The 72,089-nt window shown below is 44.2% G+C and overlaps 3 protein-coding genes, 2 long non-coding RNA genes and 1 pseudogene across 6 annotated transcripts in view; 2 read left to right on the top strand and 4 right to left on the bottom strand.

Annotated features, from left to right (window-relative positions):
- Positions 1 to 851, top strand: part of LOC135384453 (uncharacterized) — a 3,374-nt gene extending 2,523 nt beyond the window's left edge. The window contains exon 3 of the mRNA XM_064613654.1: positions 814 to 851. Within this exon, the coding sequence (XP_064469724.1) occupies positions 814 to 851 (38 nt within the window). The remainder of the gene's footprint in view (positions 1 to 813) is intronic.
- Positions 852 to 2,813: 1,962 nt separating this feature from the next.
- On the bottom strand, positions 2,814 to 3,871 carry LOC135383266 (uncharacterized; annotated as a pseudogene).
- Positions 3,872 to 28,328: 24,457 nt separating this feature from the next.
- On the bottom strand, positions 28,329 to 31,944 carry LOC135383267 (uncharacterized). Of its 2 annotated transcripts, XR_010419781.1 has the most exons (5): positions 31,726 to 31,944; positions 31,456 to 31,505; positions 30,391 to 30,790; positions 29,342 to 29,771; positions 28,329 to 28,722 (listed from the first exon to the last, which is right to left on the bottom strand). It is a non-coding gene; the product is annotated as an uncharacterized LOC135383267 (long non-coding RNA). The 2 variants fall into 2 exon arrangements; XR_010419780.1 differs by lacking the exon at positions 31,726 to 31,944 and having other exon boundaries at positions 31,456 to 31,619.
- Positions 31,945 to 32,594: 650 nt separating this feature from the next.
- On the bottom strand, positions 32,595 to 37,288 carry LOC135383268 (uncharacterized). Its single transcript, XR_010419782.1, has 6 exons — positions 37,070 to 37,288; positions 36,930 to 36,979; positions 35,845 to 36,274; positions 34,687 to 35,226; positions 33,602 to 34,031; positions 32,595 to 32,982 (listed from the first exon to the last, which is right to left on the bottom strand). It is a non-coding gene; the product is annotated as an uncharacterized LOC135383268 (long non-coding RNA).
- Positions 37,289 to 51,509: 14,221 nt separating this feature from the next.
- Positions 51,510 to 57,976, top strand: LOC135384454 (uncharacterized; the record flags this gene model as incomplete). Its single annotated transcript, XM_064613655.1, has 6 exons — positions 51,510 to 51,857; positions 52,526 to 52,699; positions 53,022 to 53,208; positions 55,506 to 55,748; positions 56,558 to 56,729; positions 57,853 to 57,976. Coding segments are annotated over 6 exons (1,248 nt in total), but the record flags the coding sequence as incomplete, so codon positions are not given.
- Positions 57,977 to 61,227: 3,251 nt separating this feature from the next.
- LOC135384455 (P2X purinoceptor 7-like) lies at positions 61,228 to 62,434 on the bottom strand. Its single transcript, XM_064613656.1, has 4 exons — positions 62,253 to 62,434; positions 61,963 to 62,169; positions 61,698 to 61,859; positions 61,228 to 61,332 (listed from the first exon to the last, which is right to left on the bottom strand). The coding sequence occupies exons 1-3, from the start codon at positions 62,432 to 62,434 to the stop codon at positions 61,703 to 61,705; spliced, it is 546 nt and encodes a 181-aa protein (XP_064469726.1). The 3' UTR covers positions 61,228 to 61,332; positions 61,698 to 61,702.
- Positions 62,435 to 72,089: the final 9,655 nt, after the last annotated feature.

Genomic DNA, 72,089 nt, shown 5'->3' on the forward strand with positions numbered 1-72,089 from the left:
TGACCTATAACTCTCACTTACTACTGCACCTTGTTGATACCGTAAAAGAGTGGGGACCCTTGTGGGCATATTCAATGTTTTCATTTGAATCTATGAATGGTTCACTTGGAAAACTGGTGAAAGGGACTAGGTACACCGAAAGGCAAATTATTGAGAAATTTTGCCTCATCCAAGCCCTTCCAAGACTTTGGAATGCTTCCCAAAAAAGTAACAAGGATCTTAAAGAAGTATTCAGAGGCCTGTACAAAGGATATTATTTGAAACGAAAATTTGTACAAAATGGTGGTGTTATTTTCTATGGTAAGGGTGTAAATAGATCAAATGGCATTCATTACAAAAAGATGAGTTTTGGTGTATTTACCATATGTACCGCCGAGCTTGACAGGTCACGAAGGGTAAATTCTTTTGTTGAAAATGATGGTGTTTATGGTCGTGTACAAAGCATCATTGCCACTTGCCCACATGGACATGTAGCGTGCACATGTATTCGCGATGTTGTTCTCTATGTGGAAGTATATCAAGTATGTCGTAGTGTGCTGTCCACTTTCCACAGCAGTGGACTTAATTTTGTCGAGGTTAAGAGCACCACTGAAAACAGATGTATCACCATGAGAGGTATGAACAAATGCCTTGCGCTGCTGTGTGGCTCACTCACATGTCTGTGCGTATTAAATGACAAGCATGTGTTAGAAATAACATCAGAGAGTACTCAGTCTTTCATGCCACATACAGGGGTTGGACCAAATTATGGAAACAGACATGAAATCACACAGACTTTGTCGCTGTACTATATGAAACAATTTTTTTGCATAGGGATTCCCTCTGAGGCCCCCAGTCAGTGCTTTTTTTAGACTGTTGTGGCATTTTTTCCCAAAGGATATATACGCTCACTTTACTTCTTAGAGGAAAACAGAAGGAAGCTGTTCCTTGGATTTCTTTTCAAAGCTGATAATGGTGGCTGCGTAATGTTTACATCACGTGACGTGCTGGCTGTAAGGGGAATTTTGTTTACCCCTTGTTTTGTATACCCCTTGTAGTAGTTTATGTCAGCTCTAGCATTCTTTTTCATGATGAGAGATTTCGCAAATCCAACTTCCCGATGACTGTTAAATTTGTAATGATATTGTCGTCATTTCTGTCGAAATGCATTGTGTTGGTGTGTATTAAGTGCAGCTATCAACTCTCATGCAGTGGCTTTGCATGAAAACAACTCCTTAGAACCAAATTGACATCATCACCGTACCTACAGTTATTGTTGCTGTCCCTCTTTGTCGACACACTGCTACCCCGAATCCCAATGTATTACCCCATACAGTTGTTTTCTACAGAGCATCACGAACATTGCAGTCCCGCTCAGAGATTATTCGCACAAAACAAACTCCAGATCGTCGTCCATTTTGGGGGTCTGCCAGATCTCGCATCGCCACATGTTTTAGGACTTCCGTATGCTTTGAGCGAGGACGAAATACACATAATAAGAAGAAACAGCAGTGTTTTAAGTACTGACTGAAGTAGTTATTGCTGATTGCCCTCTGAAATCTTCACGTGTTTCCACCATTTTCTCTAACCCCTGTACTTTCCTTCTGAGGATAACTATAAAGGACAGCGTGACAAGTAAACCAGCACCATTTAATGCACGTTGTCTCCTTTTTTCTGAGAGTTTGATTGAATACAGTAAACCCCATATCGAGTCATTTTCGAATTCATGATCATTAACCGACAAGTTTCTGTATATCTGTATGTGTATGCTGTATGTTACATGTATATTGTATATATATATATATATATATATATGTATATATCAAATGTTTATTTGTGTGCAGTTCCCATTATTATTCTTAATATAGTATGTATGTGTTGTTAACTATGTATAGATTATGGATTCTTGCGACATTGTCTGAAAGGTGGTGCAAATAAACAATGCCATGTTATCTGCTGTGCTGCTCTATTCTTTACAGTACTAAAAGTACTTCATCTTCATGTTGGCACATGATACGCTACAAAAAGCTTCCATGTTTACCACAGGCTCTGTGCGTAAATATCGACTGCTCCTAACCTCAGATGACTTGACTGACTTCTTCAGTTTGTGCAAATAACAAATATTTTAATAAAATATCAAACAAATATACAAAACATTTTAACAAACAAAATGACAAATATTTTCTTGCTGTTTTCACCAATGATTTCTCTAAATATTACTCAATGGTCTTCTCCCACTCTATGGTTCCACACCTCATGCTGTATCACAGCCCTGGCACAACGACAAATTATATCCTACAATTTTAGGTCAATGTGAGTTCATGAGTAAACTCACCAGACTTCTTGTTGAGCAATCGTCCTTACGTATTTTTACATTTCGATTTCTACAAGAAAACTAAAGACCTTTGACAACAGAAAACTTGATGTGGATTCTCAGAAGAATTGTTGTTGCTGATCTGTTGTGAAAGCACATCAGGCATAGAATTTCTTGTGCATTTCTGATGAGTCATCAAGAACACATTAAGATCAAACCAGAAATTCAATTACTATTTTTGTAAGGGCGCTGACGTGAGCTCTTTTGAAATGGCTAGCAACGTACCACCTCCCCGCCTACCGTCACGATCACAGCGATAAACATTGAAGGACGGAGATGATTCAAATATCTCACTATTTGAGACACTCGCGTTTAGCCACGTTTCAGATAAGGCTACGATGTCTGCCCGACAAGTGTCTACAGCAGAATCAAGGCGATCACGTTTGTTTATTATGCTCCGAATATTTGTAAAGAGTACAGAAACAGGTTTAGGTGCGCGGTTTCTTCCACCTCCCCTAGTAGATTGCTATGGAACACTGTCTCCGGGGTTTGCTAATGAACGTGAAGGTGCCGGAGAGTTTACAGGGGGGGGGGGGCGCCGGCATTATCAACAGAGAGAGGAATTTGCGCTGTAGCATATCCGTGTTTACTTGAGCTGCTGGCAGAATCATTAGCAATGTCAGTTACGCCACGTGAGTAAGGTTGAGAAAGAGCCTCATACACCGTGTCAGTATTACTATTATACATAAAACATTTTCTATTGACAAAAAGTTTATTGTAGCGCAACTGAAAGGCTGGCGACTGTGGCAACGCTTTGCCAAAGTCAATTAGCTTTTTTACGGGCTGAGCGAGTTGCTTTAGAGAAATCTTCGCTAACAGACACTCCACATCCCTTTAGTTGTGCTCGATAAGAAAGCACACGATTTTTAGCTTTGAAACTAGAGAATTTAACAATTATTGGGCGGCATTTATTGGCATTAAACGGGCCACCCAAACGATGTGCTCTTTCAATATCTAAAGAACTAAGATCTGGAACAGCATGTGATATTATGTCCTGTATTTTTTGTTCCGTTGCATGCCAATCCTCATTTGCATCGCTTACTCCATGGAAAATCAGGTTGTCTCTGCGAGAACGGTCTTCGAGCTCGTTAAGGCGGGACGTTAAGACATCATTTTGCCGGACAATATCACAAGTTGCTCGATTTGCATGATTTAGATCAGACACTGCGCCATCAAGTGCATTGACTCTCGTTTCAACATGGGCAAGGCGCTTATCAACATGGAGTAGCTTGCTCGCCAAATCCTCTTGGTTTGTTTTTATTTCTTCGACAGACTTAGCTAAAGCAGTTTGAGCAAAGGATGTTGACTCACACATTGCTTGAATTTCTGCAAGTGCAGTCATAATTTCATTGTGTTGACTGTTACTCAACCCAGCATCACGATCATCACACGAGGAAGCAACGAGAATTCTTTTAGGTGGGCCGGGATTGCTCTCTATATCACCCGAGCATAAGAGAAGCGTGCGGATTACAGTCATACACTCAACAGACAAGTCAAACATTACTTGTGGGCATGGGAGCAGCACTAGGTAACTATTGCTAGTTTTCTTAGCAAATAAAGAAAAACGGTTACCAACCTGTATAACAAAAAGGTGCCGAGCGTTAGTCATTACTGCACACAAGCCACTTCCATGCCCACTGAGCTGAGGGTTGCACGGATCGTTCTTTAAACCGTTCGCAGACGCTGAAGTTACTCTCGATGCCGTTGACTCGGGAAGCACAGGATGCTCCAAGGTGAACAAGTCGGTGTGAGCAATGTTGATATTGGCTTGTGTCGACAACAGTGTAACCGGGTCAGCGGTGACATGTGCGGCGGTGAAAGCGATGGATATCAGGTAGCAGGTCGCCGTCTGTATAACAAAAAGGTGCCGAGCGTTAGTCATTACTGCACACAAGCCACTTCCATGCCCACTCTAATTTGCATCGCGGCATTTGATAATAGATTCTTTTCAACATATATTGTCAAAAGGTGTTATAGATATAATTTGATTTATTCATTTGTCGTTTGCTCATGCGTAACTGGGCTGTTTCAGAAATATACATGCATTGTGGAATTTTATTCATGAGATATCATAAGTTTTCATAAAAGATTAGTGATCCTTTTTTGTAATCATAGACTGATGTATCATGCCTCTAAATTTCAATGACCGATCTTTCTACGGCAATTCTATCCTTCGGGTGTTGAACTTGTACAGAGTATAGTTGGGTAAAACCTTATTTGATGGTCAGTTCTGATTCCATATGAGAATTCTTACACACAGTGTGGAATATTCGTTTCCTTAGAGGTCACTGTTCTCAGTCAAGCCATGCTAAATGGAAAACGTTTTTCATTGTGATGCGGAGAATTCATTATAATGATGACAAGGATTACATTTATTATTTCAGTTATATGCTTGTTTGTTCCGATAAATTACAATTGTCCTATTGCAATCTCTGAAGTCTTCGTTTGTTGTCTTGATTGATGAATTCGGAATGTATTACATAATGATGTCTTATTATCGGTCGCTTGAATCCAGCGTTGGTTAATGCAATCGATACGCTGTCGCCGCATTTGTATCGCTTCAGCAACTTGCACTTTGTTGCGATGAACTTGCACAATCTCTTATTGAGGCTTCCTTTCTTTGTATGAAGATTCTTGAATGGCGTACAAGACAGTATTAGACGAAAATCGTCTGGTGGTCCACCGCAGTTGATATGTTCGTCGAGTTTCAATAAGTGATGATACATCAGATCTTGCCCGACAATATTGAACTTCTGCTCATTCGACATCGTTGCAAGAACTGGTAGAAGAAAATCATTGCGTTGCCTTGGTAGTTGAACATTTCATGTGATAAGATTTTATGTACTTTCCATCTCAGATATGTGTAATTTCAACAGATCCGTAATGAATCGTGCGATATAGACCACTTGTATATGATAATTTGATCTCACTGTTTTCTTGATGAATGCAATGCCCATTGCAATGATTACAATTACATCTGGTTTCGTGTATTCCAATTCTTCGTTAGCAAACCTCAAAAACTCCGCCATCAATCCCATTGGCCCTTCCGACGTTGATGTGCAGATATTTTTATAAGGATTGTAGATGCGGCATATAAATTCTTGCACCTTCAATTCTGTAGTTTGTACCATATCTCCGAATACGACCACGTCTTGGACGTATTGAAATTCAGCGATAATGGAATCGCTTCGCGGCTCTTCTTTTTCGAATAAGTTTTTTATCACTTCTTCCCGTGACTTATGGTAGCGAGTACAAAATATGTCCATCTCTTCAATGTAGAGCAATTGCCTCTCCTGTTTTCAAGTGCTCGTCTACACTTAATTAAAAGCATACCTATGCTCATTTTATTGATTAAATTTTTTTGTTTAGAATGTTATTAATATCCACCTGCCATGAGAATTATGGATATTGATTTACAAACGAGTGATTTACAAACGAGTGTGAAAAGATGTGACGAGTAAGAAAAAAAATGTGCGCTTTCAATGATTCTATGTGCACCCTCCCTTCCATAACTTGATGTTGGTGTTGGGGTTCTCGGCTTTCATCCATCACTCACTTTATCGCTTGAACCCACTAGTTGATCTTGTTTATTCGTCGAAATGACGAGTTTCTGTTCAGATTCTGCGGTGTATTCACTTTGTTTGCTTAGAAATGATTTGTCTCAATTAATTATTGTATTGACTTTGTTTCAGGTTCGATTTATATTCTATGAGTTGGGCATGAGTTGGGCATTATGTATGCATGATGTATTAATTGTGTCTGTCGATTTCCTCTATAGGAAAACTTTTAAATTTTACTCGCTTGCTTAGAAAGTTACCGCTGAAATAATTATTGTCTTGTATATGTCTCAATTGATCACTCGATTGACACCAGTAAAAATAATCTCTGAGTTGGGAATGCCTCATATTTCTCAGTTGTGTTTCACATTAATTTTTTTCTGTGTGGTTCATCTATATAGAACTTTCTGTTGCAAGATATTACAAAAATTGATGTAATTAAATTTGTTTCTCGTTTTTGATTGATTGAGTATTGTTTCTATCATTTAATAATTTGGACTTTCTCTACATGTTCAATAAAAATATTACCTCTGTACAAACTTAGCCGACTATGTCATCCACTTTGACGAAAGACTTCCGTTTCAAGGAAAGGATACGAAAAGATAGTGATCCCCACGAATAATATCGGCATCTATTTGCGCTGCACAATAAAATACAGGGTGTCCCAGAAAACGTGTCATTGAATTATAATAAAAGAACTACTCCACCTAGAATCATGCGGTCAACGGCATTTGTTCTTATTCGGTTTTTGCCACCTCTTGATGTGAATGTCATGTATCGTAAGTTTAATTATGTAAATATTTGCGAACTCAACTTCGAAATTTGCCAAGTAAACGTAACTTTTTTACCCCACCAATGTGAAGAGCGTGCCGAATTCACTCAAATTCATGATAATTGACGGTGATATTCACGAGCCATGCCATCGGAAAAAATAGCCGAACATCATGCTTTTCGGAGCAGCGGACCATAACGTGCGATGACTTTTTGAGCGCAATCGCACTCAGTCCGACGAAAGGAGGTTTCAAAGCCAGCCCACAGAGTGATAGTAGAAAAGGTAACAGTTCCTAAAATTGGGAGAGGGAAAGCATTATCCCAGCGAAAGTCGGACGTGATAAACCATGCCTGTGTTATCTCTTCCTGTTATGCCGGTGTGGGCTGGATTTCCAACCTCCTTTCGTCGGACTGACAAAGATTGGGAATATTCCTGTCAATTATCATTAATTTGTGTAAATTAGACACGCTCTTCACATTGGTGGGGTAAAAAAGTGACCTTTACTTGGCAAATTTCCGACTTAAGCTCGCAAAAAATTACATAATTAAACTTACGTTACACGACATTCGCGTCAGGAGGTGGCAAAAACGTAGTAAGACCGCATGACTCTAGGTGGTGTAGTTTTTTTATTATAATTCAATGACACGTTTTCTGGGACACCCTGTATATCGCCTTTGTACTATCTTATCTGACTTCGAGAGCGGCCTATTTGCTGGAAGAAGGAATATAGCCCCAGGTTCATCTATATAGAACTTTCAAGATATTACAAAATTTATGTAATTAAATTTGTTTCTCGTTTTTGATTGATTGAGTATTGTTGCTATCATTTAATAATTTGGACTTTCTCTACATGTTCAATAAAAATATCACCTCCGTACAAACTTAGCAGACTATGTCATCCACTTTGACGAAAGACTTCCGTTTCAAGGAAAGGATACGAAAACATTGTGATCCAAACGAATAATATTGGCCTCTATTTGCGTTGCACAATAAAATATATCGCCTTTGTACTACCTTATCTGACTTTGAGAGAGCCCTGTTTGCTGCAAGAAGGAATATAGCCCCCAACCCTTTCAGTGATAAAGCATGCGCGGTGCTTTGGTCAGAGAGGTAAGATAGACAAAGAGATAATATGTCTCCGGGCTTTGAAGAAAAACGATATCTTCTCATGGTGCCTGGGTGTTGGGTTTCTCCATCAAAGTAAGGTTTGTAGCGTTCGTTAGAATGAAAATCGTAGGGTGTTTGATTAGATTAAGTCACGAAGATGATTTTATGGTGGTTCAATGATAGATTATTTCCTCTGTTGTTGTTTACGTGGCGCTGCTTAGAGTGTTCCTGTGTTCTTCAGCGTTAAGTCTGTGCTATTCACAGTATTAAATTCGTCATGTTTCATATTTTGATAGATTGTTTCGCTATTGCATGTATCTGTTGTTTGTGTGTTGTCTAGGAGTTGCAGGTTTGGCTCTCTATTAATGATAGCTGTTGATTGTGACGTTTCTCATTATTTTCTTATGTCTATGCTAGTCGCTTAATAAGAAATTGATTAATTAAAAGTTTGTAATTAATAAAAAATTGGGACCCCAAACTGTGCCGCAGATTCATCTTCTTTTGTTGTACAAATCTGATCAATGGTATTTTGAGTACGGCATTGTTTACCACTTAACCAACGAACGTACATACGTTGGAGGTAACTGTTGCCACACGTGATGTTCCTGGTCCCGCGTGCTCCTTTTGCGTTCCGCACACTGCGACTGGTCTTCTAATAGAACAGTAAACATTCGAACACACAGAAATAAAGTGCAGGCACGCGTTCAACGTAATACTGCCATCTGAACTGTGACACAACTACAGCTCGCGTCGTCTGCTCTGCTGGCGCCATGCTGTCTGGATGGTCACGTGAGCGCAGGGATGGGCATAAATACACTTTTCGGGTATTTAAATATAAATACAAAATACTACATGCTTTCATGTATTTAAATACTGCCTATAAATACTTTATGATGGAAGTAATTAAATACAAAATATAAATACATTAAGACAGTACTTAAATAGTGTAACTACTTTCGTAAATACTTTGAGCCGTCCAGGCACATTATTCTTTTAAATTAGTGTATGAATGGAACCACCTGTGGATGCATGTCTGCTGCACACAACGCCCACATATTTCTTTATTTTTCCGTGATGCAGTGTGATGATTTCAGCATCTTGCGTGGACCGACTTTCCGTTGAATGAAAACGTCTCCTTGAGTCTCAGGAGCAGCGAGAGGGGTACAAGACAGGACGGACACGGGACAAGAACCGACGACGACTCAAAACCAGCTAATGAACAAATGAACATTTTATTCAACATAGAGAAAGTGGAAGAAGCGATAACAAGTTCATTAGCTGGTTTTGAGTCGTTGTTGGTTCTTGTCCCGTGTCCGTCCTGTCTAGTACCCCTCTCGCTGCTCCTGAGACTCAAGGAGACGTTTTCGTTGAATCGTATACACCAGCTTGCTTGCCTCCTCTACTTATGTTCATCGACTTTCCATCTTCAGCGACAACGGTGAAAAACTCCCCGTCAGAAACTGTCGGGTGCGTTGCAGCCATTGTCCTGAGTTTCCAGTGAATGACTGAGTAGAATTACCGCTAAAGGTGCATTTGAAGGGTTCCCTTTAGACACCAGGCTTTGTCAAGTGATGCAAGAGGGTCACGAATCACATTTTTCCCAAATTGGTGTTCTCATTTCTCTCCCGGTCTCCCCGCTTCCAAGACTGAAGCAACGGGGTGGTGATGCCATTATTCGCACATTGTGCTGTTTTCTAGAAGGACGGAAATCCCCGAACACATGGGATGAGTGACCTGTAGCCTCTAACCAAGATACCCTTTATCGCTGGAGGCTAACAATGTGGAACTCGAGAGAAGCCCACAAATACGGGAGGATGAGATATGTGTATTTAAGTGTATTCTAAATATAAATACGCCTAAAATGGTATCTAAATATAATTATAAATAAATTTTTCTTGCCTGTATTTAAATACGTATTTTAAATATATGTATTTATATTTTAAATACTATTTTAAATACAATGTATTTAAATACTGCCCATCCCTGCGTGAGCGGTCACTTGGTAGACAGTAGCATCCCAGAATGCAATGCGATATCGGCTATACGCTCGTCCCGATAGAAAACTGTCGGAGGGGCCGCTCCTTTTGTTTCCTTCTTCCATGGCCCCGTACTTGGCTTTGCCTTGCCTCCGCATTTAAGTTTTTGGCCGGCGCATGATGATGGCGCCACCGTTTTACGTAGTTTTCGCAGTAGTTTTGATTACGATAACACGCCGTCGTCAGATACTATTAAACGACCGTAGAAATCACAGTATTTTTTTACCGTGCGATTCATACTTGGTGGGTTGGGAATTATCTATGTATGACATATTAGTTGTGTCTGTTGATTTCTTGATTGATTAACAATAATGTGAAATACATTAAATTCGCAATGTTTCTCGTTTTGATTGAGTATTGTTTCCGCCGATCGTAGCGTAATATTTCTTGCTTGCTTAGATAATGTTTGTCTAAAACCAGTTTGCAGTGATATAGATGTCTGTTCGTAGAGTTTGCTTGCTACTGTTTGTTTTGATAGAATTCTTATTGTGTTCTTGAGAAGTGAATAGTGCTAACGCTATTTGCGATAGTTGATCAATAAAAAATTTCGCCTCTGTGCAAACTTGACCAGTGCTTAGAATGTTTCCCTTTGGAGGAAAGAATGTGAAAGAGATTGTCAATCTATGGAGAGAAAACTCCATAGATTGACAAAGGACGTGCGGTTCCTTCGCTTTGGGCTCTACAGAGACAGAGAGAAAGCAAAGAAAGCTCGTTTGGCTGTACTGCGTGTTGGATACCTCTGTCAAGGTAATGTTTATAGTGCATGAGTAGGATGAAAATTGTGTATTGTTCAACTAGATTACGTCGCAAGGATGATTTTATGATGGTTCAAAAAACATAGATGATTTCCATTTCACGTTATTACATTTGTAATGTTTCTCGTTTTGATAGTTTCTTTCGCTATTATTTTCCTGCATCTGTATGTTTACATGTTGGCAGATGCTCCGTTTAGAGTGCTTCTCTGCTGTTCAGCGTTAAGTCCGCGCTAGTGACAGTATTAAATTTGGAATGTTTCTCGTTTTGATAGATTGTTTTTCAATTATTTTCCTGTGTGTATCTCTTGTTTACGTGTTGGATGGTGCATTGGTTTGGCTCTCTATTAGCTATTGATCGTGTTTCTCATTATTTCCTTGCATGTATCTATTGTTTACACGTTGGATGATGCGTCGTGTAGAGTGTTTCTCTGCTGTTCAGCGTTAAGTCCGTGCTAGTCACAGTATTAAATTTGTAATGTTTCTCGTTTTGATCGATTGTTTTTCAATTATTTTCCTGTATGTATCTCTTGATTACGTGTTGGATGGTGCATGGGTTGGGCTCCCTATTAGTGGTAGCTGTTGATCGTGTTTCTCGTTTTTTATCTTGCATGTGTGCAGTTCACGTGATAAGAAATTGATTAATTGTGTCGTGTTAGAATTTTCAACTTAGCTCCACATATTCTTTATTATGTGTATTGTCTTTCTTCTGCATCAGGTTTTTTTCTGGGTTTTTCTCCTTCACACAGAGTCATAACATAATTCCCGGCACTAATGGCTTTAAAATATTTTCCCTTGTACTTTCGTGTATGGCTATCCTTTGCATGTCTATGCTTGCGTGTAAACTCCCCACCGCAGGCCGTTGCAAGGAAAAATGCCTGTGAAGCTGGCCCAGTTGTGATGGTAGCATCGCTTGGCTGTATTGGCAGCGTGCATGTCTATACTTGCATGTAAACTTCCCACCGCGCAGCTGTTGTAGCGGGAAAAATACGAATCAAGTCAGCCCAGGGTGAAAAATATGAATGAAGTCGGCCCAGGTGTTGTCAGTGTGCATGAGCCTACTTGTGTGTAAACCGCGCACCGCGCAGCTGTTGTAGTGGGAAAAATACGAATGAAGTCGGCTCAGAGTGAAAAATGTGAATAAAGTCGGCCCAGGTGTTTTCAGTGCGCATGTCCCTACTTGCGTGTAAACCGCTTACCACACGGCTGTTGTAGAGTGAAACAATTACGAATTAAGTTGGCCCAGGTTGAAAAATCGCGAATCAAGTTGGCCCAGGTGTGACGGCAAAATCCCTTGGTGTGGTTGCCGGTGTGCATGTCGCTACTTGCATGTAAAGTGGCCCATGCGCCATCTCAAAAAAATGCGAACGAAGACGGCCCAGGGTGAAAAATGCACAACGATAAGGGCACGCTCAGCCCTTCGGCCAGCTGGTAAGCACCCTGACAGCCCGTCACCTACGCGCCACTCACCGCGCGCTGGAAAAAATTCGCGAGAGAAGTCGGCCCAGGTTGAAAAATGCGCGACGGTACACGAAGGCCCTCCGCCAACGTGCCGACCACCGATCACTTCATAAGAATCTGATTTATTGAGTCATATTGGAATACTCAACTTAGCTTCCCTATTGTGCTTGAAGTAATGTACATCTATCAGAACTTTGTCATTAAAACTCCACTATGGTGCTCACGCATAATAATGATAGACTTTTTATAATAAAACTTGTAATTTTGATTGTAACCGTACTGATTAAAAATATATTCTTTGATTAAATGTGCTACCCTATTTTAGTTCTGATTAATTGAAAACTTGTGTGTATGTTTACCATTAATAAAAATAGTGTGTATGATGTGTCATACCCCTTCAATGCTATAGCATCATACCTGTAATAAATATAACCTTTGTTACGTGTATCGTATTGTGTTTCTTCTGCTTCATGTTTTTGGCTGGGTTTTTCTCCTTCACACAGAGTCATAACAAAATTCCCGGCACTAATGACTTTAATAAATATATTTTCACTTGTACTTTTGTGTATAGCTATCTTTTGCATGTCTATACTTGCATGTAAACCGCCTACTGCACACCTGTTGTAGCGGGATAAAATTTGCAAGTGAAGTCGGCCGAGGCGGAAAAATGGGGAAAGAAGTCGGCCCAGGTTGAAAAATGTGCGAGGGTAAGCCAGGGATGGGCAGTATTTAAATGCATTGTAATTAAAATACCATTTAAAATATAGATACATGTATTTATATTTCGTATTTAAATACAGACTTGGAAAATGTATTTATAATTATATTTATAATTATATTTAAATACAAATTTTCGCGTATATATTCTTGTAAATACTGTATAAATACTCCTAAGCGCAGTGTATACTGACTGATATCTTAAAGTCGCCTCGCATTTGACCTTTCGGGAAGAAGGACGAGCTTGGGGTGCAGTTAGCCGTGCTTGCGTTAGCATGCGCATGGGACAAACCATTTTAGATGGAAAGTTTTTCACAGTTGTTGCGGATAACGGTCGCGACAACCCGATTACTTTGTTGTATGAAGCATCTTTGTCAAATTTAATACAAGCATTCGTTCATCGGCACTTGTGGATATGCTGTTCTGCTTTGCGAATCTGATTGTACGACAAAATATGCCTAAAGATGCAGTCTTCGAGAAACTTCTAATATTAAAATAGCCACGATAGTCTAACAAATAAATGCTATTGTTCGTTGCTGATTTGTTGTTATGATCATCGTTATTTCTGTAATTCCAAATGACATTTTCCTCACAGTATTTACGGCAGTAGTTACGGTATTTGAATACTGTATTTATATTTTATTTAAATACTCATGTTCAAAAGTATTTATGAAGAGTATTTAAATACCCCTTTCAACAAAGTATTTTGAATTTATATTTAAATACTCAAAAATATATTTATGCCCATCCCTGGGCTAAGCCCACGCGCAGCCCTCCGGCCATGCGCCGCTCACTGGTAAGCGCAGGGACAACCCTCCACCCGAGCGCCGCCCGCCGAACAAGGGAAAAAATATGCGAGCGAAGTCGGCCCAGACATGTGGGGGTTCCAACCAGGCACCTAGGGTCGAGTCTGACCACCTACCTGTACTACTGTTATTACGCGTATGTGACTTTGTACGTGAGAGATGTATCGAATATTTCTTGATACTAAGTGTATGCTCATAGCAGAATAAATATTTACTTGAACAGTATGTGCTTTTCTACGCATTACGTTCGGTCATGAATTCAGCGGTCCCATCCGCTATGAGTCGGATCCGAGACCACCTAGCAGAGGGGACCACTGAATAAGTTTCATTGTTTTTTTTTTTCATTTCATTTAATGCGCGATTTCAAGTGGGACCACCATGAAATTGGTTCCACTTTCAACTGGTCCCAGCCACTGGATGGTTCCACACTCCAAGTGGTTCCTGTCCAATAATTTACTTCGAAGGGCTTACACTCCAGGTTTTTGCCTGGGCGTGGTCCAACTGCTATGTTTTACGAGCAGGATAATTCATCGCATTCCCCTCGAGACCCGGGTGCAGAAGGTTCGAACAATGAACCGTAAAATGAAGAACTCGATTTTTGCTTCCAGTTCTTGAAGAACATTTCAGGCCAACCATTTCGAGGGCATCCTGACTTCACGAAGGCGGACATAATGGTGCTAATTATGACGTGTCCGCGTTCAAGATCACGTGGCTACAGTTAGACGGCCTCGTTCAACTCCTCAGCACACTGTTCGGTGCAAATTTGGACTTGCCAAGGTCGGCGTATCACTTTCGAAAATTGTGGAAATCGTCAGACAACACATACCACTTTCACTGCCAACATTGCTGCGCCTACTTTGGAGAAAGGATCTGTCGACCCAAAGAATCTGAGAAAAAGAAATGCACTGAGTGCAATACCGAAAATGAAATCGGATCGCTGACCACCGGGTTCTTCACAGTTATCGGCATCACTTATAAACTAAAAACGATGGTGCACAACTTCTCTGGTGCGTTAGCCGGTACACTAACTATCAGAGGCAGTCCACAAAATCTGAGATGAAACATATTGGCGACGGTCGGACATTTAAGTCACTGTACAGGAAAGGGAAGGACGGGGTCCATGACCTGACGCCCCTCATGAACGCCGATGGAAGCCCGACATTCAAATCATCGCGATTTTCAATTTTGCCGATCCTTGCTGTTGTTAACGAGCTACCACCATTACTGAGATGGCAGAACATAATTATGTGCGGCCTGTGGTATGGGAAGAGCCATCCTGCAATGCAGTTGTTCCTGAATAAGTTTGTGGACGCCGTCAAAAGTTGCCATAAAGAGCTTGGTAATTGGCTGGCCGTCAGATGAAATCTAGCATTCGTCTGCTGTACGCCTGCTTCGACTGCCCCGCAGGGGCTGCTGTAACAAACTCAAAACAGTTCAATGGCCATTTCGGGTGTACCTGGTGCCTTCATGAAGGGGTCACCAGAAAAGGTAAGTTCCCTACGCAATAAAGGTAAACAGAGGTCACAGGTGAATCTTTTTAGCACACCTACAAGCAAGAATCAGTGGATACCTACGTCAAAATCACTGGGTTACACTAAGCACTGATCTTCCAGAATCACATGACTGAAAAAAGGGCATGAAGGCTGCTGTCTTGAATGACGCTGACTCCAATTAATGCTTCAGGCATTGGCTAGAGTAATTCGGGTACATTTGAGTTCCATATATCTTAGTGTTGACCTACAATCACATTTCTTCAGTTACATGAAAGGGCGAAGCCCTCTGGATTAGTGCTCTTTGCTGTTTTTGTGTACTGGGTCTTGTTGACTTATTGTCATCACTTCTGTTATTATGATGCTTTTAGTCAGGAAAAATGAGGTACCCAATGGGAAGTTCACTGCCTCAAGAGCGAACTGCAGCGATGACAGTAGAAGATGGAATACTGGCACTCCAAAGTGGACAGGACTTTCCCCAAGCAGCACACGATATTGTGTCCATATTGGCTGGTCATTGGCGATACGGGTCCAATATGGGACTTGTTTTGCCAATATGGGGAAAATCCTAGATGGGCCCCATATTGCCCAGTGTGAACCAGTATTGGGAAAAGCCTTGCAATATGGGCCCATATTGCCCGTGTACACCCCATATTGACAGAAAATACAGGAAATCGTACGCACCCGTGCTGCATAAATGCCTAAGCAGCGCGGCAAGATTGGACGTTGAAGCGTGTGAAATGCCCAATTCAATACGTCGTTACACCCAACAGCTTCCCGCAGATGATACACATTGTACAAAACAGTCAACATATGTGGCAATCCCACTGTATCACATTTCCCTCGTTTTTTTTCCTTTCGTCTAATAAATGTATCCCCCCCCAGGAAGCAGCCGCCATCTTGCTCCGCGATGCTAATGGCAATTGGTTGAACCGACTGAGAGCGAGTGTGGTCGTTTGACCTAAATCACGTGTCCTACAACTAATGCGCATGCGCGACAGTCGCTTTGGACGTGTCATACGGGCTAAAATGTCGCTGGTTCCTCTAATGCTAACGAAATTGCGGCAGGTCAAGTAAAAAAGACAAGGTTTCATAGGAAGGGATGTCTCTTCTGTAAAGCTAGGTGCTTTCAATTTACTACAGGCAGTGTCAGTTGCTGAGGCGTATGTCCGTCACCGTCACGAAAGTGTTTCGCTCCTTTGTACTCTCGGAGCGGGTTGGAAATTTTTGGTGCACATACTATTGCGATCCCGATGAAGGCTCCTGAGGGATGTTTGGCATTGCCAGTTCCGTGGGACTGCCTGCATAACACTAGTTGATCCTGCTCGTCGTTTTTAGGGCGAGAACAGTACTATTTTTGAACTGTGGTGTGGGCAACATTTTGTTTGTCCCATCCTACAGTTGTCAATACCAAGACGGGCATAACACCTGGTCTTCGTTTTTGCGGCAGTGCGGTGTTGTTTTTGTAACGCTATGCAACTTGGATCAATAAGATTTGCAGAAATAAAAAACAAACAAAAAGAAGACAGAAGGAATATCAGTGGTGGATATCGAACCGGTTAATGCTTTATTAATACACGGGCTCCCCGTTGGCGTTATCACGAAAATATTGGCGCAATATGGGCAAAATGGCCTTGCCAATATGGGCATCCCATATTGCTCCAAGATGGAGCCTGGTTGCACTCGCCATATTGGTTCATATTGGCAGCTCATATGGGTTCAATATTGGACTAATATTGGCGTGCTGATTGCATGATGGCGTAAAAGGGCCAACGGCACTTCGACTTCTGCCACACTTCGACATTGTCTGGGGTGTATCCGTAGGTTACATGCATGCCGTATTGCTGGGTGTGATATGCAACTCACGGAATACGGGATGCAGTTCACTTCTGGGGAGTGCTACATCGGTGCACCTGCTCAGCTCTCTGTTATTGAAAGTGCACTATGCATGACAAAACCACCGATTTCATTCACTCGTCTTCCACGACCACTGACACAGCGGAAGGACTGGAAGGCTACTGAGTGGAAGAACTGGCTGCCCTTTTATGGACCGCTATCACTGAGGGGTGCTTTGCCGACAAGTTATCTTGCTTATTTTCAACTCCCCTCTGAGTCAGTGTTTGCCTTGCTGCGAAACACAGTTTCAGTTGAAGGCGTTGCAGTTCAAAGCATCACGACGGACTGATCCATCTTTGTGTTTTCCTATTGCGTGTAAGGTGTTGTTACTAAGTCCATCAATGACTGCACGCACACCAGAAGAAACGAGGACAATAAATCTTATGTTTGGACCTCAACACAGCTGCAGAGTATCTGTAAGGGTTGCATATTGTTGGAATAATCGACTTATCTTCCCTATTGCGCTCGAAATGTTCATAACTGTCACAAAACAGGCGTACGCCTCCTATCTTCAACAAATCAGTGCAGATATTATTAGAGCTGGTTGTTGGCTAGGAGCGTGCTATGGGGTGAAGTTCATTTTTTTACATATTTTCTGTGTTGAATTCATAAAACAAACTAAGGTTTGTAGTGTCTATTAGAATGAAAATTGTATGGTGTTCGATTTGATGAAGTCACGAGGATGATTTTATGATAGTTAAGGTGATAGATTATTCTCCTCTGTTGTTTGATGAAGAATATCTTCTTTGATTAAATGTGGTGTTATATATTTTATTTTCTCTTGTGTTCGTGTTGTTCTTGTCGTTCGTGTCTCATGGTCTTCCAGGGTCTCTGCTGTTCACAATTAATTACATACATCTATCAGAACTTGTAATTAAAGCTCCACTATGGTGGTCACATATTGGAATATTATACTTTTTATAATAAAACTTGTAATTTTGATTGTAATCGTACTGGTTAAGAATACCTTCTTTGATTAAATGTTGTGTTATAGATTTTATTTCCTCTTCTGTGCGTGACGTTCTCGTCGTTCGTGTCCCATGGTCTCCCAGGGTCTCTGCTGTTCACAATTAATTACATACATCTATCGCCACTTGTAGTTATAATCCTGTGAGATTCTCTTTCAGATTATTGTTGCTATAATTCAAGTATGATTGTTGATATTAAAATTCTCTTTTTTCAGATTATCCGGTGTGGTCACAATACTGGATGTATTATTGAATGCGAACATAGTTTCATATTATAATAAGTCATCTTTACGGGTCATTGGTGTGGGGCTCCGTAAATGAACAATTGGTAAGCAATGTGATGAATGTTGATTTTATGTTTCCTTTCAGAATCTAAGGACTGGATAGATCGAATAAATTATGTATATCTTTACACGTACTGTCCGGTGTTTTTATTCTGTTACAGGTCGTGAAGGTTTTCCGGCTGGGTTTTTCTCCTTCACCTGATTGGCATCACAATTGGCACCACTATTGGCATTGCAATTCCCAGCACTATCGGCTTTACAATTGGCAATAGAATTGGCATAAATATATTTCACTTGTAAATAAATATATTTTCACTTGTACTTATGCATGGCTAACCTTTGCATGTCTATACTTGCATGTAAACTGCACACCTGTTGTAGCAGAAAAAATTTGTGACTGAAGTCGGCCCAGGCTGAAAGCTAGTGTACGATAAGCGCCCGCGCAGTCCTCCCCCGCCGATAAGCGCGCGGACAATCCTCCGCACACGCGCCGCGCGGGAAAAAATACGCGAAGGACTAAGGGGTCAACGGCACAGGGTCCAGGGGTCCAGGTTGCTAACTAACCACCACTAGAGTTCGCCATGACTACGTACTACTAGCGTAACAGTGTTTAAAATATTTTAGGAGAGATTCATTTGTTCAAAACTATCGTGTAATGGAGATGTAACATTTTGGTCTAGGTTTAAATCACCGGCAAGAAATATCCTATAGTAATTATCTTCCTCAAAGGAAAAATGTTTTCCAACAGACGTTACAAAATTGCCTATGTTCCCATTTGGTGGACGGTACATAACACAAAAAAGTAATTTATCTTTCACTACTGTTAACATTTCATAATTTCCGGTTGTAAGGGAAAAATCTGTGAGAACTGTACATGTGCCTTGTCCGCGATGTACCTGGATAGAAACACTTCCACCTCGTCTATTTGGTCTATTTAAGAAAAAATGTTGGTAGTCCGGTAGCATGAACATACAAGAACTTTCATTGTACCAGGTTGCGGACAACATAACCACATCAAACTGAAGTCAGTCTCAAACAATGCATACAGTTCATCGAATTTGTTCGATGATGAACGACAATCTAAACGAAATATACTAAAACATTTTCTAAACCTGTTGCAATGCAGCGCGAAATTGTCAGCTAAAAAAGTGTTCTGAACACCGATGTGCCTCCTGAGAACAGATTATGTATAGAAAGATACTAACTACAAAACGATTTAAGATCTTCAATATGGGAGATGACAGGGGGTGTCACGTTCTCGCGCACTCTTACATACACTTTCGCGTTCCTAGTCCATGCCTGATGAATTTGCCGTCTTTTTTCAGCGACACAGCTGCGCCGAGTATTCGCTTTAAAGATAGACACAGATGTTCATTGATAAATATCGGCAGTTGGCCTGAGATATTGATATCTGCACATCTGATTCGCCTTGAACGCGCTTTTTCAATCACGTCATCCCTTTTCAGTCTGGATTTGAACTGTACTATAATATTTCTGGAATCGGTGTTTTTGGTGTGTTGGTGTTGATGTTAAAAATACTAGGGAGAAGTTGACTTCGTCACATGACAAATTCAGCTACACCCGTAGGGGTACAAAGGGTCCACATAGGTGGTGCATATGAGAAGTGTACCGTGGACGATGGCACGCAGCTTTTTAGACGGGAGACTGCAGCTCCGAAGGTAGACGAGGAGCAGTTCGACTCGATAGACTGGAGGTAATGTGATTGGTGCCGGGTGAGAAATCGCGTGTAGGTACGGAGTGTCTCTCTGTCCCGCAGCACATGCGCCGGCGGTTCCTTCGCTTCAGCTAAGACGGAGTATGTCTCAGTGGTCCTAGGAACTCGTAGGCATACTCAGAGACTACGTGCTTGGATCCGTAGGAGTTCCATCACTCCGTTTTTACTGAGGTCATGTAGGGCCTGCCAGCTGTACCTTAGGGTTCCTATTATAAGGGACCAGTGTAGCTGAAGTAGGTCAGCACACGTCAACCCCCAGGACGCTCCAGCGACGTGTCGTAGCACGTTGGTATAGTTGTTGGTTTTGGTCAAAATTGACTTGAGGTGTGTGGCGGCCCGTGTGTGATGACGAAGACGTGCCTCTGCTGCCACGCGCTACGGCGCTGGCACGGCAGTTCTACCGGCACCGTTCTAGCGTGAGGCCACGACCATCTGCCCGCTGGGACATTCCATCATCGCCGGTCAGGACGCATGTAGAGGAACACCACCTCCTCTACAGGTGTTTCGACCATGTCAACCCTCTGTCTATGATGATGCCCAAGTATTTATAACGCGGGACAAACTTCAGCGGTAGGCCCCCAACATGTAGAGGGTACTTGCTAAAAGAACGGCGCATAAAAGTCATGGCTACCGTTTTGCTTGGTGAGATCGAGAGCCCGCGGTCGGCGAGGTAGGATACAATAGTGTCTAGAGCGGTCTGTAGACGTTGTTGGATCGTATCGCGGCGGGCAGCTGAGGTCCAGATGCAGACGTCGTCAGCATATATTATGTGGATGTGTTCACGTAACTGTAAGGGGAGTGAAGCATTAATGATGTTGAAGAGCAGTGGACTGAGTACGCTTCCTTGTGGAACGCCACGGTGAACGGGATATGTGGTCGTGTCTCCCTCTGAAGTGCGCACAAATAGGAACCGATCAGAGAGGAAATCTTGGATCCATAATAGCGGCCGATCCCCTATTCCAGCCTCTTTGAGTGTGGCGACGATGACGCTGTGCAGCACGCTGTCGTACGCCTTCATCACGTCGAGGAAAACACCAGCTGTTAGCTGTTCTTCAGTCCGAGCTTGCTGGACGCTGGAGACAAGGTCTATGACATTATCTATCGCCGATCTTTCTTGGCGAAATCCTGCCATGACTTCTGGGAAATAGGCCCTGGTTTCAAAATACCAGTTTAAGCGTGAGTGGATCATGCGCTCCATGATTTTGCCTATGTAGCTGGTAAGGGCTATTGGGCGAAACGAGCCGAGTTTGTGCGTCGACTTTCCTGGTTTTAAGATGGGAATTACCATGCCGGTTTTGTATTGCCAACTGTAGGATGGGACAAGCGTAAGCTTGCCCACATCACGGTTTTCCATGGACTCGGAACAGTTTTCGTGCACCAAGATTGGTTGATTATATTGAGGAGTGTTTTTCGTCAACTGATTAGGAGGTTTTGAATGGCTTTATGTGTGACCTGATCTGCCCTCAGGGAGGTGTGCATTCCGGAGTGTTGTACTGCAGAGTCAAGCTCTTTGATCGTAAAGAAAACATCTACAGACGGTTCATCCGATGACTCGAGTACGATGGGAATGTCTTTTGCAGCTGCCAGTATGTGATTAAGAGTTGCAGTTAGGCGAGCACAGTACTCCTCCGCGATCTGTAGCTCTGTGCTTCCCGCAGCTAACGATAGCGATTGGAATGGCTGCCTCTGAATCACAGGTGCAGAGAGACCTTTGAGCATGGACCAAATCGGAGAGAGGGGTGTGCGGGGAGAGAGGGACGACGCAAAGTTCCTCCAATGGTCGCGTGCAAAACAAATGCAAATAAATTGCATAAATGTCTATGGACTACCTTTTGAATTCGTTTGGCGTCTGTCCAGCGAATTGGAAGGCCGGAGCGCCGGCGGAGGGCACGAAGCTTCTCGTATCATCGCATCTGACAAGAGTAATGCTGCCTCGTCAGCGCTTGTGACATTTATTCAGGGGTATGCGTTGGAGTCAGTCTATTAGGACCATGTAATTCACTATGCGGTAATTCACTACGTGAACCTGTGATTTTAGATTTTGGCCTTTGGCCGATAGTTATCGCGAAAGTGTGTGTGTGGGGGTTCTCTTTTATAATCTGTGTTTTTAACTGGTACCGAGTGAGATATTTCTACGTCATCTGCCGTTATGGACTCATTGATAGCAACACCGATTGGTGTTTGTTGTCTGTTTACGCAATGTATTGTGGATTTTGCTTACATTTTCACCCTGAAAAATAACAAAATAAGATAAGGAGAAATAATTGAAAATTTTCACACAATCACCCTCGCACATACCTGCTCCATCTCTATTTCTTCTTTGCTTGTTTTCTCTGCGCCTCTCTCTCCGTTCCGTATAGCGTTTCGCGCATGATATCCGAAGAGGCTATTCTGCAAGCCCATAAACTTAGTGTAATAATTAAGATATTCCGTATTACTTCTTAATTATCATATTACTTACAGTGCAGTTTATCAAAATGCACGTTCAGACCAGGTCACTACAACTACTTGTTGAAGTTCATGAGTCACAAGAACTGCTCGAATGTGTAAGTACTACCTAACATCGGCAGAGGCAGCACTACATCGAGCAAGGGTAAACAAGGCTTGAAAACCTGGTTTCTTTCCGAATTCTTCATTATTGGTCCTCAAGAACAACTTTACTTTAATCGCCACCGGCGGTGTTCTACCATGTTCCAGTTTCTACTACCCTGACTCAACCCAATGCCAGTCTTCATACAATGGATCCATACAAATCTGAAGTCACTTGAAGTTACTCGAAGTTAACTGAAGACATCTGGGGCCACGTCAAGCCATCTGAAGTCACCTGGAGACGGCTGGAGTCACCTGAAGCCTCCTGCAGATGTCTGGAGTCCCCTGATCTCACACGAAGGCGTCTATAGTCTCTTTAGGTCACCTGATGAGGACTGCAGCAACAAGAAATCACATGAAGTCCTCTGTAGCCACTGAGACATCACCAGTCATGTCAAAGAAGCTCATCTGCACAGAAGGCAGTCTCGCACAAACAATTGATACTGGAACCATGCTGCCGCAGATAGAAACGAATAACATTGTTAAAATCGTTGACAGGGAAATGAATTATATGTTCCATGCGCCTACAGCAGTGCTTCTCAACGTAGGTTATTTCGAGGAATCCGTGATCATGGTACCTGAGTTAAAGGAACCCACTGTTATAGCATAGAGGCAACTGTTACGTCAATAATCCAAGGATAATGATGCACGTACAAAGTTCCAGAGCTCAAGTTCTGCAGCGAAGACAACTGTAGCTGCCTAGACTGTGAGTTGCTACTCCTAAGTTACTTGTGGCAGATTCGGAGTGGGTTCGTGATATGGCTAGGAAATTTGAAAAGGGGGAACAGCACGCAATGTCATGGGACCATGTTCGGCTCACTATTTTCTGCATAAAAACAAAAACAGGAGGAACTCCCGGTAGTAAACTTCGAGATTTAACAAACAAGGCTGTACAAGTACACGAAGGTCTGTAGCAAGTCAGCTGAAGAAACCGGAACACGTCTGTAGTCACCTGAAGTCTCCTGAAGTCACTTGAAGACATGTGGAGTCACCTGAAGCCACTCGAAGTTACCTGAAGACGTCTAGAGCCACATGAAGACATCTGGAGTCACCTGAAGTCATTTGAAGTCACTTGAAGACATCTGGAGTCATCTGAAGTCACTTGAAGACATCTGGAGTCATCTGAAGTCCCCTCAAGCCACTCGAAGTTAACTGAAGACGTCTGGGGCCACGTCAAGCCATCTAAAGTCACCTGGAGACGGCTGGAGTCACCTGATGCCTCCTGCAGATGACTGGAGTCCCCTGATCTCACACGAAGGCGTCTATAGTCTCTTGTGGTCACCTGATGAGGACTGCAGCAACAAGAAATCACATGAAGTCCTCTGTAGCCACTGAGACATCACCAGTCATGTCAAAGAAGCTCATCTGCACAGAAGGCTGAGTCTCGCACCAACAATTGATACTGGAACCATGCTGCCGCAGATAGAAACGAATAACATTGTTAAATTTGTTGACGTGGAAATGAATTATATGTTCCATGCGCCTACAGCAGTGCTTCTCAACGTAGGTTATTTGGGGGAATCCATGATCATGGTACCTGAGTTCAAGGAACCCACTGTTATAGCATAGAGGCAACTGTTACGTCAATAATCCAAGGATAATGATGCACGTACAAAGTTCCACAGCTCAAGTTCTGCAGCGAAGACAACTGTAGCTGCCTAGACTGTGAGTTGCTACTCCTAAGTTACTTGTGGCAGATTCGGAGTGGGTTCGTGATATGGCTAGGAAATTTGAAAAGGGGGAACAGCACGCGATGTCATGGGACCATGTTCGGCTCACTATTTTCTGCCATAAAAACAAAAACAGGAGGAACTTCCGGTAGTGAACGTCGAGATTTAACAAACAAGGCTGTACAAGTACGCGAAGGTCTGCAGCAAGTCAGCTGAAGAAACTGGAACACGTCTGTAGTCTCCTGAAGTCACTTGAAGACGTCTAGAGCCACATGAAGTCATCTGAAGTCACATGAAGACATCCGAAGTCCCCTGAAGCCACTCGAAGTTACCTGAAGACGTCTAGAGCCACATGAAGACATCTGGAGTCACCTGAAGTCATTTGAAGTCACTTGAAGACATCTGGAGTCATCTGAAGTCCCCTCAAGCCACTCGAAGTTGACTGAAGACGTCTGGGGCCACGTCAAGCCATCTGAAGTCACCTGGAGACGGCTGGAGTCACCTGAAGCCTCCTGCAGATGTCTGGAGTCCCCTGATCTCACACGAAGGCGTCTATAGTCTCTTTAGGTCACCTGATGAGGACTGCAGCAACAAGAAATCACATGAAGTCCTCTGTAGCCACTGAGACATCACCAGTCATGTCAAAGAAGCTCATCTGCACAGAAGGCTGAGTCTCGCACAAACAATTGATACTGGAACCATGCTGCCGCAGATAGAAACGAATAACATTGTTAAATTTGTTGACAGGGAAATGAATTAAATGTTTCATGCGCCTACAGCAGTGCTTCTCAACGTAGGTTATTTCGAGGAATCCGTGATCATGGTACCTGAGTTAAAGGAACCCACTGTTATAGCATAGAGGCAACTGTTACGTCAATAATCCAAGGATAATGATGCACGTACAAAGTTCCAGAGCTCAAGTTCTGCAGCGAAGACAACTGTAGCTGCCTAGACTGTGAGTTGCTACTCCTAAGTTACTTGTGGCAGATTCGGAGTGGGTTCGAGATATGGCTAGGAAATTTGAAAAGGGGAACAGCACGAGATGTCATGAGACCATGTTCGGCTCACTATTTTCTGCCATAAAAACAAAAACAGGAGGAACTCCCGGTAGTGAACTTCGAGATTTAACAAACAAGGCTGTACAAGTACACGAAGGTCTGTAGCAAGTGAGCTGAAGAAACTGGAACACGTCTGTAGTCACCTGAAGTCTCCTGAAGTCACTTGAAGACATCTGGAGTCACCTGAAGTCACTCGAAGTCACCTGAAGACGTCTAGAGCCACCTGAAGTCACATGAAGACATCCGAAGTCCCCTGAAGCCACTCGAAGTTACCTGAAGACGTCTAGAGCCACATGAAGACATCTGGAGTCACCTGAAGTCATTTGAAGTCACTCGAAGACATCTGGAGTCATCTGAAGTCACTTGAAGATATCTGAAGTCACTTGAAGACATCTGGAGTCATCTGAAGTCCCCTCAAGCCACTCCAAGTTAACTGAAGACGTCTGGGGCCACGTCAAGCCATCTGAAGTCACCTGGAGACGGCTGGAGTCACCTGATGCCTCCTGCAGATGTCTGGAGTCCGCTGATCTCACACGAAGGCGTCTATAGTCTCTTGAGGTCACCTGATGAGGACTGCAGCAACAAGAAATCACATGAAGTCCTCTGTAGCCACTGAGACATCACCAGTCATGTCAAAGAAGCTCATCTGCACAGAAGGCTGAGTCTCGCACAAACATTTGATACTGGAACCATGCTGCCACAGATAGAAACGAATAACGTTGTTAAATTTGTTGACAGGGAAATGAATTAAATGTTTCATGCGCCTACAGCAGTGCTTCTCAACGTTGGTTATTTCGAGGAATCCGTGATCATGGTACCTGAGTTAAAGGAACCCACTGTTATAGCATAGAGGCAACTGTTACGTCAATAATCCAAGGATAATGATGCACGTACAAAGTTCCAGAGCTCAAGTTCTGCAGCGAAGACAACTGTAGCTGCCTAGACTGTGAGTTGCTACTCCTAAGTTACTTGTGGCAGATTCGGAGTGGGTTCGTGATATGGCTAGGAAATTTGAAAAGGGGGAACAGCACGCAATGTCATGGGACCATGTTCGGCTCACTATTTTCTGCATAAAAACAAAAACAGGAGGAACTCCCGGTAGTAAACTTCGAGATTTAACAAACAAGGCTGTACAAGTACACGAAGGTCTGTAGCAAGTCAGCTGAAGAAACCGGAACACGTCTGTAGTCACCTGAAGTCTCCTGAAGTCACTTGAAGACATGTGGAGTCACCTGAAGCCACTCGAAGTTACCTGAAGACGTCTAGAGCCACATGAAGTCATCGGAAGTCACATGAAGACATCCGAAGTCCCCTGAAGCCACTGGAAGTTACCTGAAGACGTCTAGAGCCACATGAAGACATCTGGAGTCACCTGAAGTCATTTCAAGTCACTTGAAGACATCTGGAGTCATCTGAAGTCACTTGAAGACATCTGGAGTCATCTGAAGTCCCCTCAAGCCACTCGAAGTTGACTGAAGACGTCCGCGGCCACGTCAAGCCATCTGAAGTCACCTGGAGACGGCTGGAGTCACCTGAAGCCTCCTGCAGATGTCTGGAGTCCCCTGATCTCACACGAAGGCGTCTATAGTCTCTTTAGGTCACCTGATGAGGACTGCAGCAACAAGAAATCACATGAAGTCCTCTGTAGCCACTGAGACATCACCAGTCATGTCAAAGAAGCTCATCTGCACAGAAGGCTGAGTCTCACACAAACAATTGATACTGGAACCATGCTGCCGCAGATAGAAACGAATAACATTGTTAAATTTGTTGACAGGGAAATTAATTATATGTTCCATGCGCCTACAGCAGTGCTTCTCAACGTAGGTTATTTGGGGGAATCCATGATCATGGTACCTGAGTTCAAGGAACCCACTGTTATAGCATAGAGGCAACTGTTACGTCAATAATCCAAGGATAATGATGCACGTACAAAGTTCCAGAGCTCAAGTTCTGCAGCGAAGACAACTGTAGCTGCCTAGACTGTGAGTTGCAACTCCTAAGTTACTTGTGGCAGATTCGGAGTGTGTTCGTGATATGGCTAGGAAATTTGAAAAGGGGGAACAGCACGCGATGTCATGGGACCATGTTCAGCTCACTATTTTCTGCCATAAAAACAAAAACAGGACGAACTTCCGGTAGTAAACTTCGAGATTTAACAAACAAGGCTGTACAAGTACACGAAGGTCTGTAGCAAGTCAGCTGAAGAAACCGGAACACGTCTGTAGTCACCTGAAGTCTCCTGAAGTCACTTGAAGACATGTGGAGTCATCTGAAGTCCCCTCAAGCCACTCGAAGTTGACTGAAGACGTCTGGGGCCACGTCAAGCCATCTGAAGTCACCTGGAGACGGCTGGAGTCACCTGAAGCCTCCTGCAGATGTCTGGAGTCCCCTGATCTCACACGAAGGCGTCTATAGTCTCTTTAGGTCACCTGATGAGGACTGCAGCAACAAGAAATCACATGAAGTCCTCTGTAGCCACTGAGACATCACCAGTCATGTCAAAGAAGCTCATCTGCACAGAAGGCTGAGTCTCGCACAAACAATTGATACTGGAACCATGCTGCCGCAGATAGAAACGAATAACATTGTTAAATTCGTTGACAGGGAAATGAATTATATGTTCCATGCGCCTACAGCAGTGCTTCTCAACGTAGGTTATTTCGAGGAATCCGTGATCATGGTACGTGAGTTAAAGGAACCCACTGTTATAGCATAGAGGCAACTGTTACGTCAATAATCCAAGGATAATGATGCACGTACAAAGTTCCAGAGCTCAAGTTCTGCAGCGAAAACAACTGTAGCTGCCTAGACTGTGAGTTGCTACTCCTAAGTTACTTGTGGCAGATTCGGAGTGGGTTCGAGCTATGGCTAGGAAATTTGAAAAGGGGAACAGCACGAGATGTCATGAGACCATGTTCGGCTCACTATTTTCTGCCATAAAAACAAAAACAGGAGGAACTCCCGGTAGTGAACTTCGAGATTTAACAAACAAGGCTGTACAAGTACACGAAGGTCTGTAGCAAGTGAGCTGAAGAAACTGGAACACGTCTGTAGTCACCTGAAGTCACTTGAAGACATCTGGAGTCACCTGAAGTCACTCGAAGTCACCTGAAGACGTCTAGAGCCACCTGAAGTCACATGAAGACATCCGAAGTCCCCTGAAGCCACTCGAAGTTACCTGAAGACGTCTAGAGCCACATGAAGACACCTGAAGTCATTTGAAGTCACTCGAAGACATCTGGAGTCATCTGAAGTCACTTGAAGACATCTGAAGTCACTTGAAGACATCTGGAGTCATCTGAAGTCCCCTCAAACCACTCCAAGTTAACTGAAGACGTCTGGGGCCACGTCAAGCCATCTGAAGTCACCTGGAGACGGCTGGAGTCACCTGATGCCTCCTGCAGATGTCTGGAGTCCGCTGATCTCACACGAAGGCGTCTATAGTCTCTTGAGGTCACCTGATGAGGACTGCAGCAACAAGAAATCACATGAAGTCCTCTGTAGCCACTGAGACATCACCAGTCATGTCAAAGAAGCTCATCTGCACAGAAGGCTGAGTCTCGCACAAACATTTGATACTGGAACCATGCTGCCACAGATAGAAACGAATAACATTGTTAAATTTGTTGACAGGGAAATGAATTAAATGTTTCATGCGCCTACAGCAGTGCTTCTCAACGTAGGTTATTTCGAGGAATCCGTGATCATGGTACCTGAGTTAAAGGAACCCACTGTTATAGCATAGAGGCAACTGTTACGTCAATAATCCAAGGATAATGATGCACGTACAAAGTTCCAGAGCTCAAGTTCTGCAGCGAAGACAACTGTAGCTGCCTAGACTGTGAGTTGCTACTCCTAAGTTACTTGTGGCAGATTCGGAGTGGGTTCGAGATATGGCTAGGAAATTTGAAAAGGGGAACAGCACGAGATGTCATGAGACCATGTTCGGCTCACTATTTTCTGCCATAAAAACAAAAACAGGAGGAACTCCCGGTAGTGAACTTCGAGATTTAACAAACAAGGCTGTACAAGTACACGAAGGTCTGTAGCAAGTGAGCTGAAGAAACTGGAACACGTCTGTAGTCACCTGAAGTCTCCTGAAGTCACTTGAATACATCTGGAGTCACCTGAAGTCACTCGAAGTCACCTGAAGACGTCTAGAGCCACCTGAAGTCACATGAAGACATCCGAAGTCCCCTAAAGCCACTCGAAGTTACCTGAAGACGTCTAGAGCCACATGAAGACATCTGGAGTCACCTGAAGTCATTTGAAGTCACTCGAAGACATCTGGAGTCATCTGAAGTCACTTGAAGACATCTGAAGTCACTTGAAGACATCTGGAGTCATCTGAAGTCCCCTCAAGCCACTCCAAGTTAACTGAAGACGTCTGGGGCCACGTCAAGCCATCTGAAGTCACCTGGAGACGGCTGGAGTCACCTGATGCCTCCTGCAGATGTCTGGAGTCCGCTGATCTCACACGAAGGCGTCTATAGTCTCTTGAGGTCACCTGATGAGGACTGCAGCAACAAGAAATCACATGAAGTCCTCTGTAGCCACTGAGACATCACCAGTCATGTCAAAGAAGCTCATCTGCACAGAAGGCTGAGTCTCGCACAAACATTTGATACTGGAACCATGCTGCCACAGATAGAAACGAATAACATTGTTAAATTTGTTGACAGGGAAATGAATTAAATGTTTCATGCGCCTACAGCAGTGCTTCTCAACGTAGGTTATTTCGAGGAATCCGTGATCATGGTACCTGAGTTAAAGGAACCCACTGTTATAGCATAGAGGCAACTGTTACGTCAATAATCCAAGGATAATGATGCACGTACAAAGTTCCAGAGCTCAAGTTCTGCAGCGAAGACAACTGTAGCTGCCTAGACTGTGAGTTGCTACTCCTAAGTTACTTGTGGCAGATTCGGAGTGGGTTCGAGATATGGCTAGGAAATTTGAAAAGGGGAACAGCACGAGATGTCATGAGACCATGTTCGGCTCACTATTTTCTGCCATAAAAACAAAAACAGGAGGAACTCCCGGTAGTGAACTTCGAGATTTAACAAACAAGGCTGTACAAGTACACGAAGGTCTGTAGCAAGTGAGCTGAAGAAACTGGAACACGTCTGTAGTCACCTGAAGTCTCCTGAAGTCACTTGAATACATCTGGAGTCACCTGAAGTCACCCGAAGTCACCCGAAGACGTCTAGAGCCACCTGAAGTCACGTGAAGACATCCGAAGTCCCCTGAAGCCACTCGAAGTTACCTGAAGACGTCTAGAGCCACATGAAGACATCTGGAGTCACCTGAAGTCATTTGAAGTCACTCGAAGACATCTGGAGTCATCTGAAGTCACTTGAAGACATCTGGAGTCATCTGAAGTCCCCTCAAGCCACTCCAAGTTAACTGAAGACGTCTGGGGCCACGTCAAGCCATCTGAAGTCACCTGGAGACGGCTGGAGTCACCTGATGCCTCCTGCAGATGTCTGGAGTCCGCTGATCTCACACGAAGGCGTCTATAGTCTCTTGAGGTCACCTGATGAGGACCGCAGCAACAAGAAATCACATGAAGTCCTCTGTAGCCACTGAGACATCACCAGTCATGTCAAAGAAGCTCATCTGCACAGAAGGCTGAGTCTCGCACAAACATTTGATACTGGAACCATGCTGCCACAGATAGAAACGTATAACATTGTTAAATTTGTTGACAGGGAAATGAATTAAATGTTTCATGCGCCTACAGCAGTGCTTCTCAACGTAGGTTATTTCGAGGAATCCGTGATCATGGTACCTGAGTTAAAGGAACCCACTGTTATAGCATAGAGGCAACTGTTACGTCAATAATCCAAGGATAATGATGCACGTACAAAGTTCCAGAGCTCAGGTTCTGCAGCTTAGACAACTGTAGCTGCCTAAACTGTGAGTTGCTACTCCTAAGTTACTTGTGGCAGGTTCGGAGTGCGTTCGTGATATGGCTAGGAAATTTGAAAAGGGGAACAGCACGCGATGTCATGAGACCATGTTCAGCTCACTATTTTCTGCCATAAAAACAAAAACAGGAGGAACTCCCGGTAGTGAACTTCGAGATTTAACAACGCTGTACAAGTACACGAAGGTCTGTAGCAAGTCAGCTGAAGAAACTGGAACACGTCTGTAGTCACCTGAAGTCTCCTGAAGTCACTTGAACACATCTGGACTCACCTGAAGTCACTCGAAGTCACCTGAAGACGTCTAGAACCACATGAAGTCATCTGAAGTAACATGAAGATATCCAAAGTCCCGTGAAGCCACATGAAGACATCTGGAGTCACCTGAAGTCATTTGAAGTCACTTGAAGACATCTGCAGTCATCTGAAGTCACTTGAAGACATCTGGAGTCATCTGAAGTCATATGAAGACATCCGAAGTCCCCTGAAGCCACTCGAAGGTACCTGAAGACGTCTAGAGCCACATGAAGACATCTGGAGTCACCTGAAGTCATTTGAAGTCACTTGAAGACATCTGGAGTCATCTGAAGTCACTTGAAGACATCTGGAGTCATCTGAAGTCCCCTCAAGCCACTCGAAGTTAACTGAAGACGTCTGGGGCCACGTCAAGCCATCTGAAGTCACTTGGAGACGGCTGGAGTCACCTGAAGCCTCCTGCAGATGTCTGGAGTCCCTTGATCTCACACTAAGGCGTCTATAGTCTCTCGAGGTCACCTGATGAGGTCTGTAGCAACAAGAAATCACATGAAGTCCTCTGTAGCCACTGAGACATCACCAGTCATGTCAAAGAAGCTCATCTGCACAGAAGGCTGAGCCTCGCACAAACAATTGATACTGGAACCATGCTGCCACAGATAGAAACGAATAACATTGTTAAATTTGTTGACAGGGAAATGAATTATATGTTCCAAGTGCTTAGAGCACTGCTTCTCAACGTAGGTTATTTGGGGAATTCGTGATCATGGTACCTGAGCTAAAGGAACCCACTGTTATAGCAAAGAGGCAACTGTTACGTCAATAATCCAAGGATAATCATGCACGTACAAAGTTCCAGAGCTCAGGTTCTGCAGCGAAGACAACTGTAGCTGCATAGACTGAGTTGCTACTCCTAAGTTACTCTTGGCAGATTCGGAGTGGGTTCGTGATATGGCTAGGAAATTTGAAAAGAGGGAACAGCACGCGATGTCATGAGACCATGTTCGGCTCACTATTTTCTGCCATAAAAACAAAAACAGGAGGAACTCCCGGTAGTGAACTTCGAGATTTAACAAACAAGGCTGTACAAGTACACGAAGGTCTGTAGCAAGTGAGCTGAAGAAACTGGAACACGTCTGTAGTCACCTGAAGTCACTTGAAGACATCTGGAGTCACCTGAAGTCACTCGAAGTCACCTGAAGACGTCTAGAGCCACCTGAAGTCACATGAAGACATCCGAAGTCCCCTGAAGCCACTCGAAGTTACCTGAAGACGTCTAGAGCCACATGAAGACATCTGGAGTCACCTGAAGTCATTTGAAGTCACTCGAAGACATCTGGAGTCATCTGAAGTCACTTGAAGACATCTGGAGTCATCTGAAGTCCCCTCAAACCACTCCAAGTTAACTGAAGACGTCTGGGGCCACGTCAAGCCATCTGAAGTCACCTGGAGACGGCTGGAGTCACCTGATGCCTCCTGCAGATGTCTGGAGTCCGCTGATCTCACACGAAGGCGTCTATAGTCTCTTGAGGTCACCTGATGAGGACTGCAGCAACAAGAAATCACATGAAGTCCTCTGTAGCCACTGAGACATCACCAGTCATGTCAAAGAAGCTCATCTGCACAGAAGGCTGAGTCTCGCACAAACATTTGATACTGGAACCATGCTGCCACAGATAGAAACGAATAACATTGTTAAATTTGTTGACAGGGAAATGAATTAAATGTTTCATGCGCCTACAGCAGTTCTTCTCAACGTAGGTTATTTCGAGGAATCCGTGATCATGGTACCTGAGTTAAAGGAACCCACTGTTATAGCATAGAGGCAACTGTTACGTCAATAATCCAAGGATAATGATGCACGTACAAAGTTCCAGAGCTCAAGTTCTGCAGCGAAGACAACTGTAGCTGCCTAGACTGTGAGTTGCTACTCCTAAGTTACTTGTGGCAGATTCGGAGTGGGTTCGAGATATGGCTAGGAAATTTGAAAAGGGGAACAGCACGAGATGTCATGAGACCATGTTCGGCTCACTATTTTCTGCCATAAAAACAAAAACAGGAGGAACTCCCGGTAGTGAACTTCGAGATTTAACAAACAAGGCTGTACAAGTACACGAAGGTCTGTAGCAAGTGAGCTGAAGAAACTGGAACACGTCTGTAGTCACCTGAAGTCTCCTGAAGTCACTTGAATACATCTGGAGTCACCTGAAGTCACTCGAAGTCACCTGAAGACGTCTAGAGCCACCTGAAGTCACATGAAGACATCCGAAGTCCCCTGAAGCCACTCGAAGTTACCTGAAGACGTCTAGAGCCACATGAAGACATCTGGAGTCACCTGAAGTCATTTGAAGTCACTCGAAGACATCTGGAGTCATCTGAAGTCACTTGAAGACATCTGAAGCCACTTGAAGACATCTGGAGTCATCTGAAGTCCCCTCAAGCCACTCCAAGTTAACTGAAGACGTCTGGGGCCACGTCAAGCCATCTGAAGTCACCTGGAGACGGCTGGAGTCACCTGATGCCTCCTGCAGATGTCTGGAGTCCGCTGATCTCACACGAAGGCGTCTATAGTCTCTTGAGGTCACCTGATGAGGACTGCAGCAACAAGAAATCACATGAAGTCCTCTGTAGCCACTGAGACATCACCAGTCATGTCAAAGAAGCTCATCTGCACAGAAGGCTGAGTCTCGCACAAACATTTGATACTGGAACCATGCTGCCACAGATAGAAACGTATAACATTGTTAAATTTGTTGACAGGGAAATGAATTAAATGTTTCATGCGCCTACAGCAGTGCTTCTCAACGTAGGTTATTTCGAGGAATCCGTGATCATGGTACCTGAGTTAAAGGAACCCACTGTTATAGCATAGAGGCAGCTGTTACGTCAATAATCCAAGGATAATGATGCACGTACAAAGTTCCAGAGCTCAGGTTCTGCAGCTTAGACAACTGTAGCTGCCTAAACTGTGAGTTGCTACTCCTAAGTTACTTGTGGCAGGTTCGGAGTGCGTTCGTGATATGGCTAGGAAATTTGAAAAGGGGAACAGCACGCGATGTCATGAGACCATGTTCAGCTCACTATTTTCTGCCATAAAAACAAAAACAGGAGGAACTCCCGGTAGTGAACTTCGAGATTTAACAACGCTGTACAAGTACACGAAGGTCTGTAGCAAGTCAGCTGAAGAAACTGGAACACGTCTGTAGTCACCTGAAGTCTCCTGAAGTCACTTGAACACATCTGGACTCACCTGAAGTCACTCGAAGTCACCTGAAGACGTCTAGAACCACATGAAGTCATCTGAAGTAACATGAAGACATCCAAAGTCCCGTGAAGCCACCCGAAGTTACCTGAAGACGTCTAGAGCCACATGAAGACATCTGGAGTCACCTGAAGTCATTTGAAGTCACTTGAAGACATCTGCAGTCATCTGAAGTCACTTGAAGACATCTGGAGTCATCTGAAGTCACATGAAGACATCCGAAGTCCCCTGAAGCCACTCGAAGGTACCTGAAGACGTCTAGAGCCACATGAAGACATCTGGAGTCACCTGAAGTCATTTGAAGTCACTTGAAGACATCTGGAGTCATCTGAAGTCACTTGAGGACATCTGGAGTCATCTGAAGTCCCCTCAAGCCACTCGAAGTTAACTGAAGACGTCTGGGGCCACGTCAAGCCATCTGAAGTCACTTGGAGACGGCTGGAGTCACCTGAAGCCTCCTGCAGATGTCTGGAGTCCCTTGATCTCACACTAAGGCGTCTATAGTCTCTCGAGGTCACCTGATGAGGTCTGTAGCAACAAGAAATCACATGAAGTCCTCTGTAGCCACTGAGACATCACCAGTCATGTCAAAGAAGCTCATCTGCACAGAAGGCTGAGCCTCGCACAAACAATTGATACTGGAACCATGCTGCCACAGATAGAAACGAATAACATTGTTAAATTTGTTGACAGGGAAATGAATTATATGTTCCAAGTGCTTAGAGCACTGCTTCTCAACGTAGGTTATTTGGGGAATTCGTGATCATGGTACCTGAGTTAAAGGAACCCACTGTTATAGCATAGAGGCAACTGTTACGTCAATAATCCAAGGATAATGATGCACGTACAAAGTTCCAGAGCTCAAGTTCTGCAGCGAAGACAACTGTAGCTGCCTAGACTGTGAGTTGCTACTCCTAAGTTACTTGTGGCAGATTCGGAGTGGGTTCGAGATATGGCTAGGAAATTTGAAAAGGGGAACAGCACGAGATGTCATGAGACCATGTTCGGCTCACTATTTTCTGCCATAAAAACAAAAACAGGAGGAACTCCCGGTAGTGAACTTCGAGATTTAACAAACAAGGCTGTACAAGTACACGAAGGTCTGTAGCAAGTGAGCTGAAGAAACTGGAACACGTCTGTAGTCACCTGAAGTCTCCTGAAGTCACTTGAATACATCTGGAGTCACCTGAAGTCACTCGAAGTCACCTGAAGACGTCTAGAGCCACCTGAAGTCACATGAAGACATCCGAAGTCCCCTGAAGCCACTCGAAGTTACCTGAAGACGTCTAGAGCCACATGAAGACATCTGGAGTCACCTGAAGTCATTTGAAGTCACTCGAAGACATCTGGAGTCATCTGAAGTCACTTGAAGACATCTGAAGCCACTTGAAGACATCTGGAGTCATCTGAAGTCCCCTCAAGCCACTCCAAGTTAACTGAAGACGTCTGGGGCCACGTCAAGCCATCTGAAGTCACCTGGAGACGGCTGGAGTCACCTGATGCCTCCTGCAGATGTCTGGAGTCCGCTGATCTCACACGAAGGCGTCTATAGTCTCTTGAGGTCACCTGATGAGGACTGCAGCAACAAGAAATCACATGAAGTCCTCTGTAGCCACTGAGACATCACCAGTCATGTCAAAGAAGCTCATCTGCACAGAAGGCTGAGTCTCGCACAAACATTTGATACTGGAACCATGCTGCCACAGATAGAAACGTATAACATTGTTAAATTTGTTGACAGGGAAATGAATTAAATGTTTCATGCGCCTACAGCAGTGCTTCTCAACGTAGGTTATTTCGAGGAATCCGTGATCATGGTACCTGAGTTAAAGGAACCCACTGTTATAGCATAGAGGCAACTGTTACGTCAATAATCCAAGGATAATGATGCACGTACAAAGTTCCAGAGCTCAGGTTCTGCAGCTTAGACAACTGTAGCTGCCTAAACTGTGAGTTGCTACTCCTAAGTTACTTGTGGCAGGTTCGGAGTGCGTTCGTGATATGGCTAGGAAATTTGAAAAGGGGAACAGCACGCGATGTCATGAGACCATGTTCAGCTCACTATTTTCTGCCATAAAAACAAAAACAGGAGGAACTCCCGGTAGTGAACTTCGAGATTTAACAATGCTGTACAAGTACACGAAGGTCTGTAGCAAGTCAGCTGAAGAAACTGGAACACGTCTGTAGTCACCTGAAGTCTCCTGAAGTCACTTGAACACATCTGGACTCACCTGAAGTCACTCGAAGTCACCTGAAGACGTCTAGAACCACATGAAGTCATCTGAAGTAACATGAAGACATCCAAAGTCCCGTGAAGCCACTCGAAGTTACCTGAAGACGTCTAGAGCCACATGAAGACATCTGGAGTCACCTGAAGTCATTTGAAGTCACTTGAAGACATCTGGAGTCATCTGAAGTCACTTGAAGACATCTGGAGTCATCTGAAGTCCCCTCAAGCCACTCGAAGTTAACTGAAGACGTCTGGGGCCACGTCAAGCCATCTGAAGTCACTTGGAGACGGCTGGAGTCACCTGAAGCCTCCTGCAGATGTCTGGAGTCCCTTGATCTCACACTAAGGCGTCTATAGTCTCTCGAGGTCACCTGATGAGGTCTGTAGCAACAAGAAATCACATGAAGTCCTCTGTAGCCACTGAGACATCACCAGTCATGTCAAAGAAGCTCATCTGCACAGAAGGCTGAGCCTCGCACAAACAATTGATACTGGAACCATGCTGCCACAGATAGAAACGAATAACATTGTTAAATTTGTTGACAGGGAAATGAATTATATGTTCCAAGTGCTTAGAGCAGTGCTTCTCAACGTAGGTTATTTGGGGAATTCGTGATCATGGTACCTGAGTTAAAGGAACCCACTGTTATAGCAAAGAGGCAACTGTTACATCAATAATCCAAGGATAATCATGCACGTACAAAGTTCCAGAGCTCAGGTTCTGCAGCGAAGACAACTGTAGCTGCATAGACTGAGTTGCTACTCCTAAGTTACTCTTGGCAGATTCGGAGTGGGTTCGTGATATGGCTAGGAAATTTGAAAAGAGGGAACAGCACGCGATGTCATGAGACCATGTTCGGCTCACTATTTTCTGCCATAAAAACAAAAACAGGAGGAACTCCCGGTAGTGAACTTCGAGATTTAACAAACAAGGCTGTACAAGTACACGAAGGTCTGTAGCAAGTGAGCTGAAGAAACTGGAACACGTCTGTAGTCACCTGAAGTCTCCTGAAGTCACTTGAAGACATCTGGAGTCACCTGAAGTCACTCGAAGTCACCTGAAGACGTCTAGAGCCACCTGAAGTCACATGAAGACATCCGAAGTCCCCTGAAGCCACTCGAAGTTACCTGAAGACGTCTAGAGCCACATGAAGACATCTGGAGTCACCTGAAGTCATTTGAAGTCACTCGAAGACATCTGGAGTCATCTGAAGTCACTTGAAGACATATGAAGTCACTTGAAGACATCTGGAGTCATCTGAAGTCCCCTCAAGCCACTCCAAGTTAACTGAAGACGTCTGGGGCCACGTCAAGCCATCTGAAGTCACCTGGAGACGGCTGGAGTCACCTGATGCCTCCTGCAGATGTCTGGAGTCCGCTGATCTCACACGAAGGCGTCTATAGTCTCTTGAGGTCACCTGATGAGGACTGCAGCAACAAGAAATCACATGAAGTCCTCTGTAGCCACTGAGACATCACCAGTCATGTCAAAGAAGCTCATCTGCACAGAAGGCTGAGTCTCGCACAAACATTTGATACTGGAACCATGCTGCCACAGATAGAAACGAATAACATTGTTAAATTTGTTGACAGGGAAATGAATTAAATGTTTCATGCGCCTACAGCAGTGCTTCTCAACGTAGGTTATTTCGAGGAATCCGTGATCATGGTACCTGAGTTAAAGGAACCCACTGTTATAGCATAGAGGCAACTGTTACGTCAATAATCCAAGGATAATGATGCACGTACAAAGTTCCAGAGCTCAGGTTCTGCAGCTTAGACAACTGTAGCTGCCTAAACTGTGAGTTGCTACTCCTAAGTTACTTGTGGCAGGTTCGGAGTGCGTTCGTGATATGGCTAGGAAATTTGAAAAGGGGAACAGCACGCGATGTCATGAGACCATGTTCAGCTCACTATTTTCTGCCATAAAAACAAAAACAGGAGGAACTCCCGGTAGTGAACTTCGAGATTTAACAACGCTGTACAAGTACACGAAGGTCTGTAGCAAGTCAGCTGAAGAAACTGGAACACGTCTGTAGTCACCTGAAGTCTCCTGAAGTCACTTGAACACATCTGGACTCACCTGAAGTCACTCGAAGTCACCTGAAGACGTCTAGAACCACATGAAGTCATCTGAAGTAACATGAAGACATCCAAAGTCCCGTGAAGCCACTCGAAGTTACCTGAAGACGTCTAGAGCCACATGAAGACATCTGGAGTCACCTGAAGTCATTTGAAGTCACTTGAAGACATCTGCAGTCATCTGAAGTCACTTGAAGACATCTGGAGTCATCTGAAGTCACATGAAGACATCCGAAGTCCCCTGAAGCCACTCGAAGGTACCTGAAGACGTCTAGAGCCACATGAAGACATCTGGAGTCACCTGAAGTCATTTGAAGTCACTTGAAGACATCTGGAGTCACCTGAAGTCACTTGAAGACATCTGGAGTCATCTGAAGTCCCCTCAAGCCACTCGAAGTTAACTGAAGACGTCTGGGGCCACGTCAAGCCATCTGAAGTCACTTGGAGACGGCTGGAGTCACCTGAAGCCTCCTGCAGATGTCTGGAGTCCCTTGATCTCACACTAAGGCGTCTATAGTCTCTCGAGGTCACCTGATGAGGTCTGTAGCAACAAGAAATCACATGAAGTCCTCTGTAGCCACTGAGACATCACCAGTCATGTCAAAGAAGCTCATCTGCACAGAAGGCTGAGCCTCGCACAAACAATTGATACTGGAACCATGCTGCCACAGATAGAAACGAATAACATTGTTAAATTTGTTGACAGGGAAATGAATTATATGTTCCAAGTGCTTAGAGCAGTGCTTCTCAACGTAGGTTATTTGGGGAATTCGTGATCATGGTACCCGAGTTAAAGGAACCCACTGTTATAGCAAAGAGGCAACTGTTACATCAATAATCCAAGGATAATCATGCACGTACAAAGTTCCAGAGCTCAGGTTCTGCAGCGAAGACAACTGTAGCTGCATAGACTGAGTTGCTACTCCTAAGTTACTCTTGGCAGATTCGGAGTGGGTTCGTGATATGGCTAGGAAATTTGAAAAGAGGGAACAGCACGCGATGTCATGAGACCATGTTCAGCTCACTATTTTCTGCCATAAAAACAAAAACAGGAGGAACTCCCGGTAGTGAACTTCGAGATTTAACAAACAAGGCTGTACAAGTACACGAAGGTCTGTAGCAAGTGAGCTGAAGAAACTGGAACACGTCTGTAGTCACCTGAAGTCTCCTGAAGTCACTTGAATACATCTGGAGTCACCTGAAGTCACTCGAAGTCACCTGAAGACGTCTAGAGCCACCTGAAGTCACATGAAGACATCCGAAGTCCCCTGAAGCCACTCGAAGTTACCTGAAGACGTCTAGAGCCACATGAAGACATCTGGAGTCACCTGAAGTCATTTGAAGTCACTCGAAGACATCTGGAGTCATCTGAAGTCACTTGAAGACATCTGAAGTCACTTGAAGACATCTGGAGTCATCTGAAGTCCCCTCAAGCCACTCCAAGTTAACTGAAGACGTCTGGGGCCACGGCAAGCCATCTGAAGTCACCTGGAGACGGCTGGAGTCACCTGAAGCCTCCTGCAGACGTCTGGCGTCAGCTGATCTCACACGAAGGCGTCTATAGTCTCTCGAGGTCACCTGATGAGGCCTGTAGCAACAAGAAATCACATGAAGTCCTCTGTAGCCACTGAGACATCACCAGTCATGTCAACAAGCTCATCTGCACAGAAGGCTGAGTCTCGCACAAACAATTGATACTGGAACCATGCTGCCACAGATAGAAACGAATAACATTGTTAAATTTGTTGACAGGGAAATAAATTATATGTTCCATGCACCTACAGCAGTGCTTCTCAAAGTAGGTTATTTGGGGGAATCCGTGATCATGGTACCTGAGGTAAAGGAACCCACTGTTATAGCATAGAGGCAACTGTTACGTCAATAATCCAAGGATAATGATGCACGTACAAAGTTCCAGAGCTCAGGTTCTGCAGCGAAGACAACTGTAGCTGCATAGACTGAGTTGCTACTCCTAAGTTACTCTTGGCAGATTCAGAGTGGGTTCGTGATATGGCTAGGAAATTTGAAAAGAGGGAACAGCACGCGATGTCATGAGACGATGTTCAGCTCACTATTTTTTGCCATAAAAACAAAAACAGGAGGAACTTCCGGTAGTGAACTTCGAGATTTAACAAACAAGGCTGTACAAGTACACGAAGGTCTGGTGCAAGTCAGCTGAAGAAACTGGAACACGTCAGTAGTCACCTGAAGTCTCCTGAAGTCACTTGAAGACATCTGGAGTCACCTGAAGTCACTCGAATTCACCTGAAGACGTCTAGAGCCACATGAAGTCATCTGAAGTCACATGAAGACATCCGAAGTCCCCTGAAGCCACTCGAAGTTACCTGAAGACGTCTAGAGCCACATGAAGACATCTGGAGTCACCTGAAGTCATTTGAAGTCACTTGAAGACATCTGGAGTCATCTGAAGTCCCCTCAAGCCACTCGAAGTTAACTGAAGACGTCTGTGGCCACGTCAAGCCCTCTGAAGTCATCTGGAGACGGCTGGAGTCACCTGAAGCCTCCTGCAGATGTCTGGAGTCCCCTGATCTCACAGGAAGGCGTCTATAGTCTCTTGAGGTCACCTGATGAGGACTGCAGCAACAAGAAATCACATGAAGTCCTCTGTAGCCACTGAGACATCACCAGTCATGTCAAAGAAGCTCATCTGAACAGAAGGCTGAGTCTTGCACAAACAATTGATACTGGAACCATGCTGCCACAGATAGAAACGAATAACATTGTTAAATTTGTTGACAGGGAAATGAATTATATGTTTCATGCGCCTACAGCAGTGCTTCTCAACGTAGGTTATTTCGGGGAATCCGTGATCATGGTACCTGAGTTAAAGGAACCCACTGTTATAGCATAGAGGCAACTGTCACGTCAATAATCCAAGGATAATGATGCACGTACAAAGTTCCAGAGCTCAGGTTCTGCAGCGAAGACAACTGTAGCTGCCTAGACTGTGAGTAGCTACTCCTAAGTTACTTGTGGCAGATTCGGAGTGGGTTCGTGATATGGCTAGGAAATTTGAAAAGGGGGGAACAGCACGCGATGTCATGAGACCATGTTCGGCTCACTATTTTCTGCCATAAAAACAAAAATAGGAGGAACTTCCGGTAGTGAACTTCGAGATTTAACAAACAAGGCTGTACAAGTACACGAAGGTCTGTAGCAAGTCAGCTGAAGAAACCGGAACACGTCTGTAGTCACCTGAAGTATCCTGAAGTCACTTGAAGACATCTGGAGTCACCTGAAGTCACTCGAATTCACCTGAAGTCACTCGAATTCACCTGAAGACGTCTAGAGCCACATGAAGTCATCTGAAGTCACATGAAGACATCCGAAGTCCCCTGAAGCTATTTGAAGGTACCTGAAGACGTCTAGAGCCACATGAAGACATCTGGAGTCATCTGAAGTCACTTGAAGACATCTGGAGTCATCTGAAGTCCCCTCAAGCCACTCGAAGTGAACTGAAGACGTCTAGAGCCACATGAAGACATCTGGAGTCACCTGAAGTCATCTGAAGTCACTTGAAGACATCTGGAGTCATCTGAAGTCCCCTCAAGCCACTCGAAGTGAACTGAAGACGTCTAGAGCCACATGAAGCCATCTGAAGTCACCTGAAGCCTCCTGCAGATGTCTGGAGTCCCTTGGTCTCACAGAAAGGCGTCTATAGTCTCTCGAGGTCACCTGATGAGATCTGCAGCAACAAGAAATCACATGAAGTCCTCTGTAGCCACGGAGACATCACCAGTCATGTCAAAGAAACTCATCTGCACAGAAGGCTGTCTCACACAAACAATTGATACAGGAACCATGCTGCCACAGATAGAAAAGAATACCATTGTTAAATTTGTTGACAGGGAAATGAATTATATGTTCCAAGCGCCTACAGCAGTGCTTCTCAACGTAGGTTATTTGGGGGAATCCGTGATCATGGTACCTGAGTTAAAGGAACCCACTGTTATAGCATAGAGACAACTGTTACATCAATAATCCAAGGATAATGATGCACGTACAAAGTTCCAGAGCCCAGGTTCTCCAGCGAAGACAAATGTAGCTGCCTAAACTGTGAGTTGCTACTCCTAAGTTACTTGTGGCAGGTTCGGAGTGGGTTCGTGATATGGCTAGGAAATTTGAAAAGGGGAACAGCACGCGATGTCATGAGACCATGTTCGGCTCACTATTTTCTGCCATAAAAACAAAAACAGGAGGAACTCCCGGTAGTGAACTTCGAGATTTAACAACGCTGTACAAGTACACGAAGGTCTGTAGCAAGTCAGCTGAAGAAACTGGAACACGTCTGTAGTCACCTGAAGTCTCCTGAAGTCACTTTAACACATCTGGACTCACCTGAAGTCACTCGAAGTCACCTGAAGACGTCTAGAACCACATGAAGTCATCTGAAGTAACATGAAGACATTGAAAGTCCCCTGAAACCACTCGAAGGTACCTGAAGACGTCTAGAGCCACATGAAGACATCTGGAGTCACCTGAAGTCATTTGAAGTCACTTGAAGACATCTGGTGTCATCTGAAGTCACTTGAAGACATCTGGAGTCATCTGAAGTCCCCTCAAGCCACTCGAAGTTAACTGAAGACGTCTGGGGCCATGTCAAGCCATCGGAAGTCAGTTGGAGACGGCTGGAGTCACCTGAAGCCTCCTGCAGATGTCTGGAGTTCCTTGATCTCACACAAAGGCGTCTATAGTCTCTCGAGGTCACCTGATGAGATCTGCAGCAACAAGAAATCACATGAAGTCCTCTGTAGCCACTGAGACATCACCAGTCATGTCAAAGAAGCTCATCTGCACAGAAGGCTGAGCCTGGCACAAACAATTGATACTGGAACCATGCTGCCACAGATAGAAACGAATAACATTGTTAAATTTGTTGACAGGGAAATGAATTATATGTTCCAAGTGCTTAGAGCAGTGCTTCTCAACATAGGTTATTTGGGGGAATTCGTGATCATGGTACCTGAGTTAAAGGAACCCACTGTTATAGCAAAGAGGCAACTGTTACGTCAATAATCCAAGGATAATGATGCACGTACAAAGTTCTAGAGCTCAGGTTCTGCAGGGAAGACTACTGTAGCTCCCTAGACTGTGAGTTGCTACTCCTAAGTTACTTGTGGCAGATTCGGAGTGGGTTCGTGATATGGCTAGGAAATTTGAAAAGAGGGAACAGCACGCGATGTTATGATACCATGTTCGGCTCACTATTTTCTGCCATAAAAACAAAAACAGAAGGAACTCCCGGTAGTGAACTTCGAGATTTAACAAACAAGGTTAGTACTGTACAATTACACAAAGGTCTCTAGCAAGTCAGCTGAAGAAACCCGAAGACGTCTGGAGTCATCTGAAGTTACTCGAAGTCATCTGAAGACGTCTAGAGCCGCATTTATTTATTTTGGTTTATTTATTAATACTGTAAGCCAATATGTGGTCCAAATAGGAGTGGCATACATGCTTGACACATACTCAACAATGGGCAACTAAACAGAGCTCCGTAAATTGACACATCAAAACACGATTATACACTATATCTATTAAATCAACTTTTTATCAACACCACAATGCATTCTATTGAGAACAAAAATAAAATTGCTCCACGTTACTTACAAAATTACCTGACTCGAAAACACTTCTGGGCAATGAATTCCAATCTTCTATCGTTCGAGGAAAGAAACTATATTGAAATGCATTAGTTCTTGCAAAAATTGGTGCTAGCATTTGTTCCCGCTGACTGTGTCGTGTTCTTCTCACCAAGGACGGTTTCAGAGAATTTGGTAAATTTAATGCGACATTTCCCATCAGACCCTTATGAAGAAATAATATCCGACTAATTTTTCGGCGCAGTTCAAGTGTCTGAATGTTGCTTACCTGCATCAGCTTACTAGGTGAGTCAGTTCTTCTGTATTTCCCAAAAATGAATCTGATGGCTCTTCTCTGTACCCTCTCCAGTAGTGTAATATCCCTTTTCTGGTACGGGTCCCAAACTACTGCTGCATGTTCAAGTTTTGATCTAACAAATGTGTTATATGCGAGTAGCTTTGTTTGTGCCGGTGCATAGTTAAGTTTCCTTTGTATAAATCCTAATTTCTTCAGGGCTAATGCACAGATGTCAGAAATGTGATCAGACTACGTTAGTCTACTATTGATTGTCACCCCCAAGTATCTATACTTTTGTACTTGGGATATTTCTTGACTCCCAAGCAAATATGGGAACACACTCGGTAACTTTTTTCTTGTAAGGCGCATCAGTACTATCTTATCCAAATTAATCTTCATTCCCCATTGGCTACACCATTCTAAAACTGCTACCATAGCATTCTGTAATAATAAATGATCAGCATGGCTCGTGACCTCCTTAAAATCACACAATCATCTGCAAATAGCCTTATTGCAACACCTTCTGGAATCACAGTAACAATATCATTGATATAAATTAAGAACAACAACGGTCCCAATACGCTTCCCTGAGGGACACCGGAACTAACAGTACACATGCCTGAAGGACGATTACGAATTTCTACAAACTGTTGCCTGTCATTGAGGTATGTTTGGATCCATCTCACAACAAATGCAAGGAGCCCTAAGCTTTACAAACGATATAACAACTTTCCATGTGGGACTTTGTCGAAGGCTTTGCAAAAATCCAAGAACACATCTAATTGACCACGTTTGTCTAATACACTGGAAAATTCATGCACAACATCTACAAGCTGAGTTACAGTTGACATATTTTTCTAAAGCCATGCTGATATTTGGACAAAACATTGTGGTCACTTAAGAACTTCTGTATGTAGACAACAAGAACGTGTTCAAGTAAGTTGCAACTAGTACTAGTAATTGACACCGGCCGGTAATTGCTGACAAGTAACTGATCACCTTGTTTGTGAATAGGGACTACATGTGCCTTAAGCCAATCACCAGGTAAAACACCTGTAGATAACGACAAGTTAAAAATGTGTGTTAAAAACCAAATATCTGTTCTGCGCAGCGCCTCAGGAATACATTTGAGGATCCCATCAGGCCCTGTTGATTTTTTGGGGTTCACATTGAGGAGCATCTCAAGGACACCCTCTCTAAATAGAAAAAGGTCACAATCAGAATTAGCAAGTTGATTCCGTAATTGGTAGTAATCCCGTTCCAAGTAGACACTTTGAAAATAGTTGTTAAATTCGTCAGCAATTAAACCCGCTTCAGTTATAGGTACATCATCTACACTTATTTTTGTTACCTCTTTTTGTGGTTGTTTCAGATAGCGCCAAAATCTCTGTGGATCGTTCTTAATAAATCCTTCAACTTTATGCTTAAAAAAGTTTGTTCTAGCTTGTTTAACTTTCGTCACCAAGGAACGTTTTAAGGATATGTATTCTGGCAAGTAAGTTCTAAATTTTTTACGTAGCCGCTTAATTTTACGTTTCATGTGAATAATTTCACGGCTAATCCAAGGGTTTACTCTGCGCTTTGGGACTCTTCTTATGGGAACAAAATTGTCAATACAATACCCGACAGTGACACGAAACTGTCTCCACAGGGTCTCAATGTCAGTTGAAAGAGTGCCAAGGTTAAATTCAAGGTAGTTAATTATCCCAATATCATCTGCTTTACTAAAATCCTTCGTCGTGGGAACATCAGAAGCACTCAAGGAATGCTCTTCGTGAAATGTATAGTTATAATTTATTAAGTCATGATCTGAAATACCCTCTTCCACCTTAGCTGTACCCTGAACAAATCCTTCACTGACAAAGAGAAGATCCAAAATTGAATTACCTCGTGTGGGTTCTCTTACCAACTGAGATAAATTCATCGAAAAGATTATATCCAAGATCATATCAATAGCTGATGCTTTACCGTAAGTGCAGTTATTCCAGTTAACAGAGGGTAAATTAAAGTCTCCTGTTACAATGACATTTTTATCACGTAGTTTTAGCAAGTAATCATAAAGTTTAAAGAGGAATGTATCATCCGCATCTGGTGGTCGATAAACCGCACAAACGAAAAATATCCTACCCTATATAGACACTTTCAGTAACAAACTTGCATGGTAACTGATCTGTTCCATAACAATAACATCAACTGTACTTTTTGTAATAACCGCTACTCCACCACCACGTGAACCCCTATCACGTCTGTACAAATGATAACCTGGCGGGACAATCTCATCGCCGCTAATATTTACATGCAACCATGTTTCTTTGATAACACAAATATGTGGGTCGTGTAACAACCAAAGTGCTTTAAGCTTATCTAATTTGTTGACAATGCTTCTCGCATTTAGCGAGAGTAACCGGAGTTGGTGCGACTTTGACCGCTAGCTTTGAGTATTTGCCAATATCCCTCTTCCTGTTATCCGCTGATTTGACACATTGTCCCATACATACAGCTTATCATCTATGCGAAGTTTGTCGTGCACCAGTGTAACCTTTTTTCCATGCTCTCTATCCCGCTTCGCACTTTCCCAAAGTAACTTACGCTTACGCAGGGTATCTGCACAGTAATCATTCTGAATATATATTCTAGTTCCCTTCAACTTCTTTGCATTCTGTAAAACTTCTTCCTTTTCTCTGTAGTCTTGAAAGTAAACTATAACATGCCTATTTGTAGCAGGTCTCCCTAGTCTATGTATTCATGCAACAGATGAACAACGTACACCCAATTTATCTCGAAATACATCACCGATAACCCTGTCGTGTAAGACCTGTCCGTTTTCTTATCATTGTCCAAGACCGTATACAATCAAGTTTGACCTTCGACTGCGATTCTCTAAGTCAACAAGCTTGTCATGCTGTTTTTTCAGTTCTTCTTCCAATCTTGCCGTGGTTGAACTTAAAGAGTCTACTCCACTGATCTTCACTTTGATTTCCCGTAAGTTGGTTTCAAGGTCATTTAAACGAGTACCAATGCCAGCCATTACAGCCTCAGTATTTTCCAAACGACATTTCAAGCTAGCAATATCAGCCCTAATATCTGCTGGCGTGACAAAATGACCTGAAACATCTCCTCCACCGGTGGACCAGGGTTTGATTCAATATCGCCACACAGAAGCAACTGACATGAACAAAAACAGTCATAGGCAATTCTCAAGCACGTACTTGGGCACGGCAACACAACTATGAACCTATCATCGCTACGTACAGAGTAACTGTAACCAACCTGTACGAAGAAGAAGAGGCGCACGTTAAGCGACATTGCTCCAAGGCTTTCGCCATGCCCACTGTCGGTGCGAGGATGCTGGTACTCTTTTAAAGCAGTAGTTGTTGACGTCACGCGCCCATAAGGTGATAACACAGCCGGTGTACTGAAGGTCATAGGGTTCAAAAACAGAGTCGCTAATCCGGAATCCACTGTTGCCGCACGAAATTCCTGAAGCAGGCGAGTCGAACTGCTCCGCTGCTGTGTGCTCAGGCCGGTAGAACAAAGCCTGTACGAAGAAGAAGAGGCGCACGTTAAGCGACATTGCTCCAAGGCTTTCGCCGTGCCCACTGTCGGTGCGAGGATGCTGGTGCTCTTTTAAAGGGTCCCTGACCAGTGATTTTGGAGCCGTTTTCGCGATTCAGATCGATGGAAGGCATCAAGAGGAGCTTCTCCACCAATTCGCGTGCTTTCAAGCAGAGTAGTTTTTCTAAAATCGAATTTCCAAAACCCTGTGTCAATCCCGTTCAGCACGCCAAGCGTCAAACCGAGGAAGCGCCCGCGCATAAATTAAAACATATGCAAGTGACGTGTGCCGTGACGTCGAGCCGTACCCAACCACAGTCTGGAATTACGTAGGTGTGGTTGTGACATCAGCATGAACTTGTAACCCATTATTTGTACAAAATGATCCTTGGGCGTGCATTTCTAAATGTTAAAATGTGCAGGAATAAAAAGTATACCCCGTATCTCACATCTTTGTCGTTCGTTGTAATTACTTCGACCCGCGCTAATCCGATTAGCCCGCGACGGAGAAGATTATTGCAGACGCTACTTTCGGAAACCGCGCTGCTTTGTTTTGGAGTTTGTGTCTGCAGTTTCTTGCGTTTGTCATAGTTGATCGTTAGTGATCATACGTGATACGATAAGTGATCGTGCTGTGAACGCTCACTGTTCGCCGAATATGCCTGGTTACGGATGTCTGGTTGAAGGGTGTCCGAATGCGGCGTACTCATCGAATATTCGGTTTCATGGGTTACCAAGTGACGACCAGCGGCGGCAGCAATGGCTTGCGACAGTCCCGTCACGACTCTGGCAAGGTAGAAAGCTGGAGAACATTCGGTTCTGCGAACGGTATTTCCCACCTTCCGACTACGTGATGCACCCCTCTGTGTCACGACGACTCGGACTGCAGCGACAGATGTACCGCCTGGAGAAGACGGCAGTTCCTTCTTTGAATCTAGCTGCAGTTGCAGAGGTTAGTGTTTCGCCTGATGCTGTTGTGTCTCATCAGCACAGTATGGGCATTTCGCGAACTATTATTCGTCAGTCTCGTTCACTTTAAACAGCTAATCATCGGACGTAGAGCAGATCATATGAAAGTAATCCTAAAGTATAATTCTCCGTGTTATAAACACGCAATTTATAGACGACGGAGGAGGTTTAGGCTAATACAGATGAACACTTCCAAGGAGGTCATGCTGTTCTTCTAACTGTACTTTAGGTGAAACATCAAACTTGTTATGTTTTACCTAGGGTGAACAATGAACAACATGGAAAATGTAGCACATAAGCTCTTATTTGTCAGATGAAGAATTAGGTAAAGACCCTTGTCGTCTTTTTGTTCATGGTTCTCAATACTCAGGCTGATCGTCACATGGAAGTCGAAGACTCTCAAGCTGACCGGCCGGAAGTGGCCACATCTCGTGAGTCTCATCAGGTACGCATAAAATGCACTGAATTGATGTGACAAAACAAGCAATGCTTGTAATAAAGTGTGTTCTCTGTATGTCTAGATTACTACCACTAGCCAAGCTGCCGCATTAGTGGAACTTTCCCACCTGGACCTTCCTGTTGGACATGAGGTATGCAGCACATATCCTTTCACATTGTGCACTTGAATACGTAACATTTGTGATGATGGAACGTTTGCCTACTGCCCACAGGAAACTGCAGGCGATGCAAGTCCTTCTGACCTCGAGATGGACTACTACGATCTGGCAATCCCACTTGAGCATGAGGTCTGTGACAATTTGTGAAACTTTGTGTTTCTGATACATGTGGCTGGCATATGTCTGCACATGGCCCAATATTGCTGGAGTATCTCCCCCTCTCGAGGGAGAAAATGAACTATGGAAGGATAAGTGCATGACAGTAAGCAAGAGGGTGGGAGCTGAAGTCGAGGGGAAAATGACAGACAGAGCAAGGAAGATGGCTGAAACAAGGACAGGGGTACTCCACACATAAAAAAAATTCTTCCATTTGAGAGTCAGACCAGTTTCACGTGGGTACCCCTTTGGTTATTATATTATATGTGTTCTTGTTCATTCCATTACAGGAAGTGGTATCTGCCAGCCATGACCTCCCATGCTACTCAGGAGCTGCATCTCCAACTAAGGTAAACGAGCTACAGCAACAGACTCTTTTTCTTCATTGAGCACTAATTTCAACCTCCAAACAGCACTGGGCAACGGCAGCACTAGAGGTCCCGGCTGATCCCTCTGCACATATACTTGAGGGAACTGAGGTAATAATACTGAGAGTGACCACAGGCAAAATATGTGACAAACAATTTCAATCACAGGTGACATAAATGGAATAAGCATAAGTATACCACAACTTTATTGTCGTTCCATTTTTACTTCACTGTGTTGACCCGCAATTGTAGCAGTCGTTTATCGCATGCACAGATAGTCTGGAGTGCTTTTCAATGTATACACACTAGACACAAAATTCTGCAACATTTCTAGTACCAAAAGTGCCTCGGATCATGTGGTGCTTGTTGTACAAGACGGAAGGGAACAACAGTAGCTACACAGACAACAGCATCGGACTTCAGATCTGCTGGCTTGGTCAGCACCTGTGAGTGTAACACATTCACTATTTCACCAACAAATAACAATGACAATCAACACTGTAAGCTTCACTGTACGATCTTTTGTGCAGCCACCCAATGCAACATGGAGCTGGAGCGGTTGGTAGCTCTAAGGTCGACCGCTGTGCAAACGGATGACGCCACTCCTGCCATGGCAGCCCCTCTGACATCATCACCAGTGCGTCCCCGTCCACAAGAGCTTCCACCATGCCCAGAGTCTCCGATCCTGCATTCTTCACCAGCTGAGGCAGGTGGCAGTGAAGATGAGGTCGATGAAGGAGACCGGACATATTACCCTTCAATGGATGGGAGCACCTTAGAGTACGTTGTGAGCAGCAGATTATGCTGTCCCTCTCTGACGTTTAATTTTTGCATAACAGTGAATGTCACTATCCATTTCCTGCAATGTTATGACCATGCTATTTCCTGTGTGACGGATGTGCAATGTTACCTCATTCCAGGGAGACACAAAGCGAGGCAAAGCTCTACGAGGAGCCAAAATACATTGTTTTCGAGAGCTGCCTCACCCAGCTGTTCAAGACATGCCGGGAGTGCTTCCAGCCCTGCAGATGCTCCTTTACGACCAGTGGAACACTGGTGACAGTGCTGGCGGAGTGTCACCAGGGTCACACCTTTCAGTGGACGAGCCAGCCACACATAGGCAAAAAGGCAGCAGGGAATGCCTTGCTTTCTGCTGCACTTCTGTATAGCGGCTCGAGCCCCACCTGCACTTTACGCATGCTGAGGCAAATGCGTGTCCAGGTGCTCACAGACCGCCAGTATTACCGGTATCAGGGTGCATACCTATTCCCTACGGTCAATAAGGTATGAATAGTGGGCATAAAAAGCATGCAAGCATTTTTGTTGTTCATCATACGAGGGTGACACACATGAAAATGATGAAAGTGAACTTCCAAAAATGACAGTCGTCACGAGTCTTGGTAACGATGTAGCCTTATCTTCAAAAAGCGATCACTATATAGGTGGTTGGAACACTATGCCACTGATCTGCAATCATTTCGAGATGGCTTTTTCTTTTGACTCACCCTCGAAGAAACCAAACATCCAACGCAAATACACGTCACTAAATAACACAGAAGTAAAACCTAATTTTGGTGGAAATAGGACTTTGCGGCTCCCACAATAAGCCACCACAGCCGACCATGCTCAAGGTGATGGGAGAAAAAGCTTAGGCACCTGTCACCTGGGTATGTCCAATTTATATACTCCCATATATTTTCACCAGTTATCTTAGGTGTAAGGTGCAGGAGTGGCATTTCTAGCACACGGAGTGCAAAGCGCTGTTAATCCTATTTTGCAGTGACAGTAGTGCATACATTTCTTGTCTTCCAGTAGTGTTTTTTTTTCTTCAAATTTTAGTTGCCCTGAAATCTGCAGCTGTAATTGAACTAAAATTTTTCCAAAGTAGGGTGTTGCGTGTGGTGGTGCAGGACAGTACCCATTAACGAAAGTGCAATGCATTTCTGCCGCAGGTATACAAACAACAACAGCAGGGGCTCCTCGAGGACCTGGGCACCGACCCCACTTCTCTTGCCTCAGATGGCAGGTGTGACTCGCCTGGCCACAGCGCAAAGTTCCTGACTTACAGCTTCTACTCTGATAGGCTAAACAAAATTATACACTTTGAGCAAGTTCAGGTGAAGGAGGTATGTGCCGTATCATCTTTTCGACAAAGCACATTGCTTGAATTTTCGAGATAGCATAGCTTTTGAAGATTGAAAGGGCAAGCAGGCTTCATAACACATTATTCATTCTCCAGAAGTATAAAGCCACCAACATATTACCAAGTGACTGGTCAGGATATTTACTGTGCCAGAGTACAATCAAATGCAATGAATTTGATGCCTCGACTAAGTTCCCACGATTATTGTTAGTGTTGGACCCGCACTATTGCTAACAGTTAGAGTAAAAAATTATGGTAGGAATAGACTACTTCTTGTGAAAAGCTGCTGATATCCTTGATTGCAGTCCACGGAAGTGCAGGCTAGCAGCCATATGGAGAAGGAGGGTCTTGTGCGAGGACTGAAGTTTATGGAGGACAACCATGTCCATGTGGCCTCTCTCACGACTGACCGGCACCCGGCCACAAAAAAGTACATGCGCACCGCCAAGCCAGGCATCAAACACTATTTCGACGTGTGGCATGTGTCGAAAGGTAGGGACAATATGAAGAACTCTGTATTACTTGGTCATTATGGTCATGTTATTACTTGGCGTTTATGAATGGGCAAGGCCCTTCTTTTTCTGCTGCGACAAACTTTGACCTTGAGTTCCTTAGCAGGACTCCATAAATACTGCAATTTTCCGCGGCAGAAGCAAAAATAAGTGCTTGTCCAAAATGCCTTATGGTTTTGCAATAATAGCACTGTGCTTGCAAATACTAGTTCATCTGGACAGAGGAAACATACAGCTGGTTCCTTTCCCCTCCTAATACCCAGATGGTGCTCCTGCTGTTTCGGTTGTATGAGCAGGATGAGCACTGGTACACGTCACGCACTGGCCCAGCAGTTTAAATTCATGCTTCATGACTCCTAAACAAGTATAAATTACCAAAATTATTTTAAAAAATGAATCCATTGGATGCAAAGGTATAACTAGAACAGCTGGAAACTATTCTATAAAGATGACTTCCTACAGTGCCTATGTGCACGAGGTGAAGCATGCTTTAGCAACTACTATCGGGAACGGATTCCAGTAATGTTCAAGAAAACCCTATCAATTCAGGAAGACCGCATCCAGATCTCTGCTGTGTGGACTAAAATATAAATTTATAATGACTAGAAATGTCATAATGTGCTAAAATTCGGCCCATTTCTCATTACCATACCAAGAATTGTGCAATCACAAAAAATTCCACCACGCTGTACCTCACATTCTGTGGCCGACCCACAATTCCCCAAATTTTTATGAAAAAATGAGGCTTTATAATGGGTAAGGCCCAAAGTTTACTGCTGTTCCGAATTGCTGAGTGCGGCTTGCCTCTGCCCCCCCCCCCCCCACACACACACACAGAAAAAAATCACGGTGGCGCCCCTGTGTAATAGCAAACATTATTTAACTGCCTGCATCAGACCCATTTTCACCGGCTTAGTCATTTACAGCCATGCATCAACATTAAAATTTTCCTTGTTTGGTGGAAGAAGGGAAGACTGTATGCAATCTCTGCAACCCTACTACATTTTTTACCATAATTTTAAACATCTTTTAATGTTTTTTTTTTAAACAAAATACAGAAGCCGACACTGAAGATTCTTGTTTAAGTTTAATTTGTACAAGCTTTCGCGTGGAGGTCCACGCTTCCTCAGGTACAAAGTGAAGTGGTGACACACATAAGTATATATAGTATAGACATATACACTGCTGTACAAAGAAAGGGAAGAGGAAAGGAGATATGGTGCCACATGTCTCCTTTCCTCTTCCCTTTCTTTGTACAGCAGTGTATATGTCTATACTATATATACTTATGTGTGTCACCACTTCACTTTGTACCTGAGGAAGCGTGGACCTCCACGCGAAAGCTTGTACAAATTAAACTTAAACAAAAATCTTCAGTGTCGGCTTCTGTATTTTGTTTATGTGATCTACAGGACTTGACTCCCCTCTTCGTATACGCAAATGTTTTTTTTTAGTGTAAGTGTATTTTTAACGTCTGTAAAGTGGGCTTCGACCTCTGCACACAAGCGTTGGGGGAAGCCCACTTTACGGAGCTGCTTGGAGCTCATCAGGTCATTATACTTTGTGTGCAACAGCCAAGCTGTAATCGTTTTGCCTTTTCCTTTTTCTCGAAATTTTAGTGCATGGTGCTTGGTAGACAGTCATGATGCACAAATTGAAACTTCTCAGTCCTCATGAAATGCATAACCAGTTCCTTAATAAGAACTGGTCCTCTCTCATCCTGCCCTATCAGAAGTAGCACAATCTAGGCAACAGCTGTAAGTTTTCTCTCTACATGGCTACCGAACCATAAGAAATGCCTGAGCATGCACACATTCTTGCTGTTGCTACCGAAAACGGCACACTTTGCGAACCCGTGCCGCACAATGTAAGACTAGCTGCAGCAGAAAACCACGAGCCTCATTAACGGGTCATGTCTGGCCGCTGCTGAATTGCTTGCTAAGTTCAAGATGACATCATACTAATTGTGACATGGTGGTATGAAATGGTCTTAAGCAGACCTTTGTGTGTCCCCCTTCCCAAATGCAGCATCAAATGCAGGTCCCTTTTTTATGGAGGATTGCATATTCACATTTCAGTACTTGAGCTACACCAGTGGCTCCTAAACAGGGCAGCTGTCCCACACATATTACGCCCAATCCAAACCGAAAAGCAATTAATACGCAAGCCTGACCTGAGCATTTCAATGAGACACCCTTTCTCAGTGAGGTGCTGTCTTTGCTGGTGCAGTTTAAATTTCTACATATTTCTGCATTTTGCACCCACGTCTGACTACAGGCATAAAGAAGAAGCTCTCAGCCTCCAGCAACACTGTAGCCACAAGGGACCTCAAACAGTGGATACCAGCCACCGTCAACCATATATATTGGTGCGCAGCTGTGAGTGGTGGTGACGGTGACTTGCTGGCTGCCATGTGGAAGAGCTCCGTAAATCACGTGGCTAACATCCATGAGGGTCACGACCCCAGCTACCCACGTTGTCTGCACAAGCCCAACCAGGAGTCAACCTGGCTTCAGCCTGGTACTGTACACATTATAAGACTTGTCATTCGTGGTTCCCTGTCAATAGCATTATTTCCATTATTTTTTTTTCTCGGAGGGGGAGGAATTGGCATATGACACAAGTTGCTACAATAAAGGATGAAACTTACACCCTCATTAACTCAAACCTCCCCAGTATCCACTGTTTGCTTGGGTACAGCTGTAATTTGAGTTATTGAATGAATTTTACAACAGAGTAAATATGCACCATGAAAATCATGGTGTATACAGAAAAGGAGTGAAACCAGGTCCCCCAAGGTCGCCATTTTCCCATGTATTTGTTCCTATCCCGATGCGTGCAATGCCGGAGGCCGCCCTTAGATACCCCATTGTTACCAGACGTTGGCTTGCGTGGATTGTAGCGCGCTAAAGATCCAGTTGAAGCACAATCCAAGCCAGGCCAAGTCACCGAAGGAGAAATGGACGACTGCAGCGCCTGCGGCGCCTGGTACGACAGGTACGCTATGTGATGCACGCAGCCATGCACTAGATCCTTCCGATCGCTCAACACGTTTAAAAACGGACCAAAAAGTGAAACACGACAGAGAAAGTTGTTATACGCGTTTTATTTGGACATATAAAGACTAGATTCATTCGCAGAAACAACAAAAACATTTTGCCGCTAAACTTAGCGCGGTGCAGTGATACGGAACGGCAACAGTGGGGTATCTAGTGGCGGCCTTCTTCATTGCACGCTTTTCCGAGGTGAGTTTGGGGGACCTGAGTGAAACATTCAGTCCAAGTAGTAAATTTGTGTCTCTAACCCTCGTGGACTTCTGCTTCTTGCAGGATCTGCAGCACATGCAAAGTTCAAGGCCATTGTTACTGCTCCCCTCCTGCTGAAAGATATACCCCAACTGTCCCCTGCCACGCAGACATATGGCCTTGAAAGTTTCCATAGCGTGCTCAACAACTTCGCACCAAAGTCAACGGCATTTTCCCCTGAAGGAATGTTGGAGCGGTACGTATTAACGCATTATTTGTTCACTGGGTCTTAAATAGGCAATGCTCATTGCAAAAACAAGCTTATGACTAGCAACATAGATGTAATTTTGGGGATACACAAAAGTTTCTCAGTGTTGATCAAAGTACAGTAGACTTGAGTTAATTCAAACAAAATCCAAATTTTTGTTTGGCCTAGTATGTCTTTAATACATTTCGTATCCGCTTCATTCGAACCGTGCCTTCGGTTAATTTGCAGTTTGTGGCCTCTAAGGCAGGTGACACCGAAGACCACTGCTCTGCCGAATCGAAATCGAATAGCGATATTCGGAAATTCGAATAATTTTCGAATATTTCTGCAGTTGTTCTGCCTGTAAAGTAGGCTTCACCTAATGCACGTAACTTGCTGGAAGCCAACCTTACAGGCGCACTTTTGATGCACTGATTAATCAAAACTGGTGATAATTTTACGCTTGCATAATTGTTTTGTTCAGCAACGACAACAACAACAACAAAAAAGAAACCTGTTTACCAGCGCAAAAATTCAAATATAAAAAAGTGTCAAGAGATGCAGTAAATTCATAAACAGAGGCCACTGTTCACAATTACATTCAAAGTTGCTACGGCGGACAGAGGCTTCACGATACGCAAAACAAATGAGAGAAGCAGTTCATTGGTTATTATCATATTTTGCGCCTAAGTGCTTATAGATGCACTTTGTGTGATTTGTATCAGTGACTGGCAGCACAAAGGATGGTACGAATATACCACCTGTCCTACGAAAATCTCTGCAGCCCATTGTACAGATAAATCGATGAACGGAAAACTGAGGCGCTGTTAGTTGTACTTGACTCAGAAACAGGTTCTACACCACGAGTAGGACCTGTTTCTAACTCAAGTACCACAGTGGTCGCCTCTGTTTTTTGTTTATCGATCTATGCGTACAATGAGCTGCAGAGATTTTCGTCGGACATGCGGTATATATCTTGGTGGATTTCTGATAATTCAAACTTCTGATAATTCAGGCAAAAAAGTGCTGGTCCCCTCAAGTTTGAATTAACGACATTCTATTGTAGTTCTCTTCATGTGCCTATCCAATATAAAAATATATTGTTAACTGTGAATAACACTTTCTGCGTCAGAACATCCCTCGCCATTCTCCACTTCAATGAAAATTCCTGCCGCAAACAAGCACAGACTTTGACTGCTGAAGAGCGTTGGAAACTGAAGGTGCAAAAAGGCAGGGGAGGGCACATCAGTGCATGAACAATGAAGGAGGATGCAACATTCAGTGAGTATGCGATGCCCAAGGCACTAGCACCTCCCTGGTGTGTTCTGTATAACAGCAACTCACTTGTGAACATGTGGAATTTTGTGCTTATTCGCTGGTTATGTTGACATCCTCCTCGACGAGACACTTCTAAGATGCTCCTCTCTACCTTCATTTAAAGCAGCACTTGAGGAAGCAACCCCACTTGCCACCCCACCAATGACCTCTGACACCTACCCATGACAACGCCGGGAGGACATCATTGAGGCCCGCAAGAGCAGATTCTTGCAGCATCCCCAGTGATGGCTTGGCCAACAGATATGAGCTGGCACTGGCAGCACCTCATGACATGACTACGTCTGTTTTTTGTTTTTTTCTTTACTTCACTGTTAGATGCTGCGAAGCAACTATGGTCATTAGCGGCAGATAGATGGGGACAGGTGGACAGCCAGCAGCAGAAGGGAAGGGAGTAGGGAAATAGAGGGAATGATAAAATGTATCATAATTTGATGAAGTTATTGCTAGATGCCGGGTTCATCGGCATTACAGGAGTACAGAGGGCCATCCAAAAAAATTTCAGATTAAGACATCTGATGAAAGTGTGTGTGCCACTATACCGAAAAGTGCAAAAGGTTTTGATGTGTGCAATTTGTTTCCCAGAAAAAAACTCACATAAACATAGCTCCGCGCGTTCATCCTTAACTCGCCATTCCAGCTATAACGAGGATGAGGAGGTATGATGCCACGTCACCGATGACGGTATAAGGAGAACTCGTTCTGGTTCGCCAGTGGGGGTCAGCGCCTTGTCCCTTTGCCGCCGTAAACCTGTTTTGCCAATTCTCGCGGAGAATTGGGGATAGAAGGAGCGGCCTAAGCATTACAGAGCAAGGAGAAAGGCTTTATCAGAACCCTGAACAGCAGACAACATTTCTCTAGGCCAATCAGCGAACCTTCTCCTTATAGCGTCAGCGCGAGGTTCCAGGCAGATCACAGGCTGGTACTGCTCTTCACCACCGTTGCGCATGGTCGCTTTTTGCGGCGTATTTTAAATACAGTTTCTGCGATAATTATGAATATGTGGTGTAAATTACTTCGCATGGTGCATCTTACTGGCCTACTTAACAGTTTTATAGGAAGAAAACTGGGTGTTAAAATGACTTCTGTGCTACTTTAATGGATGGTTCAATAGGCATGCAAACATACATAGGAATTCCTCAATATATGTGCTCAAAATGCACTTTAGAATCACAAGTCACTGTGCTGAGTCTGCGGAAAATGCTTTCTGCAGAGTCAATCCTTTATCAAAGTTTAATCGTTCACTCAAAATTTTACCAAGGTCTCTTAGGAGCACAAAAACTGGAAAAACTAATCTCCTGAAGCCCTAATAACATACTGATCAAAGTAATTGGTGAAAAGTAATGTAGTTACTCAGTATGTACAAGCCTGGCACGTAATAATTTTGCACAGTCATTATGTTTCATTGTAGCATTTTTGTGAAATCTGCCACATATGATGTCGCAATAGTGGTGACAAAGGTGATGGGCTTCACTTTTGTTGTTACATGCGAGAAGGCAGCTGTACTTTGTAATCGCTAGTACTTCATTTTGTATAAAATTCTTGTGGATATTTGGACATGGTCTGATGCACCTGTGTTCATTTTGTGCATTTTCTGTAATGTGCTATTACAATACACCATGGCCATGGAGTTAGGTGTAATGTGACACGAAGTTTGTGGCACAAACCATATTTGGCCCTTTTCTTCTCACCATCATAAAATGAAAAATTACGTTTGCCTTGCTTTGTTGTACTTGTTACCTGCCTGAACAAATAGGTGATGAGCCAGTTGAGAGGTTTTGCATGTTTGAATGTATGAAGTCTGCTTTATGTTTCATTTTCATATTAGTCGGGCATACACATGGGCATAGGTAGATAATGAAGAAACAAGCTGGCGTAATAGGCAAGCAGTACACCACAATTTACCTGGTATGTCAATCCACATCTTGCGTGAATGAGCATGACATGGAGCTGTGGGCATAGAAGTGCTTCTTCAGGCTGGAGAAGGCCTACTTATTAACGAGCAAGTCCTTGATGCTCTGCATAAGCGTTCTAACGTGAAATACTGCATCACTGCACCCAGTCACACCGACACACAGTTGCACTCTGCATTTCATTCAAAGGAACCTTTTATTTTTGTCACTGTTGTCCCATAACTGCAGTCTGGCAAAGCACTGCAATCAGCCACATCTGTAATCAGTTGCGTGCCCATGGAAGATGCACCAACAACGTGGATTGAAGCATCTGGTTGTTGTAGAGTCTTCATGTTGTAGTTTTATGATGCTCACTTCTTCGCCAGAGATTGAGTAGATTGGGGACACACGCCTTGGCCACACATCCAAGAGCAGTGTTGAGGATATGAATCTGCACATATGACTGAAGTCCTAATTTTAAAATTGCGGCTTCCGAGTTCACTTAGCAAATGAAAGCTCTCAACGTGGTCTCGCTGACTACTGCTCTCCAGCTATTGGGTTCCATCAATTTTTAACTATTTTGTGGCTTTACATCGCATGACAACCATGATCATGAGCTTCACGGCAGTGGTCAACCAGTGGATAATTTCGCCCTCGTGCCAGTTTTTAACATGAGAACAGACCTTCGCAGACTGCGTTCTGTAAAATTATAATAATTTGGGTTTCACACCACGGGACAACTATGACTATCAGTGACGCCATAGCACGTCTGTGAATTAATTTTGCCCACCTGAGGTTTCCTTTATTATAGCGTGTGTGTGTATGCACACTGGAAACAGCATTTAGCATCCCTCCTGGACACGTCATGTGTAAAGAACCCCTACCAGTCACCGAATTGCTAGCCTGTTCGACAAGGTTCAAACCTCGGGCGGGTTGGCATTCTGTTATCAACATTCCGCGCCTAAACCAGGTAAGCCCTCCTGGTAGCTAAAATAATAATATTTCGGGGTTTATGCCGCGAGACAACTATGATCATGAGCGACGCCACAGTGGTCAGTCTGTGGATTAATTTTGCCCACCTCAGGGTTCTTTAACGCACGTGAAATCTCACACACGGCTTAATGTCCCTTCCAGCGTAAGCAATCCGTACTCTCCACCGAATCACTAGTAGCTAAAATACAATGTCATTACAATTTTAAATCCAGCCCCGATTTCATTTTGCTCTACCATCATTCCTGTTCAGATTTGACTCCAATTTGTACCAGTCCAATCCCCAACACTGCTTTACGAGCACACTGCAAACAGTTCTTGCCATGACTGCAGCACACTTGTAGCAGTCCATCATCCAGTGTCATCACGTGGTGGTCTTGTTCCAGTTTTAGTGCCTGGTTGGGAGCATACTGTCAAGAATTAGTAGCTTGACACCGGCTATTTTTTTTGTGCAATGCAGCACTTCCTGTAAAACCCTTTATTTCCGCGCGCCATTAATTTTTGCTAATTTCGCAAATTGAAGAACTTCGCGAAAATTTTAATGTACACAGGATACACAGTGAAAAATACGAAATTCGCGAAATTCAGCGGTCGTGAAACTACCCCAATGGCCCATTCGCGAAAAATAAGGAGCGCGAAATTTAAGGGTTTTACAGTACGACACGTTACAAACATCAACAATGCCTTTGATAGCTGCTATTACTGCCCTGTACCCGGCAGGGTACACTGGCTAGACAAGAAACTGTACCGACATACACACCTTGCTTAGTACCTTGCATATCTGAAGCCTGTCCTTGACTCTGATGGAAAGGCTTCGCGAATGGTGTTCACAGCACAAGCTGGAATCACCATGCGCTTGTTTTTTCCAAGCTTGTGCCACACCCACCTCGCGAACTGGCGGTATGCTGTGTATCGGTATCTCCTGCAATGATACACAGAATGAGAAAAGAAATGTAATGCCACTTTGGTATTGGACACATCATAACCAGAAACAAACGTGGTCGTAAAGTTGGAATCATGCTTACTTGTGAATATGTGCGCTCATCGGTTCCCGCTGGCCCCGAAGTTCAAAGTACGCCACCTTAAGCACGGTTTGGTTGAGGCATAACAATTTGAAATCTTCGTGCTCCGTGATACACGAGAAGCTCAGTGGTTCAGCGGTGCCCTGGAGTTCCTTACAGCAGAGGCACTCTTCTTCAGTGGGCATGGCGACGCATGACCCACAACGGCACCTGTAACCGAGAGGTGCTTAGAGAATCCGTCGAATCATCCGTTTCTTGCGCTATATGATAATGAATTGCCAGCCATTATTTACCAATCTGTGGAATTCAGGCGGCTGCTGCTCCCGCACGCTGCCGCGTCAACATGTTCGTCCCGTTGAGCTCGCGGAGCCGGCGACGTTTCGAAGGCGAGGCTTCCAAATTCCGCCGCCCGTAACAAAATTTGCCTTTCCTTCGAAGACAGGTTGTCGAGAAGATCGCTCCCTTCGGCAGCCATTTGGTCAGAGTAACAAACACAACAAACACGAATGGGTGCGAGAGTAATTTTCCCTGCGTTGGGTTCGCTGTGACGAGAGTGCAGTCAAGTACGTCTCGACGTCACACCATGGAAGCCTGCATCGAAGAACTCTTGCAGCAGGCTCGAGATCTGCCGAGTTGAGGGGGAAAACCGGAACCAATTTTCAGGGCCGTGGTTTTAGTTGCTTTCTTCACCGTTGACTCGTGACACCTCGCGTGGTTCATGGGGACTGTATGTACTTCAATAATAACAAAGACCCAAGGTAAGGCGTGGTGACTGGTCAGGGACCCTTTAAGAGCTATCTTACTGACACCATAGCTGGGCGAACTCACTCATGAGGGCCCTCATGAGGGCCCCTCACCTCACGCCCTTGAGGTGAGGGTGAGTGAGGGCAAGCCCCCGATGAGGCCATCCGTGAGTGCACTCATGAGGTTTTGCCCCTTACGAGGTCTCCTGTGAGTCCACTCATGAGGTCTTAGGGGCGCCAGGTCTGTGTGAGCGAAGTCACTGGTGAGGCCTGAGGGGTGTGAGGTCACTATGAGTGCACTCAGAAATGAGGTCAAATGACCCATGCGAGGCTTGCGCAAATTATGAAGGCACTCACACGTGAGGCCTTCAGTAACGCGAAGCCTATTGACGACGCTCAAGCCATGAGGAATATGGTGAGTGCACTCACCCTCATATGTGGGATGGACACGGTATCTATTTATTGATGACGAAAAAACTAGACCGTGGGAGGAACCGCTTTGTTGTATTTCCTGCGCAGCCATCTGAAAAGTGCACATGGTGCAGTTTGAAGGGGTGGTGTGCACGTTTTTAGCAATTTCGTCTATGTCTCGCTGGGAATACAGCAAAGCGTCCTGAGCTGACTGGCTACTTGATGATATGGTTCCAATGACCCAACTACCAACGGGGAGCACATTAAAGGGCTGGTGTACACATTTTTAGAACTTTCGTCTATGTCGCGTTGGGAACACAGCGAAGCGTTCTAAGCTGACTGATTACTTGATGATACGGTTCCAATAACCCAACTACCAGCGGGGTGCACATTAAAGGACTGGTGTGCACATTTTTAGCAATTTCGTCTATGTCTCGCTGGGAATACAGCTAAGCGTCCTGAGCTCACTGGTTGCTTGATGATATGGTTCCAATGACCCAACTACCAGCGGGGTGCACATTAAAGGGCTGGTGTGCACATTTTTAGCAATTTAGTCTATGTCTCGCTGGGAATACAGCTAAGCGTCCTGAGCTGACTGGTTACTTGATGATATGGTTCCAATGACCCAACTACCAGCGGGGTGCACATTAAAGGGCTGGTGTGCACATTTTTAGCAATTTCGTCTATGTCTCGCTGGGAATACAGCTAAGCGTCCTGAGCTGACTGGTTACCTGATGATATGGTTCCAATGACCCAACTACCAGCGGGGTGCACATTAAAGGGCTGGTACGTGTGCACATTTTTAGCAATTTCGTCTATGTCTCGCTGGGAATACAGGTAAGCGTCCTGAGCTGACTGGTTACTTGATGATGGGGTTCCAATGACCCAACTACCAGCGGGGTGCACATTAAAGGGCTGGTGTGCACATTTTTAGCAATTTCGTCTATGTCTCGCTGGGAATACAGCTAAGCGTCCTGAGCTAACTGGTTACTTGATGATATGGTTCCAATGACCCAACTACCAGCGGGGTGCACATTAAAGGGCTGGTGTGCACATTTTTAGCAATTTCGTCTATGTCTCGCTCGGAATACAGCTAAGCGTCCTGAGCTGACTGGTTACTTGATGATGGGGTTCCAATGACCCAACTACCAGAGGGGTGCAGATTAAAGGGCTGGTGTGCACATTTTTAGCAATTTCGTCTATGTCTCGCTGGGAATACAGCTAAGCGTCCTGAGCTGACTGGTTACTTGATGATATGGTTCCAATGACCCAACTACCAGCGGGGTGCACATTAAAGGGCTGGTGTGCACATTTTTAGCAATTTCGTCTATGTCTCGCTGGGAATACAGCTAAGCGTCCTGAGCTGACTGATTACTTGATATGGTTCCAATGACCCAACTACCAGCGGGGTGCACATTAAAGGGCTGGTGTGCACATTTTTAGCAATTTCGTCTATGTCTCGCTGGGAATACAGCTAAGCGTCCTGAGCTGACTGGTTACTTGATGATATGGTTCCAATGACCCAACTACCAGTGGGGTGGACATTAAAGGGCTGGTGTGCACATTTTTAGCAATTTCGTCTATGTCTCGCTGGGAATACAGCGAAGCGTCCTGAGCTGACTGGTTACCTGATGATATGGTTCCAATGACCCAACTACCAGCGGGGTGCACATTAAAGGGCTGGTGTGCACATTTTTAGCAATTTCGTCTATGTCTCGCTGGGAATACAGCTAAGCGTCCTGAGCTGACTGGTTACCTGATGATATGGTTCCAATGACTCAACTACCAGCGGGGTGCATATTAAAGGACTGGTGAGCACATTTTTAGCAATTTCGTCTATGTCTCGCTGGGAATACAGCTAAGCGTCCTGAGCTGACTGGTTGCTTGATGATATGGTTCCAATGACCCAACTACCAGCGGGGTGCACATTAAAGGACTGGTGTGCACATTTTTAGCAATTTCGTCTATGTCTCGCTGGGAATACAGCTAAGCGTCCTGAGCTGACTGGTTGCTTGATGATATGGTTCCAATGACCCAACTACCAGCGGGGTGCACATTAAAGGGCTGGTGTGCACATTTTTAGCAATTTAGTCTATGTCTCGGTGGGAATACAGCTAAGCGTCCTGAGCTGACTGGTTACTTGATGATATGGTTCCAATGACCCAACTACCAGCGGGGTGCACATTAAAGGGCTGGTGTGCACATTTTTAGCAATTTCGTCTATGTCTCGCTGGGAATACAGCTAAGCGTCCTGAGCTGACTGGTTACCTGATGATATGGTTCCAATGACCCAACTACCAGCGGGGTGCACATTAAAGGGCTGGTGTGCACATTTTTAGCAATTTCGTCTATGTCTCGCTGGGAATACAGCTAAGCGTCCTGAGCTGACTGGTTGCTTGATGATATGGTTCCAATGACCCAACTACCAGCGGGGTGCACATTAAAGGTCTGGTGTGCACATTTTTAGCAATTTAGTCTATGTCTCGCTGGGAATACAGCTAAGCGTCCTGAGCTGACTGGTTACTTGATGATATGGTTCCAATGACCCAACTACCAGCGGGGTGCACATTAAGAGGGGATACGAGTGAGGCAGCATCTCCGATTCACGATTTTTTCGCTCGTAGATGGCGCCACACGAACATACGGGTCTCAGCCTGGAGGAAGCTGTAACCATTACCCTTAGTACAAATAACTCACTCCTCCGCAGGATTATGTAGTCCCAAACACACGTGTGACCTCCTTGACTATTGAGATGCAGGGATCTCACGTCATGTTTGGGTTGCCAAGGTCAACTCAGCTACAAAGAAAGAAGGAGGTCCCGACGAAAGCCATTCTTCTTCCCTTTTGTCCCTTTGTGGACTGCATCTGGTGACTTCTTGATGTTTTGCTATCTTAGCTTGTCTGACTTTCTGGACGCAGCGCGGAGTCCAAATGTTATATTTCGTTGGCCCTCGCTTATTTATATTCACCTGCTGATTTTTCTTTGGCGCCGAGTTCTCACACTGGAACATTTTGCGGACGCATTTTGTATTTAACTGACTATTTTGATTTAGTGTATTTACCTTGCGTCTGTGTGCAAGTGAATCTAAATTTATTTGTCGCTACAAACATTAGCCGAATAAGTCCTCCGAAACCTAGACAAGATAAGCCGTGCAGCAGACCTTTGCATTTTGTCTTCTTTTTTTTTATTTTTTTTCTCGGACAGTGTGGATGTGCAGAGATCCAAGACTGCAGATGCATACAGTGAAACCTTCCTATGTTGGACACCCGCGGTGCAGCCGAAGCGTGTCCCACTTATAGAGGTGTCCGAGTTACAGAATATGAGGGAAACAAAAAATGGAAAAGATCACAGCTGTGTTGCCAGAAATGTCCCCCTTCTTCAATTTATGGTCATTCGTGGTACCTGGTGGTAGTGGTACCTCTACCCATTCTTCACTGATAATTATTACTGATTTTGGTAGATTCAATTCCGTTCAGATTCCACTCAATGGCATTACCTCTGGAGCTTTTCGAGCAGCGAGGACATGTCTCTGAAGCGTCAGCCCGCTTTTCATTGCTTTGGTGCAGTGCGCGTTCAAAGGCTCTAGACAAACCGAAGACAAGTGCTCACACAAAGAATTACAATGTGGACTGACAGCACTTGTTTTTGGACTCGAAAAACTAAAGCAACAAAATGCTGAGACCAGTATAGGGGAAAAAAGGGGCGAAAGTCAAGGCCACTGACTCATTTTGAGTCTTTGGTGCAAAGATCGGCCGAGATCGAGGTAATTTGGCCAGGGTTTTGTCCGAGGCTTAGCAGGGAAAACCCTGTGCTACTTACGGGATAGGGAGGTGTCCGACATAGAGAATTTCGTACCCATGTAGTTTCAATGGAAGCCTGCATGTGCAATGAAATCTTGTCCGACATGGGGAGTTGTCCGAGGTAGGGAGGTGTCCGACTTTGGAGGTTTTACTGTACTCTAAATGAGGGGAACTAATGCTTTGATTGTAGATGGGTAGAAATCCAGCGAACCGGTAGAGATGTAGGTAGGGAGTTGCCTCAGGACAGAAGCCGCCGATATTTCGAACAGAGACTGTTGAAGAAGAACAGTCTCGGTTCGGAATATCGGCGGCTTCTGTCCTGAGGCAACTCCCTTCCTAATGTTTTGATTGATTGATTTGTAAAAGAAAAAAATGGAGATGTTAGTCCCGAGCCACTCGGAACTAATGCTTTATATGCTGTTAATCTAATATGTTTTGTTGTACCATGGCGAAGTTTCCTTCTTATAGTTTCCACAGACGAGCGGCTTTCGCACACATATGGATATCCGATTTCAGAACTTTCCCTTTAAATTTGCCGCCAGCAATGAGAAGAGTGCCCAGAAGAAGCACAGACTGTCGGCTGCTCCCAACGTCAGGCCATATTCTTCAATAGGTGTAATTCGTCGGGTTGTGCCCACTTTTCTGTTCAGCTGTGTTGTTCGTAAATGACAAAGGTCTTAAAATAACCAGTGGCCTCCCCTCTTCGGCTGAACAAAGCAAACAAATAAATAAAAAAGCAGAGGACACTGATTGCCTGCACCGTATGCTCGAATCAAAACTTACGGAAAAACAGGTGCGTACGACCCACTCCACGGAGCTTTGAACTCCTTTCAAAACAAACGCCTTTCCAACAAACGGCGTCGATCAAACGGCATTCGACCAAACGATTTTCGATGAAATGGGCGGACACCCAGTTTCAGTTTATTTACTTTGCGCCTATGTGCAGGTGAACCTAAATGTGGTCCTTACAACATACATGTATCCTTCGAAACCTAGACAAGGTATCAGAAGGTCGAAACTTAAAAAAGGCCGAAAAATTAAAACATCGAACGATCAGAAGGCTGAAAATTCAGAAAACCGAACTATCAGCAGGCCGGAAAGCCAGAAAACCGAATTACCGTAAGGTCGAAAGGTAAGGAAGCCAAGATACGGAAATTGTTATTCCAACTGCGATAAAAAATGAGCTCTACAAAGTAAGTAGCATAGAATTGTTGAGAATTAATACAGGGAATAAATCGTTTCACCAAACTTCCCTTTAGATAACGTACTTTCGATCACTTAGGCAGAAAACAAAAAGTAGAGATGACTGTGTTATTGCAAGTGTTTATTGTACACGACGACAATCACGTTCGGGTTGCCAAATATATAGAGCGACACCATCTCCTCTAAAATTCATTGAGTGAGTAGTACAAGTCATTCACTGGCAATCACCCACCAGACACTTTCTTTTTGTAAACATGTCCTTAAGAGTCTAGGCAGCTAAGACTCTCAGACTTGCAAATGCAGGTTGCAGTACATCAGTGCAAATAGAATTTTGGGAGTAAGCCTTTTTTTTTAGAACTTGCCATTTTTTGAGTCAATATACCCAATAAGCACCCTTCTTTTGGGTGTAATATGTGACACCCCTGTTACACCCATCATTGGACCCCGAGCCCGAGAACTCGGAAGACTGAACTATCGAAAGCCAGAGGCCACCAAGAAAGGAAAAATATATATTCGAAAAGTTGCATCTGCTACATCAGGTAGATCCACAACGCTGTGCTCAGGACAGGTATTGGGAATTAATGTGCTAAATGCTTGTTATGCATTTAAAATAACTTTGTATGACCTTGTCCAGCGCATGCCACTTTTTGGCAGCATCCCTCGTGTGCTGGGGTTGATCTTACAGCTGTGGATAGAGAAAGAGCTTCTTTTGAAAAAGTTCTGTTAAAAAGTGAATTTCTACGTGGAGTCTTTTTCAACGTTTTATTCATAAATTATTTATTTCGCAGACATCCTCTTGGAATTCCTTATTTTTCGGCCTTTCCATAATCCAGTCTTTGACTGTTTGATATTACCTCATTAAAAAAAGAAAGAAAACTGTCTTCCAATTTCAACACATCGGGAGAGCGAATGATAACACCACTCGGTCTCACTGTGCCGGGAACCGGAAAAAATGTTCCCGGAAAAAATGTCCCCGGAAGAGATGGCCCCGGAAAAAATGTTCCCGGAAGAAATGTCCCCTGGAAAAAATGTCCCCCGGAAAAAATGTCCCCTCGAGAAACATCCACTTTTGCTACGCGTGCAATTTTTGCGAAATCCCCGGTTGCGATATTGCAGGTCTTGAAGTCCTCGGGCTAAAAATAAATACTAAAATTCCTAACCACTTACTAAGTGTTTTTACTTGGAAAGCTTGACCTACTTTCACTTACGATTTCTAGTAGCGAATACACTGCAATCAATTGTCACGTTCGTTGATACAATGTGCACACTTGGCTGGGATATTCTTATTTTGTTTCTTTCTTCTTATACTGAGAAGTATATACTGCGTGACGTCGTACTGACAGATGTGCAATCAGAACGCCGGGATTTTGAGACTAGATTTTAGCCCATCTGACACAGCTATCCTTTCAGGTTTGAGGGAATTAACGTCTCCCTAGTATTTTTCTCCATCAACATCAACATAAGAGCGGGACGTACTTTTTTCTGTACCAGCTCGCGTGGAGTAGCGGTTTGGATGATCGCCTTTCACGTCGAGACTGGGAGGTGACACGGGTTCGAATCCTGTCACCAGGTGTGCCCTCTGAGGTTTTCCCTGGGTTTTCCGTCGGACTTTCCTGACGAATATCGGCACACTTAGCCCTGAAGTCGGCCCAGGACGCATACTAACCCCCTGTCATCCTCCCTCCTGCTGTCCTCTGTCCATGCCTGTACACCGCGTACAGCAACAGTTGCTTCACGGCGCTAACACGGAAAAACATTTTCTCTGCTAATTAGCACAAATGTGAAGTGTCACACAAAGTAGTACGCCGTCCAGTTTCAACAAATCAGGAGAGAAGATGTCATTCGGAATGGGCAAGAGGCATGTCAAGTTCTGTTTTTGAAGAGCGCAGATCGACGTGCAGGGTGACGTGTAAAAAGGTAAATAAAATGCGGGGGGACAACAAGATTGACAGGCAAAAATGTATTTCAATATGTCTAGCGGTGTCACATCTCCGGAGCCCCATGACTGTACAGGCCGCTTTGTTGCAAGACACAACGAAGTAAATTCACCAAAACTGACCAACAGGCACTCCCTAGGCAAAGAAATGCTGTGTGTGAGTAGTCATTTTAAAATGAAATTTAATACGAATAAATTAAGCGACTCGTTGCATAACCGTAATTGGATACATATACAACATATATTAGAATACAAACATGTACGGTATATGTATGCTTAAGTATAGCGCTTACTCTTTTTTCCCTACATGTGGGGTATATGTTTATTTACACAAAAAGGAGATGCCGGCCTTACATGTGCAGCTTCGGGACTATTCAGATATATTCGCTTTAGTAGAAGCATCAATTCGATTTGGAACTAGAACATTGAATTCCATATTTGATTCGGAAATGGAATAGGATATACGATTACTCGCTTTGGTGCTCAAAAATCCAAACGTTCACACTGTCCTAGTAAAAAATCAACGTCCGAAGTCAACCAGTCCACGCGTACCAAAAGTGAATTTTCCTCAGGGGACATTTTTTCCGGGGACATTTCTTCCAGGGAACATTTTTTCCGGGAACAATTTTTCCGGGGGCATTTCTTCCGGGGACATTTTTTCCGGGGACATTTCTTCCTGGACCCCACTGTGCCTCACCTCCCCTAACCCTACCGTTCTTTTTACGTGCATGCGATGCGAGACGAATATTGTGTGGCTGTGTAGCAAAGCTTTCCTGGTCTATGCCGCCTATTCTCCCTATTCTCACTGAAGGCCTTCCCATTATTTTGCGACGACCTACTCAACGTGGATCTCTTCAGACAGGTTTCACGACCTCAATTTCGCGCTTCCGCTGCCGGGGAAACCCCTTCTGGGATAGGGTGCCAGAACAGTGACTGCATTCCGCGGAACGATATGAAGTTCTCTTCTGACCAGCAATGTGTCGCTACTGTACGATGGCAAGACGGGGCAGTTCACGGAGCCGTACATACCTTAAGTTTTTTCAATATTGTGAACAACTGGAGGCATGGACAGACATGACATGGACACGTAAATATTCAAGAAAGAATTCCGCGTAAATGCTACTGATTACATTTCACATATGTGCTACAGTAAACGAGCTACGAACTTCCAAAAGCGAGAGACCGAACTTATAAATTTTTAGCAGCTTTCGTAAGGTTTTTAAAAACTTCTGGGAAAAAAATTGCAAATGTGTCCAATGCGAATTTTTTGAAATTCTAAAATCTATCGAACAAGGCCATTTTGGTCCAAATCGGTTCAGTATTAGCTGCAAAAGATCCCATTGTTTCGCCCATAGAGAATACATGGGGCCGCCGGAGGTCGTATCCCCTCTTAAAGGGCTGGTGTGCACATTTTTAGCAATTTCGTCTATGTCTCGCTGGGAATACAGCTAAGCGTCCTGAGCTGACTGGTTACCTGATGATATGGTTCCAATGACCCAACTACCAGCGGGGTGCACATTAAAGGGCTGGTGTGCACATTTTTAGCAATTTCGTCTATGTCTCGCTGGGAATACACCTAAGCGTCCTGAGCTGACTGGTTACCTGATGATATGGTTCCAATGACCCAACTACCAGCGGGGTGCACATTAAAGGGCTGGTACGTGTGCACATTTTTAGCAATTTCGTCTATGTCTCGCTGGGAATACAGCTAAGCGTCCTGAGCTGACTGGTTACTTGATGATGGGGTTCCAATGACCCAACTACCAGCGGGGTGCACATTAAAGGGCTGGTGTGCACATTTTTAGCAATTTCGTCTATGTCTCGCTGGGAATACAGCTAAGCGTCCTGAGCTGACTGGTTACTTGATGATATGGTTCCAATGACCCAACTACCAGCGGGGTGCACATTAAAGGGCTGGTGTGCACATTTTTAGCAATTTCGTCTATGTCTCGCTGGGAATACAGCTAAGCGTCCTGAGCTGACTGGTTACTTGATGATGGGGTTCCAATGACCCAACTACCAGCGGGGTGCAGATT

This window comes from Ornithodoros turicata, chromosome 2, assembly GCF_037126465.1.
Source record: "Ornithodoros turicata isolate Travis chromosome 2, ASM3712646v1, whole genome shotgun sequence".
NCBI classification, from domain to species: domain Eukaryota; kingdom Metazoa; phylum Arthropoda; class Arachnida; order Ixodida; family Argasidae; genus Ornithodoros; species Ornithodoros turicata.

What these genes read in the sequence shown, in the direction of transcription:
- LOC135384455 (XM_064613656.1), bottom strand. Translation starts at nt 62,434, where the DNA reads ATGGCTGCCGAAGGGAGCGATCTTCTCGACAACCTGTCTTCGAAGGAA. An exon ending in CGCCTGAATTCCACAGATTG is followed by an intron (nt 62,170 to 62,252) that starts GTAAATAATGGC and finishes TCTCGGTTACAG; the next exon opens with GTGCCGTTGTGGGTCATGCG. An exon ending in ATGAGCGCACATATTCACAA is followed by an intron (nt 61,860 to 61,962) that starts GTAAGCATGATT and finishes GTATCATTGCAG; the next exon opens with GAGATACCGATACACAGCAT.